Source organism: Conger conger, chromosome 9, assembly GCF_963514075.1.
Source record: "Conger conger chromosome 9, fConCon1.1, whole genome shotgun sequence".
In the NCBI taxonomy this organism is placed as follows: Eukaryota; Metazoa; Chordata; class Actinopteri; order Anguilliformes; family Congridae; genus Conger; species Conger conger.
This window is the reverse complement of record NC_083768.1, coordinates 28,854,573-28,925,842: the sequence shown is the minus strand read 5'-3', so window position 1 is coordinate 28,925,842 and position 71,270 is coordinate 28,854,573. Positions and strand designations below refer to the sequence as shown.

Below are 71,270 nucleotides of genomic sequence, written 5' to 3'. Positions count from 1 at the left end.
CTGGAAACAAGTCACAGACCAAATATCTCTCATTATGAGCTGTAGCATTCCACTCTGTCCATCCTTCTGTCTACTAGGGGACCTCTCAACAATCAACCCACCAAATCAAAATACCAAACCCTTACTCATTAGCTATCGCCAAGAAAACCATCCTCTTAAACTGGAAAACAAGACACAAAATAAACATAACACAATGGTTTAATCTACTCAAAGAACACATATCCATGGAACTAATTTCGCACCAGCGCCAAAGCTCACACGTGGCGAACATCTGGGGTCCTTTCATAAAATCATTCAATTTGCCTGTGGACTAACCCCCCAACCCCACCCTAACCAACATGTACTCACATACTCTAGAAACACTATCCATGCAATGCCATATCCTAACCCAACCCATCCATAATCATGCATATTTTACTGTTCCTTTTTTTTTTGTTAGTTTTATTTATTTATATATTTTTTCTTTTTCTTTTGTATTTAAGAATGTGCTATTCATATTCATCATGTTTTATTTTATTTCATTTTTTCCCCATCGTTACTTTTATTATTATTACTTTTTCTCCTCTTCTCTCCCTTTTTCCATACTATCCATTCAAGGCTCCAATCCACAACCACCCACTTGTCCAACTGCCTGTTTGTCTGTTCATCTTCCTGTCTATTTGCCCGTTGGTCTGCGTGTTCATATGTGTACACAAGTCACTCTTTCCACACTTTATTATTCTCTTTTTTTCATTTATTCTTATTTTTTGTGACTCTGTTTTGTTTTACCCTCCCCTCAAAGGCTTCATACTGTTTTCTTCCTGCGCTCTCTCTCCCTCTCCCTCTCTCTCTCTCTCTCTCTCTCTCTCAAAATTACCAGCAGCAGCAGGGCCTTCAACTGCTACCATTTTGTTTTGAGCAGTTCATAGTTCCTGTTACAAAAAATTTTAGATCTTTTCAAACACTTTAACTGTCTGTTTCCATTATGTTATATTCCCTGTGCCAGGGTTGTAATATATTAGGGGCTTGTCCAGGATTTTCCAGAGGCATTGTATGTGTTTTGAGTATTTTCCCCTAGATATTCTGTTTGTTTGTTTATTGGAGTGCTGAGGCTGCATGGTCTCTTTTCCTCTGGTGAGTACAGTTGCTTTGAGTGCTGTTATTTGAGTTGGGGATCTCCCGGGTTAGGTAGGAGTGATCCAGCTGGATTGAAACATTCAGTCCTTCCTACGGGTCACTCTTTTATTGTTTTTCTTTGTTATTTTTGAGGCAAATCCCAGGTGGAGACTTGTCTCTGTTGGGGGTAGGCGGTTCAGGGCCATATTGGTCCTGACGTTTGCTTTTAAAGTGGCCTCGAGCCTGGCACACCTCAGAAGATAGGTAGGCATAGCAAAGGATAGGCAGGATCCTAAGGAGATTGCTCATGTACTATAAACTATTGTTAAAACTGCACTCGTCACTGTGCTTGTTAAGTGTCTATCCGTTTGAAAAGGAGATGGAAAAGGCTAGCCACGATGTTCATTTGTGGGTTGGTAAAATACATTATTACTTTTTATCTCAGTTGTTTTTAAAGCCTTTTTTACCTTTGGTTTTGATTGCACTTGGATGGTGTTGTGGACATGCCAAGAACTGGATTTCTGATCAACGAGGTCCAAAGGAAGATCCAGATGGGGCTGATGGTGGACCATTGAGGACCCAGACAGAGCAGCGGGGCCCAGAAGTGGGAGCAGCTGGGGAGCTGTAACTGGCTCTGTTGGAAGGGGTACTGGTCCGGAGCCCTATGGGACCGCAACTCTGAAGGCCAGTATGAGGAGCCTCTAGCCCACAGGTGTCAAACTCCAGTCCTGGAGGGCCGTAGTGTCTGCTGGTTTTTGGGGTGTTCTGGGCTCATTCAAGTCATTGATTGGTTAAAGTATCCACATGCCTTGTTCTCAAGGCCTTAATTGGCCTTAATTGGCAGGGTTTGTTTGTTTCGGTCTTCTGAGGTTCGCGTGGCTGCGAACCCGGACAGGAGTACCGCTGCACGGAGAGACTTTTGGAGCGAGCTGCGCCGGGACAGAGCCACAGAACGTTGCGGGAGTTGGGGATGGAGCGCCACCGTGCCGGACCGGGCTGGTCCTAAGGACGCTGCACTGTTTCTCTGGAACAACATTGCAAGGGGAGACGGCAGGCCCTGACGAGGGCAGACAAACTTTCCGTCTCCCGCTCTGCAGAACAGTAAAGCGATATCCAGCACCGGGGCCAGCGCCGACTCGCTTCCCAGCGGCTAGGCGCAGCCGGGGCTCCTATTACGGAACTAAACTTTTGTGCAGCGGCCAGCAGAACAGTCTTTTGGGCGTGGGCACGTGTGAGGGGTAACCCTTCGTGGCTTTGTGTGTTGTGCTGTGTGTGCTCCTGTCTGGTGGGGGCTCTGTGGGGGAAGGGAGGTGCCTAGTAGGTGGGACTTGGGGGAAGTAGGTAGGGCGAGGTTGTGGCGTGCTCTTTTTTTTATTTTTATTTTTTTATTTTTTTATATACAATAGAAATAAAATGTTTGCCCTTTACCTGCTTCGTCCTGAGCTCCTTGTGGTGGGTGGGTTCTGCATAGAAAAGAATAGGACTGTGGAGGGGGTGGGAGTCAGCTGGTGCTTTTCCCGCTCCTGACATAACCATATTCAGTAGGAGTTTTATTTCATCAGTAAGGCAGACTGACTTCAATAACTTTTAATGAATCCCTGTGTTGTCTTAATATTCTTTATACTCCCCTTGTCCTAAGGGTAAGAAAATGACTAAACCCTGAACATGCAGCTTAATTGAATTTATCTTTTTAAAATCTATTTTGCATGACGAAGCAACCTGTCACTCTGTGAAAAAATATCATTTTGAGGGTTTTCTCAGCTGTTAAACATGGTGGCGGGTAATTTTTTACCCTTAAGACAACACAAGGGTTAAACATTTACATACTCACTATCAGTGAGCGGGTGAGGTTGCCTTCCTGTCATCAACTTTCTTTCTTTTTTGATGCCACAGTGTCTGTTGAGACATATTTTAGTCAGCAGGAATAATCATACAAGCCCCCAGACATTGTTCTCTTGGCCCCCCTTAATCACTCCCTCCCTCTCATTTCCTTCCAGTCTCAGTTTCTGTGTGACTGGTGCAATCGTCTCATTTCTGAGTTTGTGTGACTGCTGCAATCATCTATAATTAGTTATGACCATTATGGTGAAATTGAGAGGTAAGACTGGGAGATGGAAGAGAAAGAAATAAAGAGATAAGAGGAATGGAGAAAGAGAAGCATACTGCCTTCATATATCAAGGCTCATCAGAATCACACGACATTGTCTCGGTAAGCTAAACCAGTTTCAGTTCTTATCAGTGAAATATTTTAAAATACCATTGAATGTATCCAACCCTGAGCACATTGACAACATGCTAAATAATGTGAAGCCTGCGGAGCTAGTTTGGGCGGACAACTCGAGATGCGGTGCGCCCTCACATGATGCTTTCGTCAATGGGACGGGCAACCTTACCAACCTTTTGTACACTCTGCCATGCTCTGCTGCCTGCTAGCTGCTGACGCATGTGCCCTGAGGCACTGCTTGTTTTGGAATGCTGCCTTTGCCCATATTACATGCTATTGCCACTTTCGCTAGCTGCTTTTGCTATAATTATCCTGTTATTCCTAATTCATGCCTTCAAAATTTTTTGTACTCCAACTACCACCTTAGTATCCATCCGTAAGGTCTGCTTCTCAAGATACCCATGAGGTTTGTAGGCGCTTTTCAACAGGGAGTGATGAGAGGCCGACGCCAAAGTTTGCATTTACATTAATAAATAATAAATGTATTACCCTAATAAATACTATATATAGCTTAATAATATAGCTTAATTCATAGTGAGTTGTCTGATCACCAAGCATTCCTTCTCCACAGTGGAATATTTCTGTTCCCTTGGCCGTAGTTTTATGGCTGATATAAGTGATTGGATGTTCCTCACCTGCTTGTAATTGTGACAGGACGGCACCCACCCCAGTGTCTGATGCGTTGGTTTGCACCACAAATGGCTTGTTGAAGTCAGGGGTCACCAGCACTGGTCCTGAGCACAGGGTCTCCTTCAGCCCTAGGAACGCCTTTGGGTTTGCTGTCAGCCCCACCCCCTGCAGGGCTCGCAGCACAGCGGTGATCTGCTGGAGATGGGTCCCCCACTCCTCCCCATGTATCACAATGAGAACAGGTAGGCCACTGTATACTTGCGGTGGGGCCGAGGACCCGGTCCATCAACCTCTGGAATGTAATCGAAATGACAGCATAATGTACTGGAAGAGCCCCTCAGGGGTAACAAAAGCAGTTTTCTCTCTGGCTTCAGGGGCTAGGGGGACCTGCCAGTACCCCTTGGTCAGGTCGAGGGTGGTGATGAACCAAGCCCTTCCTCTGCGTTCGATGAGCTCATCGATCCGGGGCATGGGGTACGCTTCAAACATGGAGATGGCATTAAGCTGTCTGAAATCATTACAAAATCTTATTGAGCCTTCCGGTTTGGGAACTGTCGAGAACAGTCCCTGTTCTGGTTGACCAGCTCCTGGAGGTCCTGTATCTGGCTCGGGGTCAACTGTTCCCCCATTGGGACCTTGATCGGCATGGTTTTGACAGCAACCTGAGGAGGAGAGAGTGAAAACAGCACATTGTGGGCCACCCTCTTGTTGATATGATATCGTTGTAGACCCGCACCTGGGCAGTTTGGGCTTCCATCATGTGTTCTCTCACCACGGGCCAGATGGTTGGCATCCTCTGTCTTACCTCCTCTACATTTTCTACCATGGTGCGCTGTGGAGACAGCTGGTGTTCCCAGGCCTCTTTAGTCAAATCCAAGAGCCCCCGTGGTTGTCTCCCATAGAGCAGCTTGAACGGGGAGAAGCCAGTGGATGCCTGGGGCACCTCCCGAATGGAGAACAGCAGGAAGGGCAGCAGCTGGTCCCAATTCCTCCCATCCGCCTCCATCACCTTTTTTAGCATCTTTTTCAGTGTCTGATTGAACCGCTCCGTCAACCAGTCCGTCTGAGGATGATAAACTGATGTTCTAAGCTGTGTTACCTTCATTAATCGACAGAGGTCCTTCATGATTCTTGAAATGAATGGTGTGCCCTGCTCCATCAGAATCTCCTCTGGCAGCCCGATGCAGGAGAAGAGCAGCATTAGCTCCCTCGCTATCCCCTTTGTGGCCATGGATCATAGTGGGACCGCTTCCGGATACCTGGTGGCATAATTTAATATGACCAGGATGTACTGGTGTCCTCGGCTGCTCCGGGGCAGGGGCCCCACCAGGTCCATGCCTATCCTACTAAAGGGAACAGATATAATTGGTAGAGGAATGAGAGGACTTCGTACGTGAGGTCGGGGTGCCCCCTGCTGGCAGTCAGGACAGCTGCGGCAGTAGTTCTCCATGGCCTTTTTGACCCCTGGCCAGGAACAGGTCCCCCACGTCGTCCTCCATGACTGGAAGGCTCTTCTCTTCCTCCCTTGCTGTCTCAAACACCACATCTTCAGCCGCAACTGCCGCTGCATGGGACACTCTCTCTGAGATCGGCTCTGTGGATTCCTCCGGGTCCACCTCCTGGAACCGATACAACTGCGCCAGCTCCTGAGGCGGCCGCTTGGGGCTCCTTGAGCGGCCCTGTGCCACAGCCCGGGGAAGACATTGGGATCCCGGCCTATTGGGACGACCCCTGCAGTTCCATAGTACCGCTCTCTGGTGGTCTGGAGGTCCAATGAGGTGGTGGGGTATTCCCAGGTCTCCCAATGACATGACATTACATTACATTAGTGGCATTTGGCAGACGCTATTATCCAGAGCGACGTACAACAAAGTGCATACCCATAACCAGGGATAAGTGCGCTGAAAGACCCTAGAGGGAAGAACAATTTCAACTGCTACCTGCACAACAAAGATAAGGACCAGGGCCTATTTGATTTATTATTATTATTATTTATATTGTTTTGAAACAAACAAACAACGCAAAAGTATGAACAAAACCCTCAACTAGCCAAACACTGCTTACCTAGCCAAACTAAAAATACTGATACACAGAAAGTAAATTACAGAAAGACAACAATTAAGGTTCACAGGGAGGTAGGCCCCGTCGGCCTCTCTGTGTGGAGTTTGCATGTTCTCCCCGTGTCTGCGTGGGTTTCCTCCGGGTACTCCGGTTTCCTCCCACAGTCCAAAGACATACAGGTTAGGCTGATTGGAGAGTCTAAATTGCCCGTAGGTATGAATGTGTGAGTGAATGATGTGTGTGCCCTGCGATGGACTGGCGACCTGTCCAGGGTGTATTCCTGCCTTTCGCCCAATGTATGCTGGGATAGGCTCCAGCCCCCCTGCGACCCTGATTAGGATAAGCGGGTTCAGATAATGGATGGATGGATGGAGGGAGGTAGGGAGGGACGGGGAGAGGTGCTGCTTGAAGAGGTGCGTCTTCAGTTTGCGCTTGAAGATGGGAAGAGATTCTATAGGTCTGACCTCAACAGGGAGTTTGTTCCACCACCGTGGAGCCAGAACAGACAGTAGTCGTGAGCGTGAGGTGGAAGTTCGGAGAGCGGGAGGTGTGAAGCGGCCTGTGGAAGCTGAACGAAGAGGTCTGGCAGGGGTGTAGGGTCTGATGATTGTAGGTACGCTGGGGAAGACCCCTTAACTGCTTGGAAGGCTAGCACCAATTTCTTGAATTTGATGCGAGCCATGACAGGCAGCCAGTGGAGGGATGTAAGCAGGGGGGGTGACGTGAATATTTGGGAAGGTTGAAGACCAGACGAGCTGCTGCATTCTGGATAAGTTGGAGGGGTCTGATGGCGGACGCTGGGAGGCCAGCCAAGAGGGAATTGCAGTAGTCCAGGCGGGACAGAACCATCACTTGGAGCAGGAGCTGGGTTGAGTAGAGGGTGAGAAAGGGGCGGATTCTCCGTATGTTGTATAGGAAGAACCTGCATGACCGGGTCACCACCGCAATGTTCTCGGAGAGGGACAGTCTGCTGTCCATCACCACGTCGAGGTTCCTTGCACTGGGTGATGGCATAAGTGTGGGATCCAGATGAGGAGAGGTAATGGCAGGGATGAATATCATTTCAGTCTTACCTGGGTTGAGCTTCAGATGGTGGTTGTCCATCCAGCTCTGGATGTCACTCAGGCAAGCAGAGAAACGGGCTGAAACCTGTGTATCAGATGGTGGTAATGAGATGAGGAGTTGGGTATCGTTCGCATAGCAGTGGTAGGATAGACCATGTGCAGTGATAACAGGGCCAAGGGAACGAGTGTAAAGAGAAAAAAGAAGCGGGCCCTGGGGAACTCCTGTGGCAAGGGGCCACGGTGTCGATACCGTACCAGCCCAGGCAACCTGGAAGGAGCGACCAGAGAGGTAGGACTCAATCCAGTCAAGTGCTGTGCCACAGATGCCCGTTGCTGACAGGGCTGACAGGAGGATGGACTGATCCACAGTGTCGAAGGCAGCAGAGAGATCTAGAAGAATGAGGACAGAGGAGAGGGAGGCTGCTCGTGCGGCATAGAGTGATATAATGACGGAGAGGAGCGCAGTCGAGTAGCTAGATCTGAAGCCAGACTGATGGGGGTCTAGCAGGTTGTTGTTAGAAAAGAAAGAAGAAAGTTGACTAGATGCGGCTCGTTCTATGGTTTTAGATAGAAAAGGAAGAAGAGATACTGGGCGGTAGTTCTAGATGATGGAGGGATCCAGAGTAGGCTCTTTTAGCAGCGGGGTGATGTGGGGCCTCTTGGAGGATGCTGGAAAACAGCCAGAAGACAGGGAGGACTTAACAGGGGAGGTGACAAATGGGTTAAAAAAACCCATGAATGCAGGTGATGCTCACCATGTTGGACAGATGGGGAAGCTGGGCAACATCGGGGCGAACCAGTGGTACGGCGCTTCCGGAGTCTAGGAGAGCCATCGCATCCTTCCCATTGGCTTTTATGGGGGATGAGGGGAGACCCGCCACTCCGCTGGGCCCAGCAGGTCGTCAGCAGTCCACAGGGTTGGCCTGACTCGCTGGCGGTGGGCATGGGGACGTCGCAACGGTGAGGGCAGCTCCATGCAATGTGCCCCTGCTCCCCACACTCATGACATCTCCAGCTGTCAGACATCACGAGTGGCCGGCACCTGGGTGGTTTGACCGGGGTCTCTGCTGTGGGGCCCGGGCATGGTCGTTCTTTGGGCCGGGTGACCATCTGAGTCTTCATCGGTTGTCCACTCCGCAGCAACCCTTGTGCAGCCCGATACCCCTCCATCAGCTCCACTAGCTCCTCTGCGTTCTTGGGTTTGCTCTGACCCAGCCAGTTTTTTTTGCTACAAAAGGGAGGAGCCTGCAGAAAATGGTCCATAATCACCCTCTCTATGGCTCCCAAGGCATTGGGCTCAGATACCAGCCACCTATTGGTGATCCATGTGAGCTTGTGCATTTGTACTCAGGGTGAGGCTGACAGATCATAAGCCCAGTGATGGTACCGCTGTGCCCTGGTAATCAGCATGAACCCATGTCGCTGTAATATTTTTTCCTTTAATGCCTCATATGTGGTTGTTTTGCCCTCTGTTAAATCCTGATACGTGGTCTGAGCCATCCTGTTCAAAAATGGAGCCAGCAAATCCATCCATTGGTCCTCTGGCCAGCTCTCCTGCTGGGCTGTGATTTCGAATGTGCGGAGAAAAGCCTTAATGCTATCCGTGGCCGTTTGTTTCACCAAAAAGCAGGCGGGGTTTGCGCACCTCCGTCGGGTGGCTTCTTCCTGCTCTATTCGTGCCGTGTACAGTGTATCTCCGCTTGCATGTAGCTTGTCAGTTCAATTTGCTTCATCATGAACTGTTCCATGGCTTGCTGCTGCTGCTGAATTTGATGTTGTTGTAGCTGCATTGTTTGTTCCTGGGGTTGCTGTTGCTCCCGGTTGCTGCTGATGAGCTGAGCGAGGACCTCCTGGAACACACTGGGAGACGTCATTATATTCATGGATTGTATATTTTTGTATTCAGTCAAAATGTGCTGCCCGCATTCTCCACGATATATGACAAACTCCTGGGTGGTAGGAATCGTCACGTGACTATATACAATGTCCACGCCAGGACAATTCAAATTGAAGTGCAAGTTTATTGCTGTTTGGTGGGGGGAAGAGGTAGAGTTAAGCGTCAGCGTCTGTAAGTTCGTCAAGAGAATCGTTGTTGTCCGAAGCCAGAGGTTGGAACACGGAGATGGGTTCTCATACGGTTCAGGGCTGAGCTTTCCTTTGGGTAGTCAGACAGGCAGGGGTCAGGCACAAAGCGGGCTCTCATCTAATCAGGGGCATGGGCACACAGCAGATTTCTCCTTTCAAAACAGATCATACACGGCAAGTGATACATTTCTCCAACCAAAACTCTCCACAATACAACTCTCCACAACTCTCTCTGTTGCCAATACTCCACCTTGGTTTCACCTAAGCTACTCCAACTTCCAGGTGTCTCACAGCGCCTCTTATCCTCCATTGATTACCCTGGTGATTTGCTGCAGCTGGATTGTTTGGAGTCTTTCACAGGGGCGGCAAGTTGCATTGATTTGCAGGTGACATCATCAGGATATATTTAAATGCAGTATTACATTCTTCTTCTTCTTCTTCTTCTTCTTCTTCTTCTTCTTCTTCTTCAAAAGTCCAATTGGTATATTATGACACTCATACCTATGGGCAATTTAGACTAACCTGCATGTCTTTGGACTGTGGGAGGAAACCGGAGTACCCGGACCCACGCAAACATGGGGAGAACATGCTAACTCCTTTTTAATTGTTATTAATATATATTTTTTTTACTTCTATAAATGATCACGGTTGAGAACATGCAGAAATGTGCAGACATACCGACTGTCCAATCATGTGTAAATGGACAAAAATAGCATTCGCAGCCAATTAACAGGATCACTTGGTAAACAAACGTCTCTCGGCGTTTGCTCAGTTAATGGCTATGGCCGATATGGAGACACCATGTCTTCCCCTCAAGACTCTGTTAAGCATAACAGACCTTATTTGTTGTCCATAACCATGAGTTTTTTCTTTTATCTTATTGATGTCAGACAACCTAGCAAAAGGCACAGTGCATAACGCCCCAATTACATTTTGACCTTTTATATAGTATGTGGGCGGCACGGATGGTGCAGTGGGTAGCACTGCTGCCTCACAGCAAGGAGGTCCTGGGTTCGAATCCCCGTCAGCCGGGGCCTCTCTGTGCGGAGTTTGCATGTTCTCCCCGTGTCTGCATGGGTTCCCTCCGGGTACTCCGGTTTCCTCCCACAGTCCAAAGACATGCAGGTTAGGCTGATTGGAGAGTCTAAATTGCCCATAGGTATGAGTGTATGAGTGTATGAGTGTATGAGTGTGTGAGTGAATGGTGTGTGTGCCCTGCGATGGACTGGCGACCTGTCCAGGGTGTATTCCTGCCTTTCGCCCAATGTATGCTGGGATAGGCTCCAGCCCCCTGCGACCCTGTGCAGGATAAGCGGGTTAAGATAATGGATGGATGGATGGATATAGTATATGGCCGATAGAGTAAGAATTTTACCTTGGTTCCCTGTATCACCATGAATAGCCTTGAGGAAAATCCAGCTCTGTTATGGTGGAACAGCAAGCTGGTGGCCTATGGCCTGAAGATCAATGCTTGGATTTGAATCTCTTTTTTTAATTATTATTACTATTGAAACAGCACAAACATGAATATATAACCGTACCTTTCAAAAAATATATATTGCTGACTAGATTTTTCTTTTAGATTATTGATTTTAGGAAAATAGGCAGGAATTGTACAATATTGAAAATAGGTCAGAGAGATCACCAGTTTTGTTTGCAGCTTCAAACAATATTTGCAACTGAAGCCTGTTTTAATGGGGATAAAAGAGTGGATTACTCATCAAGATACAGGTGATAGCTCCCTAAGGCTTAGCTCCAGAAAGAAAAGCCTGCTTTTTCATGGTATTTATGTACAAGAGGAGAGGTAAGGCGTCTAGCTTTTGCGGACAGAAAATGTCTTTGTACAGTGAAATACATTTCTAGAATGGTAGGTGAAGTCATATGAGGGGAAATGGTTGCAGCCATATTTTATCAAACCTGCGTAGGGGCAAGGGAGAACTGACAAGGCTTCATAACTGACCATTGGGAGATGCTCATTTAAATTCAATTTACACAAGTAATGCCATTGAAGGTGCATCCATATATTTTATCTGACAATGGCTTTTAAATGTCTGTAACCTGATTGTTGGAAGCTACAGCTTTACATACAGTCATACAATCAGTAGAAATTGGTGTGAAAGTGTGGACATGCACCATTGTAGCAACACCAGAAAAAAGGTTTTTGGCTGAATGTTTCAGTTTTTTTTTCAGCGTCCAAGATACACAGCTGGCAAGGTGTTGGAACAATGGACAGTATACGGTTGGTGCCTGGCTATCACAACCACAATTGTTTGGCATTAAGGGTAAATCTCCATGCTGTGACAATGCCTCATATTGTCTGATGTAACTAGGTCAGACAAATTGACTTTTGTAAGACTGTGAGTGGCCAAATCACAGGCAAACATTAACAAGGCATTAACAAAAGTTTGTTAATATGTAACATAAATATATATATATTTAATTATTCATGGATATGTTTATATTCTTTTTGTAGGCTTGCACCCTTTACCTTTGCAGCTTTATTTATTTATTTGTTTATTTGTTGCTTTTGAGATTTGAGCAAATATACATGATTTTTTCAGACCACATATTTCACAGGAGGGTGTGTTCTGCATTTACAAGATTTGGTGAAGTGGAGTTAAAATACCTGATTAACATCACTTATACTGTTAATGTACTTTGGGAAGCAGAAATAATCCACCTTCATATGCTTACAGAGGCTGCTGGGTGGCTCATCCGGTTAAGGCACCATGTATGGATCAAATCTGGACTGTGCCCCATAGGGCGATTCAGGACCACTGTATTTCAGGGTGAAGTTAGGATGATTAGGATGATATTTTGAGGCCCCTAAAAAGAATAATAAAAATAATGTGTTAATTCTATCCAATGCAGGGTGAAGGGCCTTGCTGAAGGGCCAAACGGCTATGAAAATCTTGCCATGGCTACACCGGGGCTTGAACCATCAACTTGGAGTCCCAGTCAAGTGCCTTTGCCAATACCTTGTATTGTGCTTTTTACAGAGTGCTATCTTGCTTATGCTTTACAGAGTAACAGAACAAAAATGAGATAAAAACCAGGCCTGAACCCCCAAAAAACTCCCAAGTGGGCAGAATAACACGAAAATAGCCATGAGGAAAAACTCCTGTGCAATGTGAAAGATCAAAGGTAATCCAGGGTCGAGGCCTTGTGTGACTTCTGCATTCGACCCGCCGTAGCAGTGAGCCTGTGTGTAACAAAAAATGTATGAACAGCTACAGTATGTGTATCATACATTATATGTTGCCATGGTGATTGTGTAAGAAGGACAAATGCATTGCACCGGATGCCAATGCTAGCTGTTGCTCTTTTTAATTTTGTTTTGTTTATTCCAAGTACTGTCTACTATAGGTTTTTATCATTACATGCAGTCAATAATAATTGATTTAGGGCAAACCAAGTTGTAAGTATTTAGCTAATTGCAGGGTTGGGGCCATTCATGAATTCAATCAAGAATGCATTGTAAATTCCAATTTTATTTCAGGTGCAGGAATTGGGATTGAAATTGCTACCAGCTCTCAGGAAACAAAACTGGATTTAATTGGAATTAGTGGAAACCAAATTTACAGTAATTCCTTTAAATTCCATGTGAATGTGAATGTTTTGTATTCATCCCGCTCATTTGTTCAAGTGTTTCTGTTGCTTGGAATTTGATCAAATCAACATTCCCCAGATTAACCACATAAACATACATCACTTTGTTATTTTTTTATATATATATCTCATATATATATCATATCTCAGATATGTGGTAATGAAAATAATAATTCACAATTTGACTGAATTAAATTGAACTTTCAGAAATTGCAGTTCAATTCCAATTCCAATTCAATTCTATTTCCTGTAGGTAGGTAGGGTGTTCCATGTGTTATGGTAGAGGTTTCTGAATTTATCATCCTATTTTCAACCAGTTGAGAGTGTTGTCCCAGTAGTATGTCACACTCCCCTTATCCCTCCCCTATAACTTGTGACCCACAGTTTGTGCAGCTGGCCTACAAGAAAGTAGGGGCACATCATAACTAATTGACAGTTCTCATTACCACACCCAGACAGTTCATGTGAGAAATTTAGGCTTTGAAAAAAAAGTCTGAATGTACAGTTAAATGACTGAATAATGCAATTATGCTCATTTGTTTTATTGTTGCGTAAAGACAACTGCCAAGTGTCACATTCAACCACCATGTTATTCATTTAATATGACGTCTTGAACAATGTTTGGCAACCTTTCCAATTGTAAACTAGTCTCTACAAGTAGCGCACAGTCAGCACACAGCTCTAATATATAGATAAGCCACTGTATCCATGATTTCCAAGGACAAAACTATTATGAGACACTTCTAAAATGCACAGTAGCTGGACACATTGATTTTACTGTAACTACCTATATCATATTTTTTTCAGACTATAGAAAGCCCTTACAGAGGATACCTTACCGATACCTTGCTGATTTTGTAGGTTTGCCCACTTACAAAGAATGGAACTGTGTAGAATTTTAATCATAGGTACATTTGAACATTGAGAGACAGAATATCACAAAATAATCCACAATAACAACATCATATAAATTTTATACATTTAAGATCATATTTTCACATGAAATAAGTATTTGATCCATAGAACAATAGGACTTGGAGAAACCTTTGTTGGCAAGCACAGAGGTCAGACGTTTCTTGTAGTTTTTCACCAGGTTTGCATAGAGCTTGGGAGGGATTTTGGTCCACTCCTCTTTGCAGATCCTCTCCAAATCCTTAAGGTTCCGAGGCTGTCGCTTGGCAACTCGAAGCTTCAGCTCCCTCCACAGATTTTCGATGGGATTTAGGTCTGGAGACTGGCTAGGCCACTCCAAGACCTTAATATGCCTCTTTTTGAGCCACTCCTTTGTTGCCTTGTTTTGGGTCATTGTCATGTTGGAAGACCCATCCACGACCCATTTTAAATGCTCTCACTGAGGGAAGGAGGTTGTCGCCCAAAATTTCCTGGTACATGGCCCCATTCATCCTCCCCTCGATACAGTGAAGTCGTCCTGTCCCCTTAGCTGAGAAACACCCCCAAAGCATAAGGTATCCACCTCAGCATTTCCCTTCCTCCTCGGCGAGTCGAGTTGATGCCAAATAGTTCTATTTTGGTCTCATCTGACCACATCACCTTCTCCCAAGCCTCTGGATCATCCAGGTGTTCTTTGGCAAACTTCAGATGGGCCTGTACATGTGCCTTCTTAAGCAGAGGAACCTTGCGCGCGCAGCAGGATTTTAATCCTTCACGGTGTAGTGTGTTACTGATGGTTCTCTTCGTGACTGTGGTCCCAACTGCCTTCAGGTCATTAACAAGCTCCTCCTGTGTAGTACTGGGCTGATCCCTGACCTTTCTCATGATCATTGATATCCCACGAGGCGAGATCTTGCGTGGAGCCCCAGACCGATGCAGATTGGCGGTGACTTTGTGTTTCTTCCATTTTCTAATAATTGCTCCAACAGTTGTTAACTTCTCACAAAGCTGCTTGCTTATCTTCTTGTAGCCCATCCCAGCCTTGTGCAGGTCTACAATTTTGTCCCTGATGTCCTTAGACAGCTCCTTTGTCTTGGCCATGGTGGGAACGTGGTGAGCTACATAACGATGTAACGAGTTGACACAGGTGTTTTGGGTAATGAGTTGAGATTAGGAGTGCTTCTTAATGGAAAACTAACTGGTCTGTGGGAGCCAGAATTATTGCTGATTGGTAGGGGATCAAATACTTATTTCATGCAAAAATACGATAATACATTTATAAAATTTATATGATGTTGTTATTGTGGATTATTTTGTGATATTCTGTCTCTCAATGTTAAAATGTACCTATGATTAAAATTCCTATGATAAAAAATCAGCAAGGGATCAAATAATATGCAATATTATTATGCATATGCTCCTGCTGTATATGCAAATATGTGCATACAAAAATAGCTTCATTTCAATCAATATTATTTTGATATGAGGAAATATAATACTGTATGTTACAACACTTTGACCCCAATTTTCAGTGAAGCACGTCATGTGCCTGAAAACAAAAGGACAATCCTTTTCCAAGGACATCAGTCCCTGGAGGTCAATCTAACACTGCAATCAGTTGGGCAGAAACCAGGAAAAAGTTAGCCAATTGAGGCCTTTGGTGATGAATAAAATGAAGAACAGATTGTCTTGTGGTCTCAGCCCTCTCAACATAAGACACACCTTCCACAGTTTTTCAGCCAAAAGGTCACAGTTTGGTCATGTTCTGTTAATAGCTCACATATATTGGAACTTCTGGGAAAAGCAATCACGTATTTCTTGATATCATAATAATACAAACAATTGTCTAAAATGAATTTCTAAAGTTCTGTGTTCTAAAGGCTTTTTTGTTTCCAGAAAATGTCAACACAGAAATGTAGTAGAAATTCTTCACCTGAATTTACTCTTTATTATATATTCTTTATTACATTTCACATCTTATGCTGTAGCTATTATTTAGTGTAGCACTTGACGGTAAATTGCTGTTACAGGGGAAGACATATTACCAGGCTTCTGGGGTTTTCAGCTGAGGGGAAAAAATACAGTTGAAGTTATTCATCATGTTTAGGGTATCCCCTTCGCTCAGTGTCTCTCCCTATTAGCTCTGCCAGCCTTCTCTAACCTCCAGGGTTCACAGTAAGTTATGTGGAGCTCATGTACTAAAAATACAGTCATGCAGATTCATAGCAGAACAAAGGATGGAATATAATGTTGTTTTCCCTAAGAGTGAGGAAAATAATTTTTTATTCTTCACCTTAGTTCCCAAAAAACATATCAGCACATGCTCCCAAGAGATATTTATGAAGAATTCCACAAAATAATCAGCAATTTTTGGATATTTTGCAAATAACACACCACTGCAAGTATTCTACTGCAAGTCCTGGTCATTTTCAAACATAGAATGTATTCATTTGATTCCAGAAGCGCAAAGCAGTTTAAGAGATCAAGCTATTTGAAAATAATAGAAACTTCAATTTGTTTGCCCCGCCCATCCCCAGGCTCTAAATTCCCGGGGGTTATGGAAATTCCAGGTTGAATGAACGACTGCAACACAACTCTTGATTGATAAAATAAAGGCATAGTGGGGATTGTAACCAGCCAGGGAAACAATGGGGGTATTGGCACTGGGCTCGTCTCTGGAGTAGTCCTGCCTGTACTTGGTGCTGAGCGCTTTACGTCGGGAGGGTGGAAAATGACCCATTGTCTCTCTTGTCTTGTTCCAGGGCCAGAACAGCTAACCGGGGTCCGGAAGCTGTCCCAGGATGCTCTGGAGTGACAGATCAGTAAAATAACATTGTTTTCTCTCGATGGGTGGGTAGGTACAGCGGATTCTCCACCCATTTGGCTCATCATTCAAGTAATGATTTTGCTGTCCATGAGACCATGTTGTGGAGTAAGTGAGTGACTTTTCCTTTCATTCATAATAATACAGTGTGTACTGACAGTATAGAGGAATATACTATCAAAAATAGCTTTGGAGTGGAATCATAGCATTGAGTTGTGTCGCCCTGTTGGGAAATATATATTCTCAACATGGAAAAGGTTATTCATATTCAGTAGATGTTACTGACACTGTAGTTTAAGCTATTAAAATGCAACAGTGAGCAGTTATGACAATATTGACCAGTATAGTATTAGACCAGTATAGACCAGACCGGTATGTCGATGCTGTAAGTCCTGCATAAGAAACACAAACTGGGTTGCTCACTTTCTTGCTGGATTGCTGAGTTTATCTTTTTACATTTTAAATAATGTTTGTTATTATTGATGTTTTGTTTTTGCTAAGTGAACTTTGAATGCTTTTTTGGAATCACCCAACTCTGGAGATATACTGTGTTGTTTTCAGTCACCTGTATTCTTTTATTGTTTCACTTGTTTCATTGATTTGAAAAACATGGTTTCCGAGCATCACACTTTGTTTATTGATCTGGATAATTTATGCATTGGCTGTAGACTACATGCTGAAATAAGGAGACCTACATTTAAACAATTTCCAATTAATTCATCTTTTTTTTTTTTTTGTCATTATGAGGACAAAAATATGACCATATGAGAGTATTATGGCTTCTAATATTATACATTTCTGTCTACTTTATGTGGGTATGGTTTTATATGTTTTTCTGGGAAATGGTCTGAAAACAAGTGCAGTCTGTCACTCTGGGCTGTTGGTTTAGCCTGTTTTCTCTATAACAGCTACCTTTGGTCTTTGAAAACCTTTGGTGTGTTTCAACAGTCAATAAAATTGGAATGCCACAGTGGAGTGAACTTAAGTTCATCTGCAATGTCTTCCGTGAAATCTTTTTCTAACCAAAGAACATACCTCTTGCATATCTCCTTCTGCCATTTGAATTGATACTGAGATGCTTGTGTGATGCCCGCATACTGTGGGTTAATTTTTCACATTCACATTTCATTAAAAAAATGAAACTTTCATATATTCTAGATTCATTACACATAAAGATTTTAAGATGCACCTGTATAGTTATTCTGTACACTGAATCTGCCATGAAAGCAAGTTTTCTCTCTTTAAATGGTGAGGCAGAATGTCTCTTCCAGTTATAACTCCAGTGACGTTTGGCAAACTTCAGTTGCTTCGTTTTGTTTATTGTTTATATTGCCTTATTGTTATTTTTGAGACTTGGTGACCAAACGTGGTAATTCTTGAATTGTGGTCCATGGGTTATTTATCGCCTCCCTCACCACCATCATCCTTACCAGCCACAGGGGCATCACGCTCTTTTGTCCACTTCCTGGAATTTTGCAGCCTTTCCATATGTTTTAATTCCTTTGGATTATTGCCATTACAGTGCTAAGTGGTATTTATATATTTTGTTCTTACATATAACCAGACTTGTGAAGGTCAATTACCAACAGTTTCGGGCATGAGCCAGCTGGAATGAGACCCTCTTCAGTTCCCCTGTTGAAAAACCCCGGCTGTATTATATACCATAGCATCTCTAGATGCAGACAGCCAAGCGCCAGTATGCTTTTCTTACCCGTGTAAACATTAAATGATTCACATTTAGGACTGCATCTTCATTCCAATAGTGTCTGCCCACTCTTATTTAGGATGTTTGTCTCTTTCAAACTCAGTATCTGAATGATGGCAGTAATTTGAGGTGAAGCAGCCACCCGTCCAAGGTATACAAACAGTATAAAAAGCTGCCTGACAGAGGCCAAATAGACTCCCTGCCAATATTTAACTATATGGAAGAACCCGAAATAGGACTGTCACACCCACTTTTTTTTAGAATATGTTGGCAGTTTCACTACTAGTACTCTGAATAGTTCAGTAAGTATTGACAGTATCTACAACCTTCTCATTGCAACATTATGACATTAACATTATATTCATGTAAATACTGTACTAATGTTAGCTGAATTCTGCATTTAATTTGGAGCCAATTTTTTACAGGAAGTGCAATTTGAAGTGAAATGGTCTAACTCACCCCTTCTTCAATCTAGTTGCAACCATAATTTATCTCAAAAAAGAACAGAATGACAATTTTAATACAGTGAGCAGGGACAAGGTGTGCTATATCTTTGCATGCTATCATACTGCAGTGTCCTGCAAATGTACTTTTAATGTTCTCCTATTTTATTCAGACACAGGTTTTTTGATGTGGATATTTAATAAGGTTCCTCCTAATCTGTTGACACTAGTTATTTGCAGAGTCAAATGATATAAATGTTAAAAATGCTTAAGAACAAATAATAAAGTAACTTACCACAAGATTAATCAGATTGTGTTACTGGGTTGTTTCATTGTCCACACAGTCTATGTATTACCAGTGTCTGTACCAGTGTCTGTAACCAGTGTACTCTCGGCTGTATTTTCTGGCTAGCTAGAGGAAACCCCTTCTCAGGCTGTTACAAAGTGTGACATTACAAGAGAATATTAATCTGGAATGCTCCTGCCACCCACTGGCAGGAGTGGTAAATGCTTTTATTTCTTAACAGCTGCTAATGTGCAGCAATTTCATCAACAGTGTATCACCATTCCATTTTGACACTGATGAACAGTTCTCAACTCAACATGTATGTATGTCATTTTCAGGCTTTGAAAATTTGTGTCAAGATACTTAAGGAGTTAACGAAATATGTCTAAGGAACTTGTATATCCTACAAATGATAAGATTGAAGGTCAAGCTAATTAAATGAATCTAGAATTTTTGCATAGCAATGAATTCAGCAATGGAATTGCTCATTCTGAATCTATAAAAAAATACAATTCTAATGTAAGGATGATTTCAGGACAGTTTTTTTGTGTTTCATTTCATCATGCACACTTGAATGCACTGAGAAAACTCTGTGTAGGCTCAATTCAATCAATGAACTTGTACATTAGCAGGGGGCAGGCTAGAGAAGTGTATTGCACATGTGTTTACATTGTACTGATATACAATTCTACCTTAATTACACCACGTACAACTCCCTGGTTATGGGTATGCACTTTGTTGTACGTCGCTCTGGATAAGAGCGTCTGCCAAATGCCATTAATGTAATGTAATGTAATGTAATGTGTGTCGTGCATTAACACATACAGTGGACTCCATAATTATTGGCAAAATTAGCATATATTGATAAATATGCAAACAAAAAATAGTAATTGATATGATTTTTTCCTACATATGTAAATTGGAATCTTATTAAAGATTCAATTGAATCAACCAACCGGATTTAAGTCTCGAGACTGAGATGGCCATTGCAGAACATGTTGTGGTTTTTACTTAACCATTTCTGTGTGGGTTTTGATCTTTGTTTGGAGTCATTGTCCTGCTGGACAATCTACCGATAACCTGCTTCCTAGCAGAGGCAACCAGATTTTCTGCCAAGATTTTTTTTTAATTTTTTAAATTAATTGTTGCAATTAATTAATTGTTTAATTAATTGCAACACTCTCCTCCAACCCACAAGGCGGGCAATGTCCTAGACCTTGTCTTTGTAAGGAACTGCTCATGCTCCAATTTCACGGTTGCCCCTCTCCATACATCTGATCACCACTTCATCTCATTCTCCCTCCCTCTTCCTCCCCATCCTCCTCTCCCTCCTCCCTCCCACACTTCCTCAGCCCGCCGTAACCTCCGCTCCCTCTCACCCTCTTCCTTTGCCAGCACCGTCACCGCCTCACTCCCCCCTCTCGAATCCTTCTCCAAACTCCCCGCTGACTCTGCATCTGCCACCCTCCTTTCATCTCTCTCCTCCGCCTTTGACTCTCTCTGTCCCCCTGTCTCAAAGCCACCTCGCACATCCCCTCCCAGTCCTTGGATATCTGACACCCTCCGTACCTCCAGGGCCAGCCTCCGCGCAGCGGAGAGGAAGTGGGGGAAATCCAGAGACGCTTCCGACCTCATGACTTACCAGTCTCTCCTGGCGGCATTCTCTTCCGATGTCACTGCCGCCAAAGCAAAATACTATCAAACGCAAATTCAGAACTCTGCTTCTAACCCCCGGAAACTTTTCTCCATTTTCTCCTCTCTCCTCAACGCACCGCCTCCTCCTCCTCAGTCCTCCTTCACTGCTGATGACTTTGCTGATTTCTTCGATGAGAAGGTCGCAGTCATCCGCAGATCCTTTACAACCGCCGCCCCCCTCACTGTGCCCTTCCCCCCCTCTAGGCCCATCCCTTCCTTTTCCACTTTCTCCCCCCTTACAGACTCTGATGTTTCTCAACTCCTGCTCTGCCACCGCCCTACAACCTGTGCCCTTGACCCTATCCCCTCTTCTCTTCTCCAAACTATCACACCTGACATTCTCCCATTTGTCACCTCCCTTGTCAACTCCTCCCTGTCTTCCGGCTGTTTTCCGGCATCCTCCAAGAGGGCCCACATCACTCCGCTGCTAAAAAAGCCTACCCTGGATCCCTCCATCATCCAGAACTACCGCCCGGTATCTCTTCTTCCTTTCCTTTCTAAAACTATAGAACGAGCCGCTTCTACTCAACTTTCTTCCTTCTTTTCTAACAACAACCTGCTAGACCCCCATCAGTCTGGCTTCAGATCGGGCCACTCGACAGAGACTGCGCTCCTCTCCGTCAGTGAGTCACTTCATGCCGCACGAGCAGCCTCCCTCTCCTCTGTCCTCATTCTTCTAGATCTCTCTGCTGCCTTCGACACTGTGGATCACTCCATCCTCCTGTCTGCCCTGTCAGCAACGGGCATCTGTGGCACAGCCCTGGACTGGATTGAGTCCTACCTCTCTGGTCGCTCCTTCCAGGTTGCCTGGGCTGGTTCGGTATCGACACCTCGGCCCCTCGCCACAGGAGTTCCCCAGGGCTCAGTCCTTGGCCCGCTTCTTTTTTCTCTCTACACTCGCTCCCTTGGCCCTGTGATCACTGCACATGGGCTATCCTACCACTGCTATGCGGACGATACCCAACTCTTTGTCTCGTTCCCGCCGTCTGATACGCAGGTTTCAGCCTGTATCTCTGCTTGCCTGAGGGACATCCAGAGCTGGATGGACAACCACCATCTAAAGCTCAACCCAGGTAAAACTGAAATGATATTCATCCCTGCTAATACCTCTCCCCATCTGGATCTCTCCATTTCCCTCGGGGATACCACACTCACGCCGTCACCCAGTGCAAGGAACCTCGGCGTGGTGATGGACAGCAGACTGTCCCTTTCCGAGAACATTGCGGCGGTGACCCGGTCTTGCAGGTTCTTCCTATACAACATACGGAGAATCCGCCCCTTTCTCACCCCCTACTCGACCCAGCTCCTGGTCCAAGCGATGGTTCTGTCCCGCCTGGACTACTGCAATTCCCTCTTGGCTGGCCTCCCAGCGTCTGCCATCAGACCCCTCCAACTCATCCAGAATGCAGCAGCTCGTCTGGTCTTCAACCTTCCCAAATACTCACACGTCACCCCCCTGCTTACTTCCCTCCACTGGCTGCCTGTCATGGCTCGCATCAAATTCAAAACATTGGTGCTAGCCTTCCAAGCAGTTAAAGGGTCTTCCCCAGCTTATCTGCAAAAAACCATCAGACCCTACACCCCTGCCAGACCTCTTCGTTCAGCCTCCACAGGCCGCTTGGCACCTCCCCCTCTCAGAACCTCCACCTCACGCTCACGACTACTGTCTGTTCTGGCTCCACGGTGGTGGAACGAACTCCCCGTTGAGGTCAGAACTATAGAATCCCTCCCCACCTTCAAGCGCAAGCTGAAGACACACCTCTTCAAACAGCACCTCTCCCCATCCCTCCCTACCTCCCTGTGAACCTTAATTGTTGTCTCTGTGACTTGTGTATCAGTATTTTAGTTGGCTAGGTAAGCAGTGTTTGGATAGTTAACTTTGGTGACTTTTGCTCTGTTTGTTTGTTTGTTCAAAAAAAAAAAAAAAAAAAAAAAAAAATGGCCCTTGTCCTTATCTTTGTTGTACAGGTAGCAGTTGAAATTGTACTTACCTCTAGGGTCTTTCAGCGAACTTATCCCTGGTTATGGGTATGCACTTTGTTGTACGTCGCTCTGGATAAGAGCGTCTGCCAAATGCCAATAATGTAATGTAATGTAATGTAATTGTGCCACTGATCTTAAATTTTGCCCCTCGAACACTGGCAGGAAAACATCAATGACTCACCTCCATTTTATTTGTTGTGCTCAGAAACCGCTTCTTCCTGCCAGCCATCCAAAGAGTTTGTTGGTATAGAGGTGCCATTTTATGTTTTTATTCTACTTGGTGACCCCAGAACACAACCAATCTCTGCAGTTCTTAAACTTTGATCGTTGGGTTATTTATGGCCTCCACAACCATTCCATATTTGTTTTGCCTTTTAATTATTTCCCTTACAATGCTATATTGGTATATTGAATCTGTGCCCTGTACCCTGAATTGACAGCTCTTTGGGTTTTCTCATGCTGATGGTTGACAAAGGGATTTTGCATTGTTACCTCATTTTTATACTCTGGTTAAACAGGAAGTGATGGAATGACAGAAAATAGTTCCTTTAGACTAAGAGATTAACAAACGTTAAATTAAGTAAAATCGTATTGCCAATTTCACTTTATTTGATTTTATTTACAATTTTAAAAAAATTCAGAAAAAATGAGATTACTAAATAAAAAATGTTTTAACTTGAGAGTATGTATTGAAATAAAATGTATGTATGTAGTCTTTTATTTTAGTCATTATCCATGTTTTACATTTTTTTCTAGATTTTTATTAAGGGTGCCAATCATTCTGGCACCCACTGTATTTACCTTTTAGCTGTTATTTTCTTCAGCATAAGAAAATAGCACATCCAAATTAAACTCATTACATGACAGAAAGTCTGTCATGTATAGCTACATTGTGAGCAATAAGCTCTTGTGCAAGCCGTGAATGATGTGAACATGCTGGAAGAAAGTCCCCCCTCCCCCACTTTTAGAGACTCCTCAGAGAGCCAAGACATCCAGTCTCTCTCTCTCTCTCTCTCTCTCTCTCTCTCTCTCTCTCTCTCTCTCTCTCTCTCGATGATGGGTGTCTGGATGAAACTGGCTCTGCTGAGGCTCCACATGTCTCCTTCTGGTACCAGGGTCAGCAAGAATTCTTTCAAATCTGGCCACAGGTAAAGATGAGCTTCATCTATTCGCTCTGTTTCGTTTTGTTGAAGTTCAATTCCCTCCCACCACCCAAAGCATGCCTTTTTTTGTTTGTGCTTTACCAGTTGTACCCTAAAATATAATTCTCCTAATTTCTTCAGTTCTTGCAATGAAAGCTGTGATGATGTGAGCATATTTTTTTAAGAGCTGTATTACTTCCTCTGCAATAAGTTTCCTCTGTGTTTACTTCCAAACAATACAGTAGTTTTTCTAAGGCAGTAATGTAGAAACATACCTGTGGATTCAATTATAAACCATCAATTTAAAAGTATTGTTTTTTAATGTTAAATTGTTCAACTGTGTCATTTTGGCAAGGACGATTCCATGCTGTCTTGCTGGTATGAGTCTGGGAAAAGACTCAGGCTTTTAGAGCAAGGATAACAGTTGACAGCTGACGGTTGGTGTTAATGATAAGAGTGTTCATTGCCCAGGGCACACTTTTATGTTAATCAGTAACTATCTTAGTGGAGGAGGATTTTGCACAGAAGCTATATTGGTGGTCCACTGTGATATGCATGTCCTATTATCTGTGGAGTAGTGGTGGATCATTTCACCGTTGTGCAAACCATAGTTGAACCTGCAGGATTTCTGTTAATATAAAGCATTGTGCTAATGAATTCCAGAAATATTGACATTCATTAATTGAAGATGCATGTATTCTTTTTTTGCATGTAGCAGAAAATGTCATGGTGACTGGAAAGTATTTTGCTCAAATTATGTAATATAAAATCTCTTGAAATACTTGGTATGGTATGGTCTCATTCCTGGGTGGGCAAGTTCATTTTTGTTCACTTCCAATGGTCTTTTGTTTGTATGAGGATACTGATGAGTATATGTATTGAATTAAAAAAAGCAATATTTTTACCAATACTTTTTATAGACCAGATGTAACAATAGACAAAGTATTAGTGACCTTTTTAATATATTTTTACAGGTATATTGATAATGCACACCTGGTGAGTTAGAAATAGAGAAGACATCACCTACTATTAGACTGCAATAAAAGGCAGAGAATTAGTTTTACTTTTCTATGTTAATTATTTTAGTAAGCTGATGTATAACAACTTGAGCATAGATTGGGAAAATGTGTATTCTTGTAATTAATTTCATTTAGTATCGTATAGTAAGTCTCTTTTGTGGCATTTTCTGTACCTTGTTTATGGTAAAGAGTTAATAAAATGAAATAAAATTGGCAATGGACAATCTTCACTTCTTTCCATTCTCAGCAACTATAAGTGATTGAATACTTGCATTGATAGATCTACAGTACAGACATTTTCAGTGAAGGATGATTTGAGCTGAACCAAGCAGTGCTGGGAGCCTGAAGCCTTCACATGTTTGCTCCAATTGAGCTCTATTCTGGACAGTGTTTAGGTTCTTGAGATAAGCTGCCTGCTGTTCAGGATGAGAATTTGTTTGGGTAGATCTGGCATCTGCCTCCCAGATCCTGAACCAAGTCTCTTTGATGGACTCCAATTTTTGTCAAACAGGCAAGCAGGGGACAGTGGTAGGAGGCAGCAGGCTAAAAAGAGAGATATGACCAAATGAGAATTGACTAGCAGCACTCTAAGGTTGCCTATGGGATACTCCACCACCTCACTGGGGTAGAGGTTCGTTGGTGGAGTGGATTGCACGCTCGCTGGTGTCACGTCACCCTGCCTCCAGTCACATGGCCGCTCTTGATCCGTTATATAAACAGGGACCTCTGTGGCCCCAGTCCACTCCGATCAATGTAGTGTTTGAGACAAACTCTGAGTTGACTTTGGCAAGGGTAGAGATGTGCTGCTGTTGCTTTGATGTGCCTTGGCCCTGCGTCTCTTCTTAGTCTCCAAGCCATTTGTCAGTAAAACAGAAAGGAAGATTGAACTTAGTTGCTTTCCTTGTATCGGGTCTATAAAGGGCCTGTAAGGAGCTGAACACTATGAAGCATAAGCAGAGAATCCGATACCCCAGCCCTACTCTCTCACTCCACCAGGGAAACATAAAATTCCAAATCCCTTCACCCCATAGGGGTGGCAGCTAAGGGCTTTGGACCCATGGGGCCCCAACTGGCAATTGGTTTAGATGCCACTCATGCCCAAGCGGTCCACAGATTTCCTTGGATTTGAAAGTGGAGGCTTACGCGTCCTCCCACAGCCTCCTGTGATATATTTCCGTCATCCACAAAAGCATAATTAACATGCAAGACACACCCATGCTTGCTATATTTAAATCTCTGATAGTATCTTTCATGAAAAACAGAATACTAGAAACAAGCGTTACCGTTAAAATGGTGGCTTAATAAAACTTGGTCAAGTGAGTGTTTTTGGAAATCCTTTGTAAAATCTTTACATCTAGCAACGCCAGGAAGAATATGAAATCAGTTGATTATGTGAGGGCCTTCAATGCCATTTCCAGTACCCCTGTTTTTTTGGGGCACTGGAAAGGGTACTGCAGAAGATGCAGATGTAAACTCTGTTATTTTGGGGAATTGGGAAACAAGGACCCGGGAATATTATAAATAACCATAGTTTGTATTTTGTCAGACAGAGTGTTTTTTTATGTGCACATCTGATCAGGCAGAAGCTGCTTGTACTATGGTCACTATCCCAGAGAGTGACTCAACTAAGCCAAAGAATGTGAATAATTAGGATTACATCCCTGACACACGAGTCAGTTTGGGACCATTCCCACATTATTCCTTAATGACTCATGTTCCATTTATCCAGACCATGTTCCATATTCAGGTCTGTTTTTGAATCCTGTTTCTGTATCTAGAATCCTGTTTCTTTTTTATTTCTGTGACATGGTGAGTTTGGTGGTCACTCCTTAACTATACCAGCACAGGGACGATTCCTTTTGCAAAGAGATGTGGAAGTTAGATGGCTAGTTAGTTAGCAATGCAGTTCCCCCTAGCTCGAGCTGTCAGGGAAAAACGTACATTGTCCTGTAGAACCAGATGAAGCGCAACTGGGTGCAAACCCTGGATACGAGCTCAGCCATTGGCTGAATGCCCGGACAATGTCTAAATATTTTGACACTCGATGTGACCGAATGTACCTGAATATTACACTCTGGTGGATCTGGTGGGTGAGCACACATACCTGATCTATGTCTGCCTCTCCTTTTCTTTTGACATCCCAGCCTTTGTTTTCCTTTTGTTAGGGTCACAACTGATGTTTAAAAGTAACAGCATGTAATCATGTTATGGAATCCCAAGGCTTGTTTATTTTTCAACACGATACTCTCGGTACCCACTGTGAATGTTCTCAGGGTACATGCCTTTCTCACTGTGGAAAAAGTAACCCCTGGGTTTTCATGTGTACAGTACTAACCAGTGGAGGTGTTCAATTAAAAAAATGTTCTGCTCATTTTTAGCAGGGATGTCGCACAGTGGTAGTTCACATGGGTGATTTCCAGAAGCCACCCGACAGCCACTGACCCACTCACACTCTTTATTGTTTATGCTGCTGTGGCAGCCAAACGGTCCTCAGATCTGACCTCTTCAATGAAGGTCACGTACCAGATGAGGGCTTCTTCCTTCCTCTTTTCATTTGCTCTTCCTGAGCTAAAGGCAGGGGTTATAGAAACCAGACACACTGCAAAATATGAGGCTTTTTTAAAAGGGAGAGGGCTCAGCTGCTGTCAGACAAGGGGAGGATAAACAGGCGGTCGTGCCTCCGGCCCTCCGCGGGCTTGTCGCAGTGTCGCCAGTCATGTTGGAATCAAGCTGTAGCGAGCGCTAGCTTGTAGGAGGTCATGTCTCAGGAACAGGCTGTCCGTCTCAGAAGACTGAACCAGGAGATTTGGAGACTGGATGGTGAGGATGCAGAAAAACACACTGCTGGAGCAAGCAGATCTCAAAGTGAGTTCTGTCTGCTTCCTCTTGAATTTACTCTTGAGTTTACTCGAAGCCAAGTATATCCGAGGCTTTGCCTGTCAGTGGACCTCAGATTTTTAAGGACTTTTCTCTCCCAACGAACTGCCTGTCCTCTGGGAGAATTTGGCTTGAATTCCCTTTCTTTTCTATGCTAGGGTTCAGACAAAAATTGTGTGCCTGTTTGCTGGTTTGTTTTTGCTGGAGATTATTCATTATAAAATACATTTTAGCTAACTTGAGAGCATTGCGCCTCTTATTCGATTCAATGTAGCAGGCCATAGACAGTGTGATACATGCTGCAGGAATGTGCTTTAAGATTGTATTATTAAAAAAGAAGGACACAAAGGATGGCTCTCATAAAACTTCTAGACTTACTAAGACAACAAATAGATTGCTTGATTCATTTTTTTGCAAGACTTATACTGATCCAATTAGACAAAGAGCCAGATACTGAAGACCTGTTTAAGTTGCGTCAAGCAACTTGAAGCAACTTAGCTTGATTGTAGCTTGACTGAAACATATCTGGCTAGACTACTGGGCCCTGTTTGACATACATGGCAGCAACAACTGGGGCAGCCTGTAGCGTAGTGTTTAAGGTTAATGACTGGGACACACAAGGTCGGTGGTTCGATTCCCGGTCTCGCCACTATAAGATCTGCACAGCCGTTTGAGCCCTTGAGCAAGGCGCTTAACTCTGCATTGCTCCAGGGGGGATTGTCTCCTGCTTAGTCTAATCAACTGTACGTCGCTCTGGATAAGAGCATCTGCCAAATGCCTTAAATGTAATCTAATATAAAGATAACATGGATGTGCACAGCTAATTTTGTAGCAATCCAGTTATTATTTTTCCAGATACAGTGGCTTCACTTTTTTTGTAGATTCAATTTTTAATTGATAAAATATAACTACACTCAATAACCCATAATGACAGTTATTTCCAAACTTTTGCAAATTTATTAAATGAAAAACTGAAATCTCTCATTTGTATAAGTATTCAGACCCTTAATTCAGTACTTTGTAGAAGCCCCTTTGGCAGCAATTACAGCTTTGAGCCTTCTTCGGTACGTCTCCACAAGCTTTGAGCACCTGGATTTGGGCACTTTATCCCATTCTTCCTAGCAGATCCTCTCAAGCACTGTCAGATTAGATGGGAAGTGTTTGTGAAGTGCCATCTTCAGGTCTATCCCCAGATGTTATATGGGGTTTCAGTCTGGGCTTTGGCTGGGCCGCAGGACAGTCAGAGACTTGTCCTGAAGCCACTCCAGTGTTGTCCTGGCTGTATGTATTGGGTCATTGTCATGCTGAAAAGTGAACCGTCACTCCAGTCTGAGGTCGTGTGCACTCCAGAGCAGGTTTTCTTCAAGGATCTCTCTGTATTTAGCTGCATTCCTCAGACAGCACCCACACAATCACACAGACAGACAGCACCCACATAATCACACAGATAGACAGCACCCACACAATCACACAGACAGCACCCACACAATCACACAGACAAAAATCTACGGAACCCCTAAAGGGACATTGCAAAAAGTATCTTGTGCTTGTCCCTTGTGGATAAGGTGTCTGCCTTGCAAACCAAAGACCATCGGTTCAAATCCAGCCTAGGAAGTTTTCATTTTTCAACTCTTAAATTGAAATTGACCAAGTTCAGTTACTACAACGGGGCATTAAATTACATAAAATAACCTGACACGTGACTTTTAAAAGTAATTATATATTTAAATACTAGTTGTCGTTGCTGAACTAGGTCAAATGCGTTTGAAATGACCTAGCGCAAACGCTGTCCCATCCTCATGATTAACTTGTGAGCATAACTAAGTTTAGTAACTACTCATTACTCATTTCAGGGAGGGGGTGTGATACTAAAGCCCAAGATGGCAAGTCATGCTTACTCTGTTTAACTGTCTACCTAGGAGGGAGGGAAAGAGGGATAGAGCAAGGGAGAGGTCCTGATGCATTGCCATGTAAAAAAATGGCGGAATGACATTTTTCAGGGGTGATTTCAGAGGGTTGTTTGATAACTTTTTTCATTACATTTCTTAGATATTTATTAGCAACCTGTAACCTGGCCATTCTGCTGTCACAGCTAACATGTGGTTTGCATCTTGCAGTGTAGCCTCTGTAGTTCTGTTTGTGAAGTATTCTGTGGACGTCACTGACACATCCACACTTACCTCTTGAGGAGTGTTTCTGATCTGTCGGACAAGTGCTTGGGGGTTTTTCTTCATTATTGTGAGAATTCTTCGGTCATTAACTATAGAAGTCTTCCTTGGCATACGATTACAATTACTGAGCTCACCAGTGCTTTCTTCTTAATGATGTCCCAAATTGGTGATTTTGGTAAGCCTAAGGCTTGGCCTATGCATCAGACTCTTTTTCAATTTTTTTCCATAATAATGGCTTCTTTGACTTTTATTGGTATAACTCTGGTGCTCATGTTGACACACGCCAAAAGGCAACCAAATGCCTAGAATCAAAACTACAGTCAGGTCCAGAATTATTGGCACCCTTGATGAAAATTAGCAGAAAAGACTGTACAAAACAAATAATACCATTACTCAGATATATTGTAATTTTCCAGCATGTGGAAAATATTTGACTTTATTAATGATTCAATGGAATCGACCAAAATTACACATTTTTCAAATGATAAATTTTTCCGAAAAAAAAAAGGTTTCACAATTACGGGCACCCTTGTTTTTAGTACTTGGTGCAGCCTCCCCTGGCAAGGATAACAGCACTGAGCCTATTTCTATAAGGTTCAATAAGGTTGGACAACACATTTGGAGGGATCTAGGACAATTCCTCCATGCAGAACCTTTCAGGATCCTTCATATCCTTAGGTTTGTGCTTATGGACTGCCCTCTTCAATTCAGACCACATGTTTTCGATAGGGTTTAAGTCCAGAGACTGAGATGGCCATTGCAAAACATTGATTTTGTTTTCACGGAACCATTTCTGTGTTGATTTTGAAGTATGTTTGGGGTCATTGTCCTGTTTGAAGGTCCACCTACGCCTAAGTCTCAGCTTCCTGGCAGAGGCAACCAGGTTTTTTGCTAAAATGTCCTGGTACTTGCTGGAATTCAAAGCATCAATATTTGATGGTAGGTATGAGGTGCTTTTCGTTGTATGCATCCCTTTTTTGACGGCAAACATGCCGACGGTGTACATGGCCAAAAAATGGTCTCATCTGACCATAGCACCCTGTACCAGTCATAGTTCCAATGTCTTTTTGCAAACTCCAGACGCTTGAATTTGTTGATTGCTCTCAGTAAGGGCTTTCTTCATGCAACCCTTCCAAAGACCCTGCTGGTATGGAGGTGGCATCTTATGGTTGATTTTGAGACTTTGTCACCCCAAGACGCAACTAAAGTCTGTAGTTCTTGAACTGTAGTCCTTGGGTTCTTCTTTGCCTCCTTCACCTCACTGTGTGTGGGGGCAACATGCACTTGTGTCCTCTTCCTGGCAAGTATGCTACTGTTCCAGATGTTTGAAACTTTTTGATTATTGCCCTAACAGTGGTTAGTGGTATGTTTAACCGTTTATGGGGTTTTTTGTACGCATTACCTGACTTGTGTAGGTCAACAACCATCTGTCTCTTTTGATTTGACAGTTCTTTGACTTTCCCCATGGTGATAGATGTGTGTGTTACCACATTTTTTTTACCCTAGGGAAACAGGAAGTGGTGTAAGGCCACAATACAGTTACTTAAGACTGAGTTTAACTTAAGTAAGTAGAATTTTACTGCAGATTTAACTTTGTTTGGTTTTATTAAAAAAAATCTTTAAGGGTGCCACCTACATTTTTCATAAAAAATAGCATCACTCAATAAAAAGAAAAGAAAAATTAGAATAATTGTATTAGGATAAAAGTATATTGTTTTCCCGTATGTTCGGACATAAAATGTAGCTCATTATATGAGTTGTTTATTTTATACAGCCTTTTTTTGCTCATTTTCATCAAGGGTGCCAATAATTCTGGACCTGACTGTAGCTCTCTTATACTGGAATGAATCATCAATGACTCAGGAAGCAGGTTCAGGGTGTTTAATCAACAAAGGACTGGACAGGCAGCAAGATGCAAACAATATAAAAGGCAGCAAGATGCAAACAATATAAAGAGTAATACAAAACAGGTTAGCAGGGGCCTGTATCACGAAAGTATCTCAACTTAGTCAAGCTAAATTCAAGACAGCGGTGTCAACAAATCCTAAACATGGCAATCACAGATAACAGGTATCATAACGCAGGTTATGGTTTCTGATAACCAAAGTCTGAAGCTATCTGCACATTCATATAAAAAGGGCCGTGTTTATAACAATGAGCCAATCGCACAGAGAGTCACAGAGAGAGAAAAAGTTTACAGTAGATCTACATACAGTGGCTTTTTAAAATAAATGCATCTTGAGGGATGGAATTGATCATTTAACTTTGTAAGGTTTCTTATTAATGAACTTTCATACTATTTATTTGTATATGCATGATGAATTGAATCCTTTTTCCTCTACAATAGAGAAAAAAAAGAAAAAGAAAAAATAGGCTAACTCAGTGTATTCCGAACATGGGGAAGCAGCTGCTTCCACCAGAAGTTAACATCTGTTAAATTGTAGTTTTTCTCCTGAGGAATGTGGTTTATTTGCTTATTGGCTATTCCAGACACTAAAACACTTGGATTTGTGTTAATTGGACCAATAATTATAGAGAAAACAACAAATAACTACACAACTTCCCTGTGTTAGCTCACAATGTTCCGAACACCTAATCACAATGTTCCGAACAGCACCTGAAGCACAACTACTACAGTTTTTCACTCTGTTATGTCGTCAAATCTCAATTAAATCTTTATCTGGTTAATCTTAACATGAATTAGTGTGATTGCAAAGAATTGTTATCCGGAATTCAAGATTATTATTATTTTTCCTCTGGGTATTCTTTCCGCCTACTCCTCCCATAGCTTTTGAGATATTGACACCAAATCAACTTCAGTAACTCATTTCACGCACAGGGATCACTTTGTGTGCTTTCATAATGCCTTCTATCCTCTCGCGCACGGCCGCGGCATCTGCCCAGTGAAAAACATCACTATAAACTAGGCATTCTGAGCTTGTATCGAATTCGAAAGGTTTAGCACATGAAATTGGAAATGCTGAGCTGATATGGCAGGGCCCTCCTCAAAGCGGAAGAATGAGAGAGCGGTCGCCTCTGCCCTGCCATGATGCCGGACCGCTGGCCCTCACTCCTGTCCCGGGGTGGAATTAGAGCTGCTCCAGAGCCCTGCTCCCGCTTCCAGCTGTTCCGATGGAAAGAGCGAACGGGTGTTTTTATTTCCGCACAGATCCAGATAGCTGAGGAAGTCTCCTCAGCAGGGGCGTAGTCAGGATTTGAGGTTTGGGAAGGCTAAGCCCCCCCACAGACAATTAGTTTTACATGCAACAGCACCGTGTAGTGAGTTCTTAGCAGTTAACAAGGCAATAAATTCATCTCATGGAAAAGCTCCCTGCTGAAAAAAAAAAAGGTTTTGAAACAGCTGGTAGCTCGTTGATCAGTTCAGACCAGCTACCAGCTCAGACAAGCTAACAGCACTAGTTGGTTGACCAGCTCATAGACCAATTTATGGCCAGCTTGACCAGTTCAATTCATCTCAACAACAAAAACAACCAATAGTATTTCCAGTTTCCAGACGGGATAAGATATTTCCATCCAAGAAGGTGATGGGGCATGCTCTGTTCTGCCGCAGTAAATCACTTGTTAATTAAAGACTGCTCTAAAGTAAGCCCTCAAGGGTTTTGGCCATTACTGTTTTATGGCTTAAGTCTCTTCTCTGTATTAAAACTGTGTTATCAGTCTGTGGTTCCCTGGGTGGGTCCCATTTTAGTTTGGCTTCTGACTAAATAAAGGCAAATTGCACGAGCACTATTTTTTGCTCAACAGTATATTATCTTGGTGCTCAAACGACTATGCAGGCTTGTCACTTCGAGTTGCTGTCAAGACTTATAGCACATGAAAATAAATGTTTAGAGTCATCTGTAGCCCTCAGTCATTCACTGAATTAAAGATGCAACTGATCTTGGAGCATTTTCCCTCACATTTGACTTTCTCAACGGCTCTCGTTCATTTTAGCTCTGTGTGGCAGGATTTAACAAAGTATTATACCATAGGAAAATAAAAAAAAGTACTATTATAACTGTAACTATATAGTAGTTTTGTGTTTTTATCATGAAATTGTATTATTAATTAAAAACATACTGTATGTATGTTTTATGTCACAGAAACATTCAGATTCAACAACATTCAGATTTGTTGGCAACAAGTCCTGTCATGAACATCAAGAATTGTTGCAGCTCATGATTGCTCATTTTTCTTGGCACTGTCAATGCCTGCAAATGCAATTCTCTTGTTGTACCCAAAATATTAACCCAATATTTAAAAAAAAAAACACAATTTGCATCCACTGAATGAATGGCATGTTGAGTGTTTTTTTTTTCTTTTTTCTGTATTTCTGTATTTCTGTGGCTGAAATGATGTTGACCCACATAAAACTATGACCATCTCACAAAGCTGACTGCAAGTGCAAATCTTTTTGGAAATGAACCCTCTAACTGGTATTGAAATATGAGTGGTGCCTGGTGTTTTCAGTTTTCAGGCTTGGTCAGGTCTTCAGTTCCCAAGTATATAACTGTCGGTTTGTTTAGAGCCATGTCCACATTCTGCAGAATGAGGTGGCTGGAATTTAAATACCATGCTAAAGTCATGTTCAGACAAGATGTTTCAAAGGAAACAAGCTGGCGATGCACCAGAGGTCTTTCAGCTAATGAAGCGCATCGCAAATTCACAATCTAGAGCTTAGTGCTCCTCTCAGGGTGAGGACATGATCAGTAAGTAATCCATCCATGTGTATTTTTTTCTTTATTGCCTGCCTCTTTGTTTGCACTGTGTAGGAACATATGATGGAATTGAGGAGATCTAAGATTAATTTTGTGAATGCATTAAATAGTGGAACAGTACTTTAAGGCAGCATTCATTGGAGAAACAGTGTTTTAGCTTTATGAGCAGATATTACAAATTGTAATAAATGCATAAATATGTACATCTGAAACATCTAATATGCAATTATTGTCCCCTGTCATTAAACACAAATTACTTTTGTCGGTTGTGATCACACAGAACTGCAAGTCTTGTGTATTGCCTGTAACTGTCTGCCAGCATCTTTACTGAGAATTATCTCAAACATGTCAAACTATCTTCAGGCTTATCTTCCAGCACAACTGACAGTTATTGAGAAAATGTGTACCATATGCATGTTGAATAATTTACAAACAGGAACACTGTACTCTATACAAACTGCAAATACTAATTCACAAAATGTATCTGTCATGCCTGAAATGTATAGTTGAGTTTCATTCGAATGAGACTTATGTATGTTGCTCAATATTCTTCTGTCTTTTAATGACAACTCTAAGCCTAGATTTTGTGTTCACTGGACTGGACAATTGCAGTTTTAGTATTTTTGTCTGCTTGATTCATAAATACAGAAGAGAAAGTTAAATGTGAGACTTTTGTATTTATCAAATGTATGAAAAAGCTACCTAAATTTTAGGTAGCATTGGTTTTATATATATATGGAACCAGTCACTGATGTAACTTTTTTTTTTCTTTTTTTTATGGCTGAGGAATTATACTTACAGCAGTTGAATCTAATTAGCATTAGTCATTGACTTGCCTTGGAGTTTTTTCCTGTTCAGATACTTTGTGGAAAATGTACTGTTAATTTAATTGGGCTATTAATATTTTGGCTTTTAACTGGCAGAGGTTGCATCAGACAGGGAAGGCCTGAGGTTTACTCACAGACTCATACAATGTGCTAAAGGAAGTATGCCGAGTTATGAGCATAGGCACTTTCTTACATTTAATAAAAAATATAGTTTTATTAAAATTTCTGTCACCACATGTGTGCAAAGCACAATGAATGTCTTTAGATAATGTATTAATTTGTAAAAATAAGCAACATGTACCAACACAGCTGTTTTACAGCTGGTTGGTAAATATAGTCACACTGGTTAGTGTATGTGGTGAGATCTGTATCTGAACTATCTAACTACATTTCTGTGCTTGCAGGTTTTAGTTGAACAGGCCCTATGACCAACATGAGCTGGAGTTTTCTCACCCGTCTTCTAGAAGAAATCCACAACCACTCCACGTTTGTGGGGAAGGTGTGGCTGACTGTCCTGATCATCTTCCGCATTGTCCTGACGGCGGTCGGTGGTGAGTCCATCTACTCTGACGAGCAAGCCAAGTTCACCTGCAACACCAAGCAGCCCGGCTGCGACAACGTGTGCTACGATGCCTTCGCTCCCCTCTCACACGTCCGCTTCTGGGTCTTCCAGATCATCATGATCTCCACCCCCTCCATCATGTACCTGGGCTACGCCATCCACAAGATCGCCCGCACCTCAGAAGAGGAGCGCCGTAAGTATCACAGGTCCCGTAAGAAGCCTCACGCCATCAAATGGAGGGCTACCCACACCCTGGAGGAGGTCCTGGAGGAAGAGGAAGAGGAGGAGCCCATGATCTACGAGGACACTCTGGAGGTGCAGGAGATCAAGCCGGAGCCAGCCAAGCCCCCTGGACGGGACCAGCAGAAGCATGACGGCCGGCGGAGGATCATGGAGGAGGGCTTGATGCGGATCTACGTGCTGCAGCTCCTCGCCCGGGCTGTCTTTGAGGTGGGCTTCCTGGCAGGCCAGTACCTCCTGTATGGATTCCATGTCGACCCGTCCTACGTCTGCAACAAGAGTCCCTGCCCTCACAAGGTAGACTGCTTCATCTCCCGACCCACGGAGAAGACCATCTTCCTCCTCATCATGTATGTGGTGAGCTGCCTTTGCCTACTGCTCAACATCTGCGAGATGATTCACCTGGGCATCGGGGCCTTCCGGGACATGCTACACAGACGGCGCAGCAAAGGGCGGCGGCCCTCATACAGCTACCCCTATGCCCGGAACATCCCCGCCTCGCCCCCAGGATACAACCTGGTGATGAAGTCGGACAAGCCCGGTCCGATCCCCAACAGCCTCATACCTCACGAGCAGAACCTGGCTAACGTGGCCCAGGAGCAGCAGTGCACCAGCCCCGATGACAACATCCCCTCGGAACTGGCCAGCCTGCACCGCCACCTGAGGGTGGCCCAGGAGCAGCTGGACATGGCCTTCCAGACATACAACAACAACAAGAGCAACCCGCAGCCCTCTCGAACAAGCAGCCCTGCCTCGGGGGGCACTGTGGCGGAGCAGAACCGGGTCAACACGGCCCAGGAAAAGCAAGGGGCCAGGCCGAAATCGAGCACTGAGAAACCCGGGGCCATAGTAAAAAATGGCAAGACGTCGGTTTGGATTTAGGGGCCAGTGTTGCTTGGTTTTCAGGTGACAAGCCGCTTTTATAAAGGAAGTGTTCTGTGAGTTGTTTAAGGTGAGTCATGATGGTCGGCGTAGGGACATGGATTTGTCACAGCGCCTGGAAAGGTGGGTTGGAAATAATAAGCTTTTGCTGAAAGTTTTCCAGTGGAATGTGCTTGATCAAGGGTATTGGCTCAAGAGCAAGCAAATGATGGAAATGCAACCAGGCCTTCCTGCAACCTTTAAAAAAATGATCCTTGCTTCATAATAATTATATTATGAAATGATCTTTAATTATAATGATATAGTTATATTATTATTATTGTATTACAATAATTACACTAATATATATGTATTCATACCTGACATTTTAAAATTGAAATTAATAACAAGAGCAGGGTTGCCGTATGGGCGGGGCCTGACTGACTGGGGTCCTAAAACAATTGTGCCGGGATGGGGTAGCCTGGAGTAAATGGGGCCCAAAGTGATATATTTTAATGGGGCTGAAAATCCCTGGTGCCACCCCTTTACAAGAGAGCCCATTGGTAGTACAGTTTTTTTTAAATGTACTGTATGTTATGTATTTGTAGATGTTCAAGGGTGAATAGAATGAAAGCCCCAGGCATACTCTTAACAAAATGGCACGTTTGGGCCACAGCATGTTACAAGACCTGGGCTTTCTATTAAAATGTCAAATTCACTATTCACTCATTGTTCTGGGGTGAGTTTCCTGATAGCAACGTGTCTTGAAAATGCACATCATTCTTCACGCAAAATTCCAAGACACCTCAAGTCAATTTTCAGAGTCAATGGCCAGCTCTTGTTTCATCCGTGTAGTTCTCGTTAGGGCTTAAGGCCTGCGCTCATGGTTAGGCTTCCTTGGCTTTTGTCAAAGATGTAGAACGTGTGCCTGTGGAAGGTCCAGAGAGGTCAAATCAATGTTTTTGTAAGGAAAAGTACCCAGGGGAAGCTGGCTTAAAAGAACATGTTCAGATCATCTATAGACAGCTGCATGCCTGTCGGTGATAAATAACACATACTGACGTTTCCTGGACAAGAGGAGGGGGAACTGGGACTAGGAATAATAATTTTCTACCATGCAATCCACTATTGGAGCCACAATTTTTCACAAAAATCACTATTTTTAAACAAGCTCTTATCACAGTTTTCCTAAAATTGATAGCAATTTTGTTTTCAGTTTAGAAATGGTTACAACTATGGATCACTATAGACAGTCGCCCTCAAAACACCCTAACGCTGTGTTCTGATTATGTATTACATATTGGCTATTGGTGCACTGAATGAAACATTTGCACATGGATGGAAAAAATTACATGACGTTTCTGAATAACTAAAACTGATTCCTGTGTCCAACATATCCTGGTATTCAGTTTATACAATTGTGATTTTTTTTTTCTTTTGCGATCATATGAATTGCATGGCCACAGTGCAACACTCCCAGAATGCAACACTCCTTATATAAATTAATTCTCTACCTACTATGCAATACATTTCTCACTCATTTAACAACATTATACTGCTGTTATGTTACAATTCATTTGGATTGTCCCATGATCCTAATATGTGGATAGAGGTGCTTATACTGCTTATGCTTTCAGACAACAGTCAAAATGTACAACGGCATAGTTACATTAGCCAGTGTACTTTGACATACAACAAGTCTTGAGGATCTGATAAAGGTCAAGCCGTCCAGTTATATTGTGTCTGTTGATAGCTCCAGATTATGCAACAATATTTTCAAGTGATGTGGTGAAAAGCCTAAGGTAAACTCATCGTGTTTTGAACTGAACACGGCGAAGCGGCCGCTTCCACCAGAAGGTATTTTTTCTCCTGAGAAATGCGGAAGACCGTATAAGGTGACGATGGTCTGAACACCGCCGTATAAGCCTGCCCAGTTCGTATTCTCATTAGCAACAGCTTTTCCCCAGTACAATGTCACAGTGGAGCTCTCTTACCATGTCACTGTATGCTGAAATGTATTGCGTATGTGACTCGTACCAAGTTTTATGAAGACGGAAGGGATTATACTTTAGACACACACACACACACACACAAGCCAAAGCTGACCTGGAAGTAATTTTCTAGTTATTTGTCATGACATGTGTACTGTTCGAAACATGGTGAGCTAACATGGCGTTCGGAACACGGTAAGTTTACGTTATAGCCTCAACACACTTTTGAAAGAACCATGTGCCTTAGCCACTAAGAATAGAGCAGATATTTTTTGTTCAAATAAATCATGTTATTGCTTAAGATTGCATTTACATCTGTCTCACTATTAAATTACTATTTAATGTTTACAAACCATTGTTTTGTACCTGCACACCTTTGAATATTTGAGTCAGATTTAGAGTGCAGTATTAGATCACACAGTTTCATAATGTACATAAATAAATTTGGTATTCATGATTAATCGGAATCAACCAAGGAACCATTTTTTGAATAAAAAAGGTACCCCCACCAAAAATAAATAAGTAAATAAATAAAAATGATGGGAGTGTATGGGAATTTGATGTGGGTGAGAGCCTGATGACTACTTTGATGACTGAGGGGAGCACACAAATAACAAAGGACAGAGAAACACCCCGTCGGTCAATTTAACACAAAAGTTATCTTAAATCACTCGTACTAGCAATTTAAGAACAATTATGTTCATACGAGTGGTTCTTGTATGAGGCCTATTGTCAGGCTGGACAATCTACCTATAGCCAATTCTCAGCTTTCTAGCAGAGACAACAAGATTCTCTGTCAAAATGTCCTGGTACATTGTGCCTTTGATCTTAATTACAGCTCTTGGACCACTGGCAGCAAAACATCTCCCAAACATCAAAGACCCACCTCCATATTTGACAGTAGGTATGAGGTGCATTCCTCTTTTGCTGCCAAACATGTCAATGGTGTGTATGGCCAAAACGTTACATTTTGGTCTCATCTGACCACAGCACTCCCTTCCATTAATAATTCCAAAGATGTCTGGCAAGCTCCAGATGCTTGGTTTTGTTGGGCTCAGTAAGGGCTGTCTTTGTGCCACTCTTGAAGTAAATGTATTGAAATAAAACAACATAGTATTTATATACATTTTACCATAACATATAGATTATGGTCTGTGATATTATATTCATTTTTATAAAGAGTGCCAACATTAACATTAGAATATCACCTACTAGTGATCACAGTGAATTGTAGAACTTGTTACTGGAAATACTTGACTTGACTTAACAGAATAATAGTGTTTGTGAGTGTTTTTAAGGGGGTGCAAAGTGGTTGATCAAAATAACATTTTACATTTGAATATAAAATAGGAAATTTGATTTACTTTGAATTAGTTATTTACTCATCATCGACACTAGTCTGAGTGAAAAATGAGCAATAATTTTGTAAATATGTACTTTGCTTTATTTTTGATACCTGCATGTAAAGACATTTTGCTGAACTCTGTATCTTTGTTGTCTTGAAGATCTGTATGTCCTCCAATGTCCCGGTAGAGGCTACTTTTTAAATAAACTTCTAAAAGGATTCAGAAGAAATATTGCCTGTTAATTCATTGTCTATTATTTGCACCTTGCATAAAAACATTGCAACAAATCCATGTCAAAATGAATGGGGATGGTGATGAATCTATGAAGTTTTCTTTTTATTATTAATTACAAAAAATAAGATTTCTATTTTTTTTTGCAATAGCTCCATGTTCACTTTCAACTGTGATCAATTCATTACCTTCTATCAATATTTGAAAAAGTCATCCAACCTTCCAAAATAATTACAGTTCTCCTGTAATTTTCTTGTTATTTGTAATTTGTTAGGTCATTTAGCAACTTAGAAATTAACAGAAAGTCTCACCCTGATAAGTCACCTTGATAATCAGTTTGTATGGGCAATTTGTAATTATGTCGACCTTTGTGCCTTGATGTTAATGCCCAAATACGTTCAGAAACAATTTTCTGCAAAAAGAAATAAGTCTATGAAATCAATATCAAATGTTTGTATGAATCAGTATTTATGTAAAAAGGTGTCCCCCAAAGTAGACATTCTTACAAAACAATTGTAAATCAAAGCAATTGTGTTCACATGTTGGGTACTGCTATATGAGTAAGACTGAGAAAGCAAAACTTAAATTTGTGTGGATTCTGTCGTGGGCCACTTCAGGCAGCTTGCGTTAGTTGAAATTGAACTGACCTTCCATGACCACAGATGCTGTTGGGTTTTTTGTTTGTTTGCTTTAAGGATCAGAATTTCAGCCATCAGTTCATATTGCTGATAACTGTGACCCAGGGGGCGGTTTTGAAGCGATTGCTTGCTACAGAAATTGAGCAAACTGAACCAGAAGGCCAAGTGAGTAAGTTAGCAGGCTTGTTGTTATTGTTGCTTGGCAGCAGTCTGACACACAGGGGCAGATTTGGAACATGAGGGCACAGTCCAGTGAGACAGCACCTTAGGGGCTTCTCAAGCTTGTTGTCCTCAGAAGCCCACATCCAAGGATGGCTACGTCTTTTACCCCAAAAACGAGGATTCAGTGGAGGCAGAATTAAAACTGAAAATTACTCCCAAACCAATGACACATAAGACTCTACTGTAGCTGAATGTCTATTAATCTCAAAAGGCTATGTTTTAAGTGAAATATTTGCTGAAAGCTGCAAAAGACAGGAAACTAAATTGATCAGCGCTAACACTAACATCAGCCTGCTCTCGATGTCAAAACAGCTTGCTATGCAAAACTTTTTTTTTTTCCCTGCTTTGCTGGATCGACTGGATCTGTCAGAGTGTCAGTGTGCGACAGGCTGCTGCTAAGGCATAAAGGTCTCCCATTGTTCTCATGTATTTAACCAATGAAATAGCAGAGTTTTATTTGACACCACTTTCAACTAATAAGTTAATGTGTCCGCAAGTTTTATGGGAATATAGATGCAGTAAAAAAATATGGATGATCACAAAGGAGGACAAATGAGCGTCTGGCTCAAAGGTGTGCCAGTGGATGGACATGGTGTGGAAAAACAGCACTCTCTGATCTTAGATAGACCTGACGACCTTAGATAGACCTAGATGGCCACCCTATACCCTGCTCTACCACCACCAATACATACACCCCCCCCCCCCACACACATACACCTGTAAGTTACATCTGGCAGGGCTGGTTTGACTGCATCAAAAAACATAAAGGATTTGCTTTTTGGTGCCAGACTAAGGTCGAATAAAATAGATTAATGTCATGTTACAATGTGAACTGCATCACCATATGCATAATATATTTGCCTTTATACATCCCAAATACTGAAAGACCAGGAAAGCAATTGAACCGATGGTACAAAGCAAATCATTTTTAAAATGTGAACAGATCCTTTCTTTTCATAAATCCTTTCTTATCATGAATTTAATGAAGGAAAACTAGACATTAGGCCTAATAATTTTCATATAAATGTTTTGTACCCATAAGAAAAAATTAACGTACATATGGTTGTAAGAGTAAAATAGTTAGGCATGTGTGACATTGCTACTAGCTGTTATACAAAAAAGTATGAGCAAACAGACGCCCGCATACACTGCCATTATCCTAACAATAACTGTTCTGTCGAGTCCCTGGTGTTTGTTTGTGCCTGTATTTTTTTAAAATAAATTTCATTATTTGTCCAAGCCAGGAGGTGGCAGCAGCAGAAAATAACCCATGTAGTCAATCGTAAGGTCGGTCGCATGTGTCTTTTTCCTTGACTGTTTTGTAACCTGTGCGGCATGATGGGATGCAAAATGGCGTATACAGTTAGTTATTGATATCGAAAACGTCTCCTTGAAGAAAATATAGTTTGATTTTACATTCCGCAATATTTTGAATTTAAGAGAGAGAATGTCTAATGTCTGTTTAGTTCACAGCATTGTTGGAGTAGTGGTTTTTCGAAATGTTTTCAGGTTGGGCTTGAACACAGCACATGCAGTTTTGAGAAGAGTCGGGTATTGTAATGGGAAGCTGGATAGAAGGAATTGCAGACACGCGCACTCTGAAGCAGGACCGAAGAAATTCGTGTGCTACAGCCTGCCGCACAGGACTCTAATTAAAGTCCAAGGCCAGGACACGGGGTCCTTTCTGCAAGGTCTTGTAACCAACGATATGGACCTGTTGACTAAAGGCATGCAGACTGCAATGTATACCCACATGTTAAACATCCAAGGAAGGACCATTTTTGACATAATCATGTATAGGTAACGTTACAATTAAACAATGTTGTTTAATTATTTCACCACTAACTGCTATGGTGGTTTGCCAAGTTGCAGAGTGCAGCGCCAACGTTATCTGTTGTAGAGTTTGAATTGCAAGAGTGTTGCTTATCTTGTCACAACATGGCTACACAGAGATAAACCCTATGGTGAAAAAGTGTGGTATTTTGGACACAGTTGAACGGCAGTTATACTGCATTGCACTCCAGTTGTATTGCTGTTATTCTGCATTGAACTACTGCACTGTACTGCAGTTGTATTGCACACTAAAAACGGTTGTACAATCACACTTTAAGGGATCACCCACTCATCAAACTTAGTCCCACACTAACAATGCATCTTTCATCATCTAACAACCTTAGTTACCTCTTCAGTTACAGGCCATTAATTAAAAAGGGGATTATGCACTCTGATAATATTGTGGAAGCGAAAGCAGTCATTTCTGTTACTTTGTAATTTTAGAGAATTCATAGTTAATTTATCTTGCTTAATTACACTTTTGTTTCCATTACAAGAAAGGTATTTTGGTTGTGTCACAAAGCACAGTGAACAGTGTAACTGGTTGTCCTTGTCCTGGTCTTTCTTATTTTGCACAGTTTGAAAGCAGAGCAGGAGGGAGAGACCAGACTTTTACTGGAGTGTGACAGCTCAGTGCAGGACGCCCTTCAGAGGCACATGAAGATGTACAAGATTCGCAGAAAGGTGACCATCAGCCCTTGTGCGGACCTTTCTCTGTGGGCCGTGGTTCCCCGGGACAGAGAGGGGGGCGGGGGGGACGAGCGGCCTGAGCTCACAGCTCCAGAGAAAGCGCTGGTCTGGGAGCTGGACCCGAGAACCAAAACCATGGGCTGGAGGCTGGTGACGGACAAACTGCTCAACCCTCTTGAGCTGATGGGAGACATCCAGCAGGGGGAGACGGAACATTACCACAGGCATCGCTACAACATAGGTATGAAATTACAGCACGGCTGTCTGGCTGCAGTCTCCACTGGTCTCAGATTAGGGATGTACAAGGTTAACCCTGAAAATGAAGCTGCTGATCTGAGATCAGTAGGATCCTGGTAAATGGTTTAATCCATCAAACAAAAGCATACACATATCAAGACCCCACATTACACATGAGCTCTGCTAAATTGCTGCTGGAAGGCTACAGAAGAAACGGCATCACTGCTATCCATGCCAACAGAGAGAGAGAGCGAGCAATTTGTATGACTTGGACTTTACCTTTCTCCAGTCAATTCAGAGAAGCTGTGGGCTGAATGAAGAAGCTAAAAAAAATCATTGATTTGTATGCGTGGTGTCCCCCAGGTGTTAATAGTAGAGGCACTGCGCCTTTGCTGAATTTACTTGCATCGAAAAAAATCTATAAAACCTCATACTTCGATCTCCATAATCTTACATTGAACCATTCAACGTGTGCTATTTAACAAAATTGACATGGTTGTGTTTTCACCGGGTCAGATATATGCTGTACTATTTGAATACCACGGCTTGTTACTTCCTGCCTCTGCCGTTTACCCTCTGAGGCACTTCCCCTTCTGCTATTCATCTGCGGGAAACCCTGAACTATGCCATTAAAGGGTATGTCTCACATTTGTGTCAAGTGATTTTTATTCATTTTTAAAAATAAATTGGAGCCCATGTGTTTGCAAAAAGCATTAAAGTAGAGCCCTGCATAAATGTCCCTCTGCTGCCACTCTATGGGAATTATTGGAATTGCAAGTATCAGACAAACATCTGTGGAAATTATATCTAAGGCTGTGAAGCTTCTTCCAGTTGTTGAGACATTGTTTCCTGGAACATGTCCCTTAAAGTTCTGTAAGTGCACTTCAGGGAGTTTGTTTCATGTCAGTCTAGATTGGAAGGGGTATCCGGCACACAGCCGCCCAAGTGAATGTTTTGACTGACTGTCGCTCATGAAAATTTAGAGTGGGAAATGGAAGCTGTCTTTTTTTTTTTTACATCAAACAGAAATAGCTTTAGAAGCCCACATTAAGAAAGGCATGGTTTGTCTCATTTGGCTAAAATGTTTAAAATCCAGATCAGTGTACAGAAAGACAGAGCTAATGGAAATTAATGCAGTGTTTTTCTTTGTCTAAAAATAACTTGCTTCTAAGGGCAAAAGTCACTCAGTGTTGTGTCTTCACATTTGGACTGATAAATGGTCATGGCACTGATGAGGAAGTCAAGGCTCTGTGTCTAAACTGTATTAGGTTTAGTCACATGACCAGCATACTGCCTTTAAGAATATGAACAGCTGTGTTCTTACATTGACTGTAAACCATGTGCACATTCGGGTTATTTTCATTTTGACCTTACCTTTCTGATATTACTCATTTTAAAGCCTTTGATTAACTTTACATGGAAGTATTTGCTTAGCTTGCTTAACTGACAGATTTATACATATGTTATGTATTTATATTTATATAGGCTGGGTATTAACTGAAGCAGTATTTTTTAAAGCATTTTAAAGTGCTTTGCAGGACAGTATCTTCTCATCTTGCAATAAAACCTGCTGCCTATAAGTCCAGCCTTTTTTTCACATTGCTATGCTATCACAGGGTGCACAGGGTGATTTAACATTAACGGAGAACTCGCTGAAAGTCATTGAGCTTGTCTTTTTTACCCTGGCTACCCAGGACTGCCCGAGGGGGTGAAGGATCTGCCTCCGGGCGTGGCCCTGCCCCTGGAGTCCAACCTGGTCTACATGCAGGGGATCAGCTTCTCCAAGGGCTGCTACATCGGCCAGGAGCTGACGGCCAGGACCCACCACACGGGCGTGGTGCGGAAGCGGCTCATGCCTGTGCGCCTCTCGCCCCCGGCCCAGGTCTCTGCAGAGGGGGCGGACCTGTGCACGGAGTCGGGCAAGCCGGCGGGGAAGCACCGGGCGGACGTGGGAGAGGTGGGCCTGAGTTTGGTGCGGCTAGCGCAGGCCAGAGAGACACTACTGCTGAAGCCCTCCCCGGACACCACCCTCACTGTGAAAGCCTGGGCGCCGGACTGGTGGCCTAAAGACCCCAAAGCCAAATGAGCAATGGCGCCGACCCGCCTGTCATGATACCACCTTTCTTTGATCTTTTAGGATGCAAGACTTTTCTGAATTGGTCTTGGGTGTTTATTCACTAGCTTATTTAAAAAAAACTTGTTTTTGTATAATGAAAAAATATCCAGCTTGTCAGCTTATTGTTTGAGTGAGTTAATTCATTTGTGATTGCTGGACATTTCAGTATCGTAATGGTCCATTGTTATGTGAACTATGAAAATTATCCATTTGAATTAAGCTTTCTTAATGGAAACGCATGTGTGGTGCTTTACATTACATTAAATTCTGCATTACATTTTAGGAACCTGCCCTGTTAAAGCACTTACATGTTACTGTGACAAATGTAAAGACTGTTTGAGCAGATATCAGCTTCCTTGGACAACAGTCCATAACTTCTAGCAAATGTCTGAACATGCGTTAACTACTGTCTGTGTAAAACAATATGGCAACACTGAATTAATTGTGCTAACTAATAATGTGCTATTGATAAAGCAGCCGATTTGCTATCAAAACTAAATGATTGCTTTAAAGGAAAACACCAACACTTTGGGAAATTTCTGACTTGCCCAGACTTAGACGAGATGTTCGATTTCATTTTTGTGTATTCACTGGCTCAATTTCCATGTTAGCATAACGTGTTTATCATAAAGACTTGAAGCCTTTAAGAGTCAGTACCCTTCATTTATTCAAAGAATGGCAAATGCTATCGTGTGTTTTTGAATACACGTGCGAGAAGAAAAATAGTAACAACGAGACTTTGTTTCTACTGTTGGTGTTTTCCTTTAAGAAATGGGGCGTACATCAGGACTTCTGCTGTAGTGAGCATTCTGGCGCCAAACGGATGCCCAACATTAGTGGTGGATGAGTAATTTCTGTTCCATTGGATGCAAGTCACTGAGGTCATAGGATGAAACATCTTGGCCTTTTTGAGCATTCTAGCTACAGTACATTTACATTACAGTTTAGTCATTTGGCAGACGCTTCTAATCCAAAGCGACAGTAAATCCAAACCGTTTATTTCAGAGTCATGCTCATAAAGAAATGCAAGTGAAAAACAGTTTCAGAAAAGCTCTTTTGTTGCCCTAGATAAGTGACAGCGTAGTACCAATCTGTTCATTCCCCAGCTTATGGCCACCCGCTGTCTCAGGACAGTACCATAGTAATCAGGAAAATAACCTATATTTGCTATGAAATAATCTGTCACTATGCAGTACATGCAAGATGATTGTTTAATATCAATAAACTAAAGATATTTATACATAACTTCAAATGGTTTGACTCATGTTTTAGTTCACATATGGCTGCACTAGGAACAAAAATTGCTAGATGTTTTGTCAAATCTGTAGCGCATATGGCATGTACTCTTTCCTGTTAAGCAAAATATCAATTATTTTATAAATTAGATAATGAGACAATTACAAGACGCCAACACTTTGCGAGCATGGATTCATCCACACTTGCTGTAAACTGGAATCTTTGATTCCAAATAGCTCAGCTGAAAGTGCAATGCAAAGTCAAAATATGAGCATAAATTAAAAATAAGCGCATGCACAAAGTTGCGGAACTCAAAAGCTGCTGACCCACAGAACGATGATTCTTTCATTACAGTGGCTACGGTACAAGCTAAGAGGCTACACCAAATACTACACTATCAAGGGGTGAAGTTCCTTTTGAAATTGTGTTGCCATGTCAACACACGGTCCGACACACGACATAACATTAATACTGCTGGATCATTTGTACATTAAAATCATGAAACATTTGTTGTATTATTTGTTGTTAATGTACAGTGTGAACACATCAAAATCGTGATCATTAGTAGCTGTAGCGATTGACCGAGCAAAGCTCCTTGTGGCCGGAGGCACAAAAGTTCTTGTGACCCGGTTCAAGCCGGTTCTGGATGCTTGTCGTAGCGCGCTCCTGTGACGGGGGACCCTGTCAGAGTGCGGTGCGCATGGCGTCGCGGATCTGCTGGAGCAGGCTCTCGGGCTGCGAGCTCAGGGAGGTGGGGTCCAGCCGCAGGAAGTCCTCATTGCTAAGCATGCACTCCAGGATGTGTGCCACGCGCTGCAGGTCGAAGGCCGCGTGGTGGGGCCCCAGCGTTGCCAGGGTGTCGGGCAGGTGGCGCGGGCACCCGGGGGTGGAGGTGCCCGAGCAGCCGTTCAGGAAGGAGAGCCGGGTGCTGGCGATGATCTTCAGGAACGAGGAGAATTCCCCGTAGTCGATCCCTGTGCACGACTTCATGATTACCTGGAGAGAAATGGGTTTCATGCTTATTATGAAGCACACATGTTCAGTTGTCTGGCAAACTATACCTGGACAATTCTCCCAGAATGACTTATTTCTGAAAGTGAATGTTGTTCTACATCTGCGGCAATATCCAATCCTTACTGGACACCTGGAGATTTATACTGTGCACACTACAACCTAGGCCGTATTTGTTGATTTGGTTGGAACATTGAATATTGAGAATGCATTTACCATTGTGTGCGGTGTGATCACTGAAATGCAAGCTAAGCTTCAACATCATGTCTTCCAGAGTGCAAAATAACATGCTCAAAATTGTCTCCATATGAGTATACACACAGGCTTGTGCCTGTGATGGGCCTGAGCTGTACCTGGCAGTGCTGGTGCCAGGTGTCCATGGAGTCCCTCCATTCACTGATCTCCCTTTGTACCGCAGAGAGCTCCCCCTGCAGGAACTGCCACATAATGTCCAGGTTGCAGCCATTCAGCCAGTTGTGGTTAATGGAGATGGTGTCTTCCTGAAACCAAAGAACTACCAAGTTATCGAATAATCTGAAAGGGACACTTGCATCGTGCTGTTTCCTGGAGTCCACTGAACATGGATTTGTAAGGTAAATATGTCCTTGAGGCACTTCCCTGTTCCACAGTCAATGTTTACTCGACCATGGCTACTACAATTTGTTATATGTGTTACACCAAACCCAACACAACAGTTGCAACATGCTACCAGAGCAGAGAAAAAGCCCTTGATATTTTCTTACAGTATGGCCTTCAGAAAGCACATGCAAATTGCCTTAAATGACACTCACCAGGTTGTAGACCTGGTGGTGCCATCCACTTGGAACAAAGATGATCTCTCCAGCCTCTTGGATGATCTCCAGAGGCTGGCAGGCCTTCTCGTAGTGCGGGTACTGTCCCTTGTCTTGAAGGGCGGGTGCGGTGACATCATAAATCAAGTTGCCATGACAATCGCGCAGATACTCCTCTTGGCCAGGGGGATACAGAAGCCACTTCTTCCTGCCACAGACGTTCGCTGACCAGCTGTACGAGCGGAAGACATCTGCATGGAAGGGAGTCCTGGCAACAGGGGGGAGGGGGTTATCCATATTTATTTAACAATGTAATTCATAGTCAAGGTGAACTAAACTAACTCTTTCGCTGTAAGGTTTGTGTAACTATTACACAATGAAATGTCTAATGGATGAACAACTGACAAAGAGTGAATGAATACAGATGAGTATTCCTGATGCCAATAAAGTGGACACAAACAGAGCAAAACATTCTAAATAAAATTATATGCAGATGTCATACCATGAACCTTTTGGTCCCATGTAGACAAAGCGATAGTCATCCACTTCAATAGTGTCCCAGTATTCATTTAGCCAATCAGACGAGAAGAACACAGGTGTGCTGTAGACATTGTGTTCAGGAAACTCCCTATCAGAGACAGACAAGTCATCCAAAATAAAAAAAATCATCAATCTATGAACAAGATATGGAGATATGTCTATTTGATCACCATTACATAGGCATACCTTTGCATGTGCCAATCCTTCAGATATAGACATCCTTTTGGCGATGAGTGTCCATTCTGCATGTACTCCCTCCAGTAGCTTATAAATTCTTTAAAAGGCAATATTTGCTTGGGATTTGCATTGTATTCTCTTGCATTACAATTTGCGACAGGTACTGGAGACTCTTCTGGAAAATGCACAATAAAAAAAAACATATGATCACCTATGCCGATGGCAGCATATATTGTACATAAAAGTAGCATGAGGGTGGAATTTAAGTTTCATGTCAGGTACGTACACGCATAAGATGCAAAACTTGTTGTATGTCTAAGGCGTTACAGACTAGCACGACTCTTTTTCCTATAGCACTCCAATAGTTTTAGCAGCATCAACACTTATGTAGTAACGTACTTACAAGCACACCGTTGCCATAGCAAAATAATACACGATACAGAAAATGTGACTGTATTGATTATCTCAGGTTGCATAGCAAGATATGACCACATACCAATCTGAAAATTAAATGTTTATCCACAGCAGAGGTGTTACAAAGCCATGCTGTCGAGGTGCTTTTAAAACCATACATGAAATGAGAATACTAGATCTGCGACGTACACAATACACCAACACAATATAAAGCCGTTTGGAAATTGCACTTATTTCCTTAGAGAAATAATAACTAATACAATGACCACGCAATTTTCCACACACATAGCCTTATATTGCGGTCGTTTCCATGAGGTCGGGGGTTATATAACTAGCCATCTAGTTTTAATTTACCAAAATCTTGCAGGAGTCTTTGAAAATTCGGTTTCCCAGTTTCTGTTACCCAGTGCTTCCGACAATTCCAGTCTTCAGTAAACCTCTTCGAAAAAACACATGGGTGGTTTGGAAGCAAGTAGTTCTTGAAGAATCGAGAATAGCTGAAATCCTTCTTCTCAATGTAGTCCACGAAGTGAGAAGATCGGAACTGCTCGTACGACTGTCTGGGGATTTTAACCAGGCTGCAACACGTATGAAAAGTCTCTCTATCCATAGTGTGGCTAGGTAGAATAACGTCAGCTAAAACCAGAATCGACAAAATTACGAAGACAAATTACCTAATAAATAAATTCCACCGAATATAACTAACACTTAGTTAGGATATTTTGATTCTTAAGTCCGTAGCTAGGAAACATTTGCAATCTAGCTAGCTATGTCTACAGCCATGTTGCCAGCTATAGACACAGCTACAATCTAACATTTCATCGTCAACATTTTTGTATTATACAAGTCATTACGTTAGCATTATTAGATAGCGTTAGCACCTAAGAGCTCGTCCGTCAGACGAGCTAAGTGGCAGATTCCGACTAACCAGCTACCGTCGTGAGTGAAGTAAGTTAACAGTTAAGTTAAAGCAGAGTAGCAAACTGCTACATACCACAATATATTTATATTAGGAAAGATAAATATACAGCCAACCTACTAACTTAAATGTTCGGAAAACGTACAAATAAAACTTCATCATAGAATACATGGTAGCTAGCCAATAACGTTACTTTCTTAAGCTTGGTAACGAGCTACATAGCTAATGCCAAGAATCATTCTGCTGGAATCAAAGCATCTTAGTTAGCTAGCTAGGGGGACAGTCCAGAAACTCCCCATAATTGTCCTTGAATTACCCTAATTTCATATTAATAACGGTAACGGTACTGCCTGACGGTTACACATAGCTTTAAATAGCCAATGTAACGTTAAAATAAAAAAATGAAAGATTTTAGTGACTACCCGATGCTGTGAACAGTACCAGGTTCAAAACTCGGAATGGGGGAACTCTTTGTCGTCGCACAAGATTTAACTAACAATCAAGTTATTTTGATAAGTCTATTCCTTAACGTTACCCGTGTATTTTTGATACATGACACCAAATTTCGTATTATCTGAGGCGTTCTTTTTTTGATTCAGATTATTATTTAAACTGTCGAAACTTTATTAGTCAGCTACCTATATGGCTTAGCTGAGGATTGACACTGTTATACAGTCGGACTGTAAATATTGTGGCACCTAGATTGCTACCCAGTCACGACCACAGACAAGACCGGAGTATTAAAGATTTCGTTTATCGTTCACAAGGGGTTTTGAAAAGCAACGGATAATAATAATAATAATAATAATAATAATAATAATAATAATAATAATAATAATAAAACGAAGAAGAAGAAGAATAGTCATCATCATCATTATCATAGTAATAAGCGAAACATTTCTCCCCTCTCCCCATGTTGGTGAACCTAGACACTGCAGGGGGAGAGATGCCCCTGTATTCGTAGTCCTCCTGACAGGGTACAGGCAAATAGATGCCCAATATTGTGCCACACTTCTCAAAGGCCTACAAACACGCTGCATACCACTTCATAAGTGCTGCATATCTGCTGCTGGAGAAACCAGCTGCCATACAGGTAAGCCCAAATGCTGCAAATAGCTTTTATATGATAGTAAAGAGCATTAACTGTCATACAGTGTGACAAAGTGTTTCTCCTCAGGGTGACGAGGTGGCCAGCTGTAGTATGATATGTGCATGATAGTATCCGCCTCTGGTATCTCTCCCTGTGGTACTGCACCAACCCCACAAATGCTGGCATCTGTGTCCCAAATGCTAAAGGTTGGGATTTGTGATCTCAATTTGCAATCCTTCATTATATAACTGGGTTAAATATTGATCCTTTTAACTAAATTTTACTTATTTAAAAACATGCCTTTATCATAATTTGACATAAAAGAACACAATCTGGAGATATTAATCATTCATACCCTTATAGTCATTTGAAGTATTTGTAGAGATGCAGTTTCCCTACTTATTTAACCACCAAAGTCAGCAATTGGGTATATTCAGTTTACATTTATTTTCATTAAAATAAGTCCTACTGGGAATATTTAAGTGTTTTATGGACCTAAAGCTTATTAATGCATTTTTCCTGTGCTAATACTGTGGATACTGAAATAAAGACGTTTCTATTTTTATCAATATATCCAACAGTATTTAAAAGGGACAGTAATCACAGTGAATAAATGAAATGGAAAGGATACAATTAAAAAAAAAAAAAAAATTCCAGATTACTTTTGAACACCTATGTGTTTTATAGGTTGGCAATGTGCTTCGGCCTAACATTTAGAATTTATTCATAAAATCAAGGCACACCTCAGAAAATCTGCTCATGATTCAATATTCTAACATGAAAGTGAATAGTTGAATTTCTAGCTGAATTTCTTTCTCATGGGAAATGTTTATCTTGAAGCACCCACATTTCCTCATCTGACCTAAAGGCAAATACACATGCAAGTACATGCACTGGAACTTTCTCTCTTTCCCTCTACTGCACTTTCTTAAGCTCACACTTTTTATCCTTTGTTAGTCAAAATTATATTAGAATAGCCAATAGGTGAAAACAGCTATTTTATGTTGATTTTATGTTGCTCTATAAAGTAATAGCAGGCTATCCAAAATTTACGGCTGCAAAACCTTTTTCTGTGGCAGAACCTAAACTGAACATAAGTTAAGTGTAACTTGTACATATGTTTGAGATCTTTCACACAACTGCATCTTAAAGTCACAACCACCTCATGTCATGTGTGTTTAATAGGTTTATATGCACCATTATTTCAATGTATATTTTATGTGTTTCTATAACGTAACATGCAAATAAGATAAATATATCTAATTCTAATAAATTGTCTCTAGCAGTGCTTTCTATTGTCTAAATTGGCCTCAAATATGGTTTTTGGATGGAATCTAACTTCAGCTCATGCTTAGTAGATAGACGTCTACTTAAAATATAATTCTTGACTGAGTTTGTATGGTGACTTAGAAGGCAAATGTATATGGATGCTCCTCAAAGCAGGAGGTGGCTACTCGTGTTCTGTGGACGGGGCCATCGCCATATTAAAATAAATCCATTGGCATTTTTAAATAAATCAGTAGGGCTTGCTGTTGAATTACGAGCCAAATTAAGCCCTTTGGAATACCCACACCACGAAAAAACGTCAGAATAATGTTCTGAAATATCCAAGTACTCCTCCAACGGCTTGCTTTGTGATTGGCAAAAATGTATCCAATCACACAACAAGCTTTGGGTTCCCATAACTATCCAATCGCAGTGCCTTAATTACAGTTGTCGCTGCTGTGGGTGTGGATTTTGCGCCAGTACAAGTGCAAAACAATGAAATGACGTGGATGAAAAAGCAAAACAGACATGTAGCTCAACGACAGAACACCATGTAAAGGTTCAACAATTATACGTATTTTTTCCACCACTAGTGATCACAATGGTTTAAAACACTTGTGTATTAACATATTGTTAGAATTTATTTATTTATTTATTTACATGATGCATTGCTGGCTCACTAGTAGTAGTTACTGCTGCTCTTAAGCTTGCTAGCTAACCAGCCAATCTGGGCTAACCTACTATTACGTAGCTAACGTTATCTATCTACAGATGAAGTAAAGGTAACTAGTTTCCTAGATCATTTTCAGTTTCTTTCGATGTAAAATGTAAAATGTAATTAAACTTACAGTGGCTGCCTAGGTACGAATTTCATGTTGTTGGTCAGAAAGGCTTTGTTACTGTCCCTGGTTGTTCGTCGCTAGCTGCTACTAGCTAGCTAATCGTGTAAGTTAACAATTATGTTGATCGTCTGTCTATCTGTGCAGGTTGTTTAAATGTATTGCCTACTATGTGTTTACAGTGACGTCATTAAATGATTGCAGTAGATTTCAAGGCGAAATATTATACTAACCACAACGTAATGTAACTAACGTTAGCTACCGTCAGCTAGCTACCTGAACTCGCTAGCTAACTAACTTCTTTATCTAAATATGTAACTGCATATGTACCAAGACAGTGACTAGATATTCTAATGCAGAGGTTTGCAACCATGGTCCAGGAGATCTCCAGTGTTAACCCGCTGAACAAAACAAAAACCAGTGTATCTCGGATCAGGGTTGCAGATATCCCAATGCTCGCAGATAGAAACATGATAGTAATCCTCATGTAACTTGAATTTATATACACACTCTGATAAATCCGCGAACTACGGTCTAATTTTAGTAATTTTATACGATACAAAAATTGAGGATTGTATTTACTTATAATATTGCAGAGGATAACATGATATATCTAGGCACTGTATGGAATCCTGGTGCTTAACGATATACACCAGTGGTGTCAAGCGCCTGGAGGGCCGTAGTGTCTGCTGATATTCGGTGTGCTTCAGCAAGAGCTTAAGAGTCCACACTCCTTGTTCTCAATGCCTGCTGATTGGATGGAAACCACAAATACCTGCTGGCATTGTGCTCTCCAGGACTGGAGATTTCCACCCCTAAACTCTTTTAACCATAGACCTTTATGGAGTGCATTTACTGTACATTACTGATCTTGTATAGATGTACAGTAATTTTATTTTATGTTTGTTAAGTACAAAGGCTAAAGCACTGCTTTCACACTTCAGCTTTCTTGATAGGTGAGCATCCAGTCCAAGGGAACTTGGGACAGGCCTCTTGAGGGAAGCAAAGATGAACAGGGACATCCCCATCCATAGCTGGCCTGGGTCGTACTACATCAACAGCGAGAAGCGATGGGCAAGCGGCACTTTGTCCCTGACCCGAACCACACTCCGCTTCACCCCTGACCAGGGTGAGGGCAGCCTGGCCAGCGTCCGCCTCTCACGCATTATGGAAATCAAGATGGAGTCGTCAAGCTTCATTTTCAGCACACTCACCGTCCTGGAAGAGGGCAACGTCAAACACTGGTTCGGCTCACTGCGGCCCAACCGTGTGGTCGTCTACAATGTGCTGGAGCACTTCTGGAGGGAGAGGCTCCTGTCGCCCGCTGGAGCCCACGCATCCGAGGCGAAGCCGGGCAAAGGGAGGGAACTGATTGGGCTGGTGGCGGGGGCTCAACGGAGGCTTGAGGATGCGGGAAAAGTGCTCAGCCACCAGGGGGAGCAGTTCGACCACATTATGCAGGGGCTGGACAAGATTGAGTCCGATTTGGGCGTGGCAGACAAGTACATATCTTACATCTTCATTGTTGTTTGCACTGGGATAATTGACACTTTGCTTGTTTTTTCCCCCTAAAAGTAGTGAGAGGTTTGTTGAGGTAACTGACCAACACATTAGTGAAAATAATTTTGAGTCGACATTTCACTGTGGAGTGTTCCGTTTTGTGAGATTATTACAGCTGTATAAGATACTTAAAAGTATCAAAGAACACTACTAATTATTTTTGTATAGAACAAAATATTGTGGTTTCACACCTGACTGCAAGGATGGTGTGTGAACCAACAATGTTTCTCTTCCAACTAATTTGTATTGCATCTTTTATACTGAGGAGTGTTTCGCTCATATTTTCCTGCACTTTCACCCATACAGTTATTGCTCTTATTTTAGGCATGTTAAAGGTTCCCATAAAGTTGATGGGAGTGTAGATTCTCACACAGCTGTCATATACATTATTGGGCAACTAATGTATGGATGCATTTGTCTCCCAGGTAATTCTTAACTCATCCACAGAGCCTTGAGAAGGTTTTAACTTGCTACATTATCTCCCACCTCATCACACAGTAGATTGTGCCTGTGATCTGCCTAGCATCCAGGTTCTACAACTGCACAGGCCTCTGGCACCTCAGTTGGTGGACAGAGAGACAATGACAGGCAGTTGAGTACATAAATTGTACATATTAATGTGCTTGAGCCTCAAAAATACATATGCTATGTCCGTTTCACAAATTCATGGTGGGTTTTTCTCATATCCTGTGGAGGTTCTCCCTTAAGAAAATAGACAAATAGATTTGTGCGTTTGATCTTCAGTTATCCCAAGCCTCATCTGCTATTCTCATCTTTAGGAATACACAAATGGATAAACAAACAAATCTTTAGTTTTTCGTTTTTTTCTCGAGTGGGGGCATCCATAGTATCCTATGGGTATTGTTTTAATAAGTAAGTCAATGCATACATCAATTGGAATATAATATTAGAGCACAAGTGGTATTTATAATTGAAGAAATAGATTTATCTTAATTTGTATTTGCATAGATAAACTGCACCAGTAGTATACTGCTACTTTAAATCTAATCGCATCCTTTGTTCTTCCAAATCCCCAGACTGCTCTTGGACCTGGAGTCCCCTCCATGGTGGCCTTTCGGGAAAATTCCCTGGAAGAGCCAGCAGGACTCCAAGAGCGAAGAGGCTGCTAGGGCCCAGGCCTCCTCGGCCTCGGGCCCCCGAGGGCCCGGCAGGCAGGGCGTGATCGCCTGCATCCCGGCCATCGTCTCCCGGGGCGCGGACTCGGACCTGCGGCCGGGCTCCCTAACGGTGCTGGTGTCGTCGCTGGAGGTGCGGGAGGGCGGCGGGCGGCTCCTCCACCGCTACGAGCGAGAGGAGGTGGACGACGTGCGCGTGCATAGCCCCTACGAGCTGAGCGTGCGGCAGCGCTTCATCGGGAAGCCCGACGTGGGCTTCCGGCTGCTCTCCGCCAAGCTTCCCGAAGTCCTCCCCCTGCTGGAGATGCAGTACAAGAAGAAGGTGGAGTACACTGCCGAGTACACGGCTTTCCAGACCACCCCGGCCACGTCGCCCTGCGACCCCGAAGGCGGCTCGGTGTGGAGCGCAGGTAGGGGCCAGGGGCCATCCTTCAGAGAATGTGTGGCTTTAACTTTCACTTTTTCATAGATATCATTTTAAGGACAATTTCAAACACCAGTTGAGTTCATACGAGAGATGCAAACGGTATCGGCCAATAAACCTAACAATTTGCGCAATCACCCTATCAGCAAAGCAATTGTAAGTTCTGTAAATAATAATTGTGTTGTAATTAAAGTGGTGTTTTTTTAGAATGGGAAGATTTGTAAACGTTTCATCAGCATAAAACTTAGGAAGCAGAACCACAAAATTATCAGTTACGTTATCGGTTTCACTACGTTAGCCCCAAACGATCGGAAATCGGTAATGGGCAGAAATGCTCTGTGTCTGCACCTCTCTTTCATACACCCGTTGCATTGCTGCAAAAAGTTGTACCCAGCAGCTCAGGGATTTCCATGATTTTGATTTAGTTACTGCGTTCTGTGTTTTGCTTTTCAAGACCGTAAAACTAAGTCAGAGTGACTTAGAGTGAGGAGGTAATAGCCTGTAGACGATGCCTTTCTTATCAAACAGGGATTGTAGGACTGAACTTTCAGAGACGGTAAAACTGCAGTGAACTCCCCATGGCTGTGAATATCAATGAGTTATCACGCAGCGATTACACTGCAAAACTGGGCCACAATCCAGAGCGACATGCACACCTACATTTTTTAGGGCATAATCCGTACTGCTGGATGTTTGCTGAAACCTCGCTCAAGGGTACAGTCTTGGTGCCGCACCTAGGAATCCAACCTGCAACCTTTACAGTTTCAAGTTTTACTTCTCTTTTGCTATAATGGCACTCATAAAATAGTGTAAAAATAAATGTGTAAAATTCATAAGATCATGAGGTCCTCTTGGAATTGATACTTTAGACCTCATTTTGGCAATGCAGTAAGTACATGTAGCAATGGAAATATATGCTGTAAACTTCAAAGCTGAGTTTTAAATTATGGCTACAAATGTTCTGCATATCTTGCATATGGTTAAATGCCATAAAATATATTACTTCTGCTTATTTTGCTGGTTGATGTTCTAGTACCCGGGAAAGCTTAGAATCATTGCCATTTTGCTTTAACCACATGATGGCAGTAAAGGCCTATGATGTCTGCTTGGTAAACGTGCTCTTCTTGGCATTGTGTGTGAGGAGGTGATTAGCTAGGCTTCAAAGTTTACAGTACAGGCCAGACTCCTCCGGCATAAATCCGGGGCAGGATCTGGTTAGTTGAAAGGTGGCCTTGAGAAAATTGACTTAACACCAAAAACTGAAAAATTCATGACATTTTGGCTGCATATCTAGTGATTTGTTCCTTATGTTTTGACACTGACTGTATCAGAAAACGAAAACTCTGCCTGTCAAGAGGGTCTGTGTAAATGGTCTGCTTTTATATTGCGCTTTTATCCAAAGCACATTACAACTGATGCTTCTCATTCACCAATTCACACACACAATCACACACCAACGGCCATTGGCTGCCATGCAAGGCTGCAGGAGCTCGCCAGGGACACTTCGACACACCGGCAGGATCGAACCGGCAACCCTCTTGACTGCCAGACGACTGCTCTTACCACCTGAGCTAATCCCACCCCTGTGTCTTGTTCAAGGGAGATCACACGTGTTATCGGTGATGTCATCGCTAATTGGGCGTGTGAACTGATGTCATTCTATCCTTGCCCCTCCCCCATCCACAGCAACGGGTTTCATTCAGCGTTGCCAGGAGACAGAGGTGCCGATGGAGGTGCCTGCAGGTGACCTGGCCCAGCTGAAGGTGCAGGTAGTGCAGCCGACCGTGACGGACTCCGAGGCTCAGGAGCTGAAGCAGGTGAGGCTGTCATGTCTGTCTGGCTCCTCCCAGCTGTAAGGTCACAGCATGCTGATCTATGACCTCTGTTCCTGTGCCAATTACTGTATAAATGCTAATTCAAAAAGTTCTCCATGTCCATCTCCATTCATGTCTCCATATAGGAGTTAATCAATAAATATACGTTGCAGCATGAGTAAGGATAAGGAGTTTGGTATTTTAGCTGTTCTTATATTTTTTTGATAGTTTGTATTTCTTTATGGAAAATGGAATTTCATAAATATGAATGCAAGCCTTTTAATCCAGTCCATTTGCTCCCTGACAGCTATGAACTTGAATAAACTGATTGACAAGACAGTCTCCATTAGTGAGCTGTCCTAGCTTGTCAACATAACAATGAAAACGACTTAAATCAGGGCTTTAGTATTGCCAGAGTGCAGGTATGAACTCTCCCTCTTCCATTGGGAGGAGGAGATGGCGGTGCTTTGGGTACAGGCAGCAAGGTTGCCCACGGTGTGTGGCAGCAGCATGATGTCAGCCCGTGAGGGCACGGCGTGAGTCTGTGCACTTTCCATTTGACACTTCCACTAGACCGCGGTGCAGACAGGCGAGTCGGGTGTCCTGGAATTCCCCTAACCCCTCTCCCCACACGCACACACCGGCATCGCCCCCTTCACCCTCAGGTTGCACCAGCGAAGGTTTACTTGGGGTCCTCACAGAGGGCTACCCTCACCCTCCCAACTTTCCACGGCTGCTCATTTCATACACCCCCAAAGCCTTGGGTCGCAAAAATGTGCGCTGCAATAAAAACATTTACATGCACTAATACTGTAAGTGGTATATACTTTGAGAGCTGATACTGTTTCCTGGTTGTATTTGAATTTTTATCTCTGGAAAGTTTTTTGATGGACAGACGGTGGAGTAACAAGCTGGCAACGGGCAGCTATATTTTTCTATACCGACAGTTCTTTCCAATGTACAATACAGCAATACATTTTAACTGTTATAAACAGGTCCAGACGTAGGTTGAAACAAAAATAAAGTATTCAAAATTTAAAAGAAATAAGCACCTTTTAAGTACTATAGTGTGCACTGTGTGTTTTAAAGTGAAAGTTTTGATATTATTTCAGTTTCAGTGTGTGTTTTCAATTGGCTCAGATAGCTTTTGTGTGCATTAAAGGATATTCTAGGCATTTACAGAAGTTTCTGACAGCCTTTTGGCTTTCCAAAGGCTGGTTTGAGGGTATTCAGGGTTTGCGGTTTAAAGCAAGAAAGTGCACCTACGTGTACGTAACTCCAACACAGCTTGTATAGTGATGTTATGCCTCAAGTGGTTATATGTGTGCATGTTACCAAATTGATCTTTAAAAATATGTGACACACAAATCATTATGACATATGTAGCCATCCTCCTTGTTCTACAGTTGTGCCTTCTAAGTAATCCTGTTTGGCGTTACCTGACCTACTCACTGGTATAGAAAACATCCCTTCAAGCCATCAGCCAGAGCTTTGATTGATGACACGTTTATGATTTGAACATATATGTATAATTGAATAAACTGTATTAAGGATTTTTGAGTCCACTACAAGAAATGGGCAATGAAAGACTAGCATTGCTACAGTGCAAAGTAGCAATACAACAGAGCAAATGGGAAAATTATGATGTTTGCATTAGATTCCTGATTGCCTATAAATACTATGACAATGATGGTTTAGTTGTCTAATTTAAATGGCTTATTCACTTCAAACTAATACCAGAGAGTGACATTTGATAAATGCTATACAGTGCAGTTCGAGGACCTTATTGTGTAACCTTGTGAATGTTTCCATTTGTTTAGCTTTTTTTTTTTGTCAGTCCAATTCATTACGACAGACATTTCAGTCTGTGAGTCAGTTAGAATGCAGCAGAGCAGCGTCACGCTATCACAAGCCACGATAGCCAATATGGCACAAGCCTTTCATGGAACACGCCTGCGGAACAACCCCCTTTTCTAAGCAATTCATTACGTGATTAGGTCTCAACAGTAAACGATGGGACAGCAGTGAGAACAGGAACAGGCTCACTACCTAACTTCTTCACTTCTTCACTCCCTGCAAGTACCAGCTGAGATGAAACCCAATAGCCTACTGCCTCTTCTGTCACAGACTGCTAGATTCCCGGTAACCAGCCAAGTCATTGTATGGTCTCGTTAAATATTTGCCCTTCTTCAAAAAGCGCCCTGTATTGTGTACAAAGGAGGCATATTCTTTTCATAAGCTCAGACGGGCACGTCACAAATGCACAGCTGCTGACTGGTGTAATGTTCCATTCACCAAGGACACTGGTCAGAAATGAAATGCACTTTGGTTATTCAGTTATTTTGGCTTGTTAACTGAACTGCAAAAGTATATATGTGTCTATATGCGTGTGTGTGTATACATGTAAGTGCGTGTGTGGTGTGTGTGTGCGTCGGTGGGACATTCTGATGTGTTTCAGAGTTGTTTTCATGTTTATGGTTGTGAACTCAATCATTGAATGATCTTTGTATTTCTAAGAAAATACTAGTAATTTCAAAGTGTAGGTGACATTTTTCATTGGTGTCCTTCCAAATATACAAGCTCAGAAACGTTTTGCATTTATGGCTGTCAAAGAATATTGGGACGTTAAAGAGCCATTAACCAATTATCCCGCTTTTGATAATGTTAACATCACAGTTTGGCATTTACTTTCTGTTGTGAACTACAGTGTGCAGTAGACACTTCCATGTTCCATGCTTCCATGTTCTGTTAATCTACTAAGGTATTTGTTTAATTGCGTAATTGTAGTTTTTTAGCCTCAACATCATCATTCTCAAAAACTCTCTCTGTCAAAGCTCTCTTGTGTAGTCCTGCTGCAGTAACGTGTCTTGTTATTAAGCAGTAATCTGTAATCACCTGCCCATCTTTTGGCCATTTCAGGACATTTGGCAAAAAAAAATAGGAGATGTGTTTGTGTTTGTCTGCACAAGAAAAAATCTTTGAAGTCTGCTATGGCAACCAAACATAATTTACTATTAACAATAATCCTTTAAAACTGTAAAAAAATGTAGTTCAAGGTAGGGTGTTGTCTCTGATGACATTTTCAAGAGGTAGCGATGCATGCACAATGCCTGGGATAGAGAGTTGGCAGAAGTGAAATAATTAATTAATATAAAATTGTTCTTCTTTGGCGCTTGAATGACTGTCACCTTGCTAAGACTTGCTTCATTCCTATTTATCCTTCGCAGTGCTCCTCTCTGTCTGTAAAAGCTTTAGAAGCTAGAAGGCTGCCAGGCTGTGTGTATTCTGAAATCCATCATCTTCCCATTTACAACTGTTTTTGTATAAATAGGGTGGCATGGACTTACCTTCAGGTCCTGTGTGCTTCACACCGCTCAAGGCATTACCTCCCGCATGAATAAGCTGAGTTTTAGGCAGTTTTTAACCAAAGCGCTGTACAATTGATTCTTCTCATTCAACCATTCGTACACACTCACACACACCAACAGCAATTAGCCATGCAAGGCACCAGCCAGCTCGTCATGAGCAATTGGGTTTGGTGTCTTGCTCAGGCACACTTCAACACATCCATTGTGGGATCAAACCGGCAACCCTCATGCTCCAACCATAATCTGAGGTTGATCATCTATTTCATATAGATTCACATTCAGGTGTAAACAAATATGTGGTAACATTGACAGTCGTTCTAGCATACAGCTAGAGAGTGAAGCAGAGAGCAACACTTATTTTCCTTGCTTACTGTATGTTGTTCACATATTTCCAAACAGTCATTTTAAGGAGCGTAATTCTACTTGCATCCTGCATCTTCACCCAACATCCCCCAACAAACTGCAGTGTGCACCAGAAGCATCTACATTGCATGGTTTGGAGGAAGCAATATGCTCACAATTATGAGCACTGTATATACTCATTCTAAATTGGGATAGAAAAGGGGAAGGCTGTTAAAAACAGTAAAACATTGTATTTTCCATGTACACATTTTGAAGGATTTTAAACACAAGTATCAAACGGGTCACTGCATTATAGATGCTAGTTCATATGTCATTTACAGGCATTTCCTATGTTGAACTACATCTCCAGCTGAGAGTAGCTTCCTCTCTTGTTAGATGCTTACATCATTGATGCATAGGTGACGGAAGGAGGGAGGCAACCGCCCATCGAGGCACATGATGGCCAAAGCGTGCCATGGAGAACAGGGTGCATAAATGTGTCAGCTGGGACACTATGGGATAACCTGTACCTTACAAGCCAGTTAATAGCAATAACAAAGAGACATCTCAAAAACATTTTTGCTATCACAACAACAAACGTGGAACCATTTCAGAACATCTATAATTGCTACTTTAATGGAGTAAATGGATGCATAGCTAATGGATGTGCATTTGATAATATAAGGAAAATGTATTTCAATACACATTTTAAAGAGTGCAACTGCTGTGGACAGGTGAATGACAGCGGCAGGAGCGCCCTATTTCATTCTGGCAGTCGAGACGGTCGTCGTGCCTATTGGGTTTGCGTGTCTCACACCATGCCGATTTCACAGAATCCGTGTCATCGTCTGGACCGCGCATGCCGGGTCACTGCGGCCAGCGGTCACTTGACCCGCCTGGAGTCAGCAGCTGTCTTCTGCCAGTCTGCCACAGTTCCTGTGGTCTGCAGCTATGCCCATGTCTACCGGCTGCTGGAGCCTGACATAATGTCACTGGGTGTGTGTATGTGTAGGATAGCATAATATTAGTTTAGTAACTGCTGTGGAGGGCTTTGGGTTGAGTGTTTATTAGATTTTACTTGGCGTGTCCCTGGTTTGTTTAAGTTGTTCCATTGAATGTGTCGTGTGGGGCTACATGGTTTCCGAGGCAGGCAGATGGATGGATGGATGGATCTCTAAAAATTGGCAGACCTGAAAAGCAATGGAGGCCATCGAACACCAAGTAACAGCAACCTCGGCAGGCCCAGTAAATCCCTGGTAATTAGGGAAAATGCTAGATTTCTTTTGTTAAAATGAATGGCCCCTGCAGCCTGGTCTTGAGCAATAATAGGTTATTTCAACTGGGTGCTGGGCAACAGGTTAGTACATGGAAATGATAGACAGTCGTAATCCCTTAAATGTATTTTTTCACATAATGACTTGTTTAATGAAGGTACTGTATAAGACACTGTACCAGATAATAGCTATGCCATTGGCAAAAATAGAATAAATTGTTTATGCATGTATGTGTTTTGGCGGCACGGATGGTGCAGTGGGTAGCACTGCCGCCTCACAGCAAGGAGGTCCTGGGTTCGAATCCCCGTCGGCCGGGGCCTCTCTGTGCGGAGTTTGCTTGTTCTCCCCGTGTCTGCGTGGGTTTCCTCCGGGTACTCCCGTTTCCTCCCACAGTCCAAAGACATGCACGTTAGGCTGATTGGAGAGTCTAAATTGCCCGTAGGTATGAGTGTGTGAGTGTGTGAGAGAGTGTGAGTGAATGGTGTGTGTGCCCTGAGATAGACTGGCGACCTGTCCAGGGTGTATTCCTGCCTTTCGCCCAATGTATGCTGGGATAGGCTCCAGCCCCCCTGCGACCCTGATCAGGATAAGCGGGTTCAGATAATGGATGGACGGATGGATGTATGTGTTTTGCATCAGTCCTGACCCCAGCACAATTACTACATAACTTTTTTAAAGCTAACTCTTGACTCTTCACTAACGGAAGTTACATTAACGTGGAAGGAAGCTGTTTGTGATATCAGTGAGATGTATGGGTGACATTGTTTGATGTAACACGGTGATGGTTTTGGTTTGAAAACAGCAGTGCAGTTTTCCTTCCTGTCGTACTCTCTTTGCTCCCCCCTCACACGGCTGCGCACTTAAGCGGTTTGGGTTGCTCTCCCACCCCTCCACTCAGATGCTGATGCAGCTGAAGAACCTGGCCCTGGAGGCCGAGACGGAGCTGGAGCGTCAGGACGAAGCGCTCGACGCCATCGCCGATTCCACCGAGCACGCCACCACGCACATCGACAAACACACTCGCCGCATGAGGAAGCTGCTGTAAGCCAGACGACCGCAGCACTCCGCACTATATATATATATACCCATAAATGTATGTGTCATAGTCCAGGAACCTGCTTTTCCTCCCGCATCTCCCCCCTGTACCCCACCCCATCACTGTCACTGGGCAGTCACCCTCTGCAGAGCTGGTTGGTACCCTGCATGGCAGGCAATCGCCGTTGGTGTGTGAGTGCGTGTACAAATGGGTGAATGAGAAGCAACGATTGTACAGCGCTTTGGATAAAGACGCTATATAAATGCCTGCCATTTACCATGAAAAAAACAGCAAGGTTAGCGAAATGTCTGCCAGCACCCTTGATAATATGCGGTGGCTTCGGTCAGTCAGCTAATGTACTAACAAAATCCCGATTATTGAACTGGTTCTGATGCCGTCTGGAGTAGTAGGTAGTTCACTTTAACCTGTTATAATTCCGTGCAAACAAAGGCAAGCAGTCGTACACTAGTTAAACACTTGAAAGTGCGACCTGTTGAAAAGCAGTTTCCCAGCCGGACCACAGGGTGCGCCATTGCGAGGCTGTATAAATACTGACATGCTAAATATTAAGTTTTAACTTTTGTATAAAGCTGGTGGGTCTCACCTGACAGGGATTGCTACTGCGAGACGTTATTGCTGGAAGCATGACGGCTGTTAAAGTTCTCAGCAGTGGTGCTGCAACCTGGAGTGGGAGAAGATGATGTTTGTAGGTTTAAAATAATTTAATTTCATTAATGCTTTTGAAATATGCAGTGTGACCAGTGGTGTAGAAAATAGTCATGAGCACATGCAGAGTGAATTGTAGTCCCTCTGATACAGCAGCAGTCCTCCTTTGGCAGCCTTTGTGGAACAGTACCATCTCTGTTGATGTTTCAAAGTCATGCAAAAAAAGTGGGGAATAAATTGTTCAGACAATGTTCAAATCTTGAGGCAAAACAAATATAGTCCATCTTGCCAACCACAAATAAGTGGCAGCCAGTCTCAGACCAGGGGTTCTGTCAGATGTCTGCACTGTATCAAGCCCCATGCTGTGTTTTGCTTGTAAATTTGCTTTTGCAGATGTAACTCATACCAGCCGATGTTAAACATGTCGTCAACAAGTAATTTTAAAGTTTCAGTGAATCGTGGAGAGAGGTCGAAAACAGTTATACAAAAATATATTAAAATATCAGCATGCATAAGATCCAGAGATGATGAAGGATGAACACAGCCACCAATCTGTTGCAAGATATTAATAAAAAAATCTGTCATGTTTATTTTGACATATATGACTGAGTATAGTGAAATGTACAGCACAGTTTACAAAAGGTAAATGTTCAGTGTCACGCCTTTTTTGTTAAAAGTAGTTGTCATTCACCTTGTACATAGCTCTCAGACCAGAAATTACTGTATATAGCACAGGCTTTTCAAATGCGATTGAATGGTGTCTTGTTGGTTACCAATGTATTGTGTGTGTTGGTTGGACTGCAATTATTATTTATACATATGCTAAGAGTCAGTAGGTTCCATAATCCTAATTGCAGATCTTTTTAATTTGAAATATGCAAATAATTTTTATGCTCTAGTTGTAATCTGACATGTGCCACCCGTTCTCATCATCAGAAAATGTTAAGAGTCAACAAAGAGTGGAAAAGAAAAGAAAAATTAAATGTGTTCCCAATGATAAAAAAAACCTCAAAACGAAAAACAATAGCAGCAAAGACGGCTCTTCTTTCAATGCATACTTTACAGAACTGAGAAAAGACTGACGAGCATTGTGGACCAGAAAATGGCTGTCTTTTTCCGATGACTGGAAAACAATATGCTCCCAAAAAAACATTCTGACCTGGAAACAATAGAAGCTGTCATACAAAATGACTGCCCATAATTATCACTGAAATATGTATTGACAGTTGAGTGGGAGGCTTGTTTTTCTTTGTGAAGTAGAATTTAGATTACAGCGTTTTGGCATTACTGATCTGAGCCAAAGCTAGTTTATTAAAATTCAGGTCGAACCTCACCACACCACTCTCCCAGTGTCCCCCAGTTTCTCTCCAGTCATCTGGCCTTTATGTGACTGCTGTGGTGAGGTGACTGATTCATTTGTTTCTTTTTTGACATTTATTTGAATGTCACATATTTTGCCCAAAAAAGCAAGTTCAAATCAACAGAACCAGATAAGAATGCTCATGTTATCACCACCACTGTCTCTAAGTTTGGCTGGCACCTTGAAACTAACCAAAATTAGATATAGAAAACAATATTTAGATGCAGATGTTATATTACACTTATATTATTGTTATTGTTAAACTTCTGAACAATTAATTGATTCGGGTACATTGGGCTCAAAAAAAAGAAGAAGAACAAAAGGCTGTATTTAACGATAGACAATAATGTTCAAATATATGGGAAAACTACATACTTTTATTTATTTATTTATTTAATTTATTTATTCTCATAAAAGTCCCATCAAAGGTTTTTTATTAAGTAATTCTTATTTTTTTCCAGAAAATCATAGGTGTCAAAAGTATAAAAAAATATTCTAAGTCTAAAGGAACTATATTGTGTCACTCCATCACTTCCTGTTTCACTAGAGTATAATAATGAGGTAACAAGCATGCAAAATCCCTTCCCTTCATCCATCAGCATGGGAAAAGCCAAAGAACTGTTGATTTAGTCTGGTAATGAGTACAAAAAGTGCATAAACGGTACCACTTAGCTCTGCAAGGGCAATAATAATAATAATAATAATTATTATTATTATTATTATTATTATAAAAAATAATAAAAGAATACAAATTTTAAAACGTATGAAATGGTTTCCAGAAAAAGGACACTAGTGCACGTTGTCCCCATGGACAGTGCTGACAATGACGAGAGGCAATGACGAACCAAAGAATTGCAGAGATTGGTTGTGCTTTGGGGTCACCAAGCCACAAACGGAAGCTGAGTCATTAATAGATTGACTCCAAACATGCATCAAAATCTGTGGTCTGAAGAAGGGGGTCCATCAGCGCAAATCCAAGGATAGCGATGATCCTTGAAAGTTCTGCTTGGAGGAATGGTCAAAAATCCCTCAAAATGTGTTCTCTAACCTTATCACAAATTACAGGAAAGGCTGTTATCTTTGGGTGTTTGCACAAAGCGTTAAACCAGGGGTGCCAATAAATGTGAAACCTGTTTTTTGGGGAAATACATTCTTTAGACTTTGGTGGATTCCATTGATTGATTAAATTAATAAAGCACACTACACATGCTGGAAAATAAAGCTTATGTCAATGACCATCATTTTTCATTATTTTTTGTGCCTATTTATAATAGGTGCCAATAATTCTGGAGCATAGCATATTTGGTCTACTGTATGAAGAACAACAGTTTAATATTCTTTTTTAGTTTTGCTGGAAACGGACTGGACCTTAATAGTCATAGTTGAGCTGCATGGGGTCTAAGGACACTCATGAGTCTCAGTACATAAACTCCTCCTGACCTGCGTATGAAAAGAGCTAAATGTTGTTGGAAGATCTCAGTCACTGCGAAGATTTGGCAGTCCACAATGTTGACTCTTTCATGTTTCATTCTGTATGACCAATCATTACTAGGGAGTGAGGGGATGTGAACGCTGATGCAATCTGTTTATTCTCCATGAATGGAGGAGACCCCCAATCACCAGCTCACGCAGGTGTACTTTCACCACACTCATTTGTTTAGTTAGCCTCTCAGGGTAGCCATGGGAAAGGACTCTGCAAAATGTCAGAAATATTCAAAACAAAAAGTTATTTATTCGTTGCTGCTTATTTAAATGTTGTATTTATTGAAATATTTTATGAATACCAGATATGATTTTAGGTTTTTAAAATCAATGGTAGTTTCAGTTTCAATTTCAGATTAATTTAACTTTTATTTTTTTATAATTCAGTTGAGTATAACTGGACAATGCTTTGTTTAGCCATAGCATTTTGTGTATGACGTGATGATTTATGAAGGATGGTCTGTACCTTGTTTGGACCTGTATCTGATGCTGCTCTTTGTTGTCAAATGATCAGAAATGTCCTGTCAAATGAAAGCGCAAAACAACTTACACTTTTTCATAATAAGTTTTAGATTGTAATTCAGCAGTACATCAGAATCAACTGCAAAATGTAAGATGTCTACTAAAATATAATAATTTGAATGCAATAATGTTGAGTGTTTCCATAATTTTGAATTCCTCCTCCTTAAACTGCTGTAAGGAGAAACAAGAGGAGCAGTAACATTGAACGTTCCAGTTTGCTCAGTCCAGCGTTGGGGGACACCATTAGGTCTTGATGCAGGCTGGCATTCCCTGGGGCACAAGCTCGGTTTGCAATGGACTGGGAGTTCTGTGCCGTTTTTAGAATGGTCAAATTGCACATCAATTGCACATCAACTCCCTCCGCTATCCCTGCCTGGTCCGCTTTGCATTGGAAATGTAGCGTGCCTTAGTGTTGAACACTTTCAACACTTTGTTGAAAATAAATTTTATGTTAAAAGTTGCTGGTCATAAGGCACCATGTTATTAATTAATCGATTCTCTGCAAAAGTCCAGACATTGTTTCTACTTGGGAAATGGCACAAATTATACTGTACTGTAACTAAAGGGAGTTTGAATTGCGATGACAGTTCTCATGCATTGACACTGTAAATTGAATTATATGAATTGTCTTTCAGATTTTCAGTGCATACATCATGTGTAACTATCGCCAGTGACCATTAATAAACTGTATAATGCACATAAACGACTGTCGTTCTTATTCACAATGAACTTGTTCTGTCAGAAAATCTAGTAATGATGTAAGCATTCAGAACCCATCAGCCGACATGTCCTATGAAACGATTGGCTGACGGATGCTCACAAAAAAACTGTAGCAGCTTAGGATTGTTTTTGAGAGGGGGAGGGGGGTGTCAGAGCTGATTTAGCAGAATCGCCTTACATTATTAGCAGGTCTATTTTTGGATTCTTTCATTTTTAGGAGTGGGCGGCCAAGTTTCTCCCGTCTGCACCCATGCCAGCGAAAACAACATAAAGTTGCTAGTAATAAACATGATACTCAGGAACTCCACACAGGCTGGCTGAACGGTGGGGTCCTCCAGTTGCTGTGTACCAGGTGGGAGATATCTGGAGGGCTGCAGTTAAACTGTATTTATGGGTTTCGATTCCCCTGATGCTCCACCATGCTGCTGGGATGTTCCTTGAAGCATGTTGACTTTTGGGAGTGCCGCTGCAAATATAAAAAGCCTGCGTTATTATAGCTGAAACACGGGACTGCTACTCAGTAGGCATGGGAGCCGGGCCAAGCAGGTGTTGCTAACAAACTCAAAAACACATTTATTAATGAAATAAAGCTCTAAAACCTGTCTGTAGAAACCAGGTGCAAAGTGGAGTGTTTTTTCTGTATATTAACACATCTAATAATGGACAAGGCTTCATGTAAGGCTTCATATACTGTTGGACAATGTTGGAGAAGGTACCAAATAGATGTGTGTTCAAATCTTGTGAGGTCTGTGCAGATTCAAAAGCAAAGCTGCTGGGTTGTTTATAGATTATACATAGTTTCAGGTCTGTAATCTATTCTCAATGCAAGGGTTGTAAACTGAACATTGGTTCATTCATTTGTCTCGTAATGTACTTATGTATTGTTAAAAGCAATCCGTAGTTGACCAAAGCAATGCTGTATCTGATGCATTGTCCAAGACAAAAGATGCCAGCAATGACCACTGCA

The 71,270-nt window shown here is 42.2% G+C and overlaps 4 protein-coding genes across 14 annotated transcripts; 3 read left to right on the top strand and 1 right to left on the bottom strand.

Annotated features, from left to right (window-relative positions):
* The first annotated feature begins 12,178 nt into the window (after window positions 1-12,178).
* gjc2 (gap junction protein gamma 2) lies at window positions 12,179-40,567 on the top strand. Of its 2 annotated transcripts, XM_061254070.1 has the most exons (4): window positions 12,179-12,303; window positions 16,422-16,591; window positions 35,754-39,198; window positions 39,842-40,567. In XM_061254070.1, exon 3 carries the CDS (start codon window positions 35,774-35,776, stop codon window positions 37,031-37,033), a length of 1,260 nt encoding a protein of 419 aa, XP_061110054.1. In that variant the 5' UTR covers window positions 12,179-12,303; window positions 16,422-16,591; window positions 35,754-35,773; the 3' UTR covers window positions 37,034-39,198; window positions 39,842-40,567. The 2 variants fall into 2 exon arrangements, with proteins under 2 accessions (XP_061110054.1, XP_061110055.1); XM_061254071.1 differs by lacking the exons at window positions 12,179-12,303; window positions 16,422-16,591 and adding an exon at window positions 27,425-27,576.
* Window positions 39,205-47,561, top strand: iba57 (iron-sulfur cluster assembly factor IBA57). 2 transcript variants are annotated; one of them, XM_061254073.1, is made up of 3 exons: window positions 39,205-39,907; window positions 43,852-44,204; window positions 45,895-47,561. In XM_061254073.1, the coding sequence occupies exons 1-3, from the start codon at window positions 39,723-39,725 to the stop codon at window positions 46,284-46,286; spliced, it is 930 nt and encodes a 309-aa protein (XP_061110057.1). In that variant the 5' UTR covers window positions 39,205-39,722; the 3' UTR covers window positions 46,287-47,561. The 2 variants fall into 2 exon arrangements, with proteins under 2 accessions (XP_061110057.1, XP_061110056.1); XM_061254072.1 differs by lacking the exon at window positions 39,205-39,907 and adding an exon at window positions 42,766-43,240.
* On the bottom strand, window positions 47,294-51,871 carry jmjd4 (jumonji domain containing 4). Its single transcript, XM_061254068.1, has 6 exons — window positions 50,840-51,871; window positions 50,081-50,246; window positions 49,857-49,982; window positions 49,355-49,622; window positions 48,917-49,063; window positions 47,294-48,548 (listed from the first exon to the last, which is right to left on the bottom strand). The coding sequence occupies exons 1-6, from the start codon at window positions 51,093-51,095 to the stop codon at window positions 48,237-48,239; spliced, it is 1,275 nt and encodes a 424-aa protein (XP_061110052.1). The 5' UTR covers window positions 51,096-51,871; the 3' UTR covers window positions 47,294-48,236.
* A 395-nt stretch (window positions 51,872-52,266) lies between these two features.
* snap47 (synaptosome associated protein 47) lies at window positions 52,267-70,286 on the top strand. Of its 9 annotated transcripts, none has more exons than XM_061256219.1 (5): window positions 52,267-52,497; window positions 55,556-56,101; window positions 57,197-57,705; window positions 59,406-59,536; window positions 65,416-70,286. In XM_061256219.1, the coding sequence occupies exons 2-5, from the start codon at window positions 55,608-55,610 to the stop codon at window positions 65,560-65,562; spliced, it is 1,281 nt and encodes a 426-aa protein (XP_061112203.1). In that variant the 5' UTR covers window positions 52,267-52,497; window positions 55,556-55,607; the 3' UTR covers window positions 65,563-70,286. The 9 variants fall into 9 exon arrangements, with proteins under 9 accessions (XP_061112203.1, XP_061112201.1, XP_061112200.1 ...); XM_061256217.1 differs by having other exon boundaries at window positions 55,544-56,101; XM_061256216.1 differs by lacking the exon at window positions 52,267-52,497 and adding an exon at window positions 54,248-54,313 and having other exon boundaries at window positions 55,544-56,101.
* Window positions 70,287-71,270: the final 984 nt, after the last annotated feature.

Bases quoted from the DNA above. Each gene is read 5' to 3' on its own strand.
- snap47 (XM_061256219.1), top strand. From the start codon at position 55,608: ATGAACAGGGACATCCCCATCCATAGCTGGCCTGGGTCGTACTACATC. The intron at 56,102-57,196 runs GTACATATCTTA...CCAAATCCCCAG, and splicing joins GATTTGGGCGTGGCAGACAA to ACTGCTCTTGGACCTGGAGT. The intron at 59,537-65,415 runs GTGAGGCTGTCA...CCCTCCACTCAG, and splicing joins AGGCTCAGGAGCTGAAGCAG to ATGCTGATGCAGCTGAAGAA.
- gjc2 (XM_061254070.1), top strand. From the start codon at position 35,774: ATGACCAACATGAGCTGGAGTTTTCTCACCCGTCTTCTAGAAGAAATC.
- iba57 (XM_061254072.1), top strand. From the start codon at position 42,888: ATGTCTAATGTCTGTTTAGTTCACAGCATTGTTGGAGTAGTGGTTTTT. The intron at 43,241-43,851 runs GTAACGTTACAA...TATTTTGCACAG, and splicing joins TTTGACATAATCATGTATAG to TTTGAAAGCAGAGCAGGAGG. The intron at 44,205-45,894 runs GTATGAAATTAC...CTGGCTACCCAG, and splicing joins CAGGCATCGCTACAACATAG to GACTGCCCGAGGGGGTGAAG.
- jmjd4 (XM_061254068.1), bottom strand. From the start codon at position 51,095: ATGGATAGAGAGACTTTTCATACGTGTTGCAGCCTGGTTAAAATCCCC. The intron at 49,064-49,354 runs GTGAGTGTCATT...CTTTGGTTTCAG, and splicing joins ACCACCAGGTCTACAACCTG to GAAGACACCATCTCCATTAA. The intron at 48,549-48,916 runs GTACAGCTCAGG...ATTTCTCTCCAG, and splicing joins CCTGGCACCAGCACTGCCAG to GTAATCATGAAGTCGTGCAC.